General features: G+C 35.4%; 1 long non-coding RNA gene across 1 annotated transcript; it reads left to right on the top strand.

Annotated features, from left to right (window-relative positions):
- Nucleotides 1-31,048: 31,048 nt before the first annotated feature.
- On the top strand, nucleotides 31,049-52,923 carry LOC149788714 (uncharacterized). The gene is made up of 5 exons (XR_016424422.1): nucleotides 31,049-31,455; nucleotides 31,965-32,086; nucleotides 42,775-42,889; nucleotides 52,254-52,360; nucleotides 52,813-52,923. It is a non-coding gene; the product is annotated as an uncharacterized LOC149788714 (long non-coding RNA).
- Nucleotides 52,924-72,089: the final 19,166 nt, after the last annotated feature.

Here is a 72,089-nt window from a genome sequence, read left to right as displayed (position 1 = left end):
CCACGATTTCACCCTATGAATCCTACACTAAGAAAGAATTGTAAAAAATAGAGTTGTTTAATTAGTATCATGCAATACGACCAGGTTAGCTTTAGATGCAAAGTTCTAATATTAGGCTTTCGAAAAACTGCACTTAATTTCAGGAATAAATCAAATCCAATAAACAAAATTTTATTACAATAGTTTGAAATGGATTTGTAAAAAAAAACTAACAAACAATTAAATCAAGACATTATACAAATTAAATAAAATATAGATAACAACACACACACACACACACACACACACACACACACACATATATATATATATATATATATATATATATATATATATATATATATATATATATATATATATAATAAACTGATTTCGAACAGTGCAAAACTAGAATATAGCTAGTCATTTTATTACATTTATTTTTATCAATCCCTGACTAACGTGGTCCCTTGCTAGATCCAGCACACCTGAAAGGACTGTTATTCGCCATATGATTTGTATTATTTATATTCGATATATATCGATATCAATACATGGTATAAAGGAGATTGTAATTTAAACAAATTGACGCGCATTATATATGCACTTTTGCAAGTAGGGCATTGTACTGTAGAAAATTTGACCTCAGAGTCACAAAAATCTCGTGATTAAAACATTTGACCTCAAAGTCATGCTGATTAATTCTTTTGTTAAATTGACTATGTTTAGACATATGAGGAATCATAACAAAAATTGCAATATGAACACAATATTGTCTATTGTGTTAGCTGGTTGACTAGTTTGTGAATATCATGTGCATAGAGAAAGTATCAAACTGAAGTTCCCGAAATATTATTTCTCTCGAGGAACACATACACACATACACACATACATACATACATGCATACATACATACATATAAATAAGTTTTCAAGTTTCTTAAGTTAAATTTGTGATTGGTGTAAGTATTGCGTTTCTGCTTATGCAATAAGAAACACGCAGACTTTCGGATTATATTCAAAGTAATCCAATACTAGCTCTGGTAGTCTAACCATTGGAACATGAGTGGCTTGTACTAAAAGAATGCAGTAGGGTAATTTAAACTCTACGACTTTGCATTAACTTAGATTCCTTGGCACATACCTTCAGTTTAAATATTTATACACATTATCTTCGAAGTGTGAATAAGAAAATATCGAGAAAATCACTGCACCTAATTGAAATAAGCATTATGTCACATTAGGGTCCTAATACAATTGTGGTCACATTGTAATAAATTAATCTGTTGTTTCGCCACTCCTATAATCATATTAATTCACACCAAATGACATCAGAAGATGATTATACTTTGTTATCATCTTGAAACAAATGTCTTAAAATTAATACGAGTATGTTTTGTAAAACAAGGAATATCTCAAAACAATTGAGTAGTTCATGTATATCTCCTCGTAGAAACCATTATAATTATCGCCCGTTGGAATCTTTGTGTTATGGCATATGATTGGGTGAAACCAAGCTTGAAACAATGAAAATCTTTTGCACGGAATTTTACAAATGTCAAATGCGTTATCATGGGAAAATATTTGTCTGTACTATAAGCAAACCCATATCAGTCTGTTGACAGGCTGTATGTTCTCACTTACCTTCCCATTTCCTAAGCTCCATTTGCATATCGGACTCAAAGAAAGTAGTACAAGTTTTGGAAACAATTATAAATACACACAAGATATGTTATTACATAAGCCATTGCTGATCACAACTATAACATGCAATACAAACAATAGTCAAAACTTCATGTTGAACATAACCATTTGTGACTGTTTAGAAACACTACATTATTGAAATAAATAGCTACGGTCACATAAATCTAATTATGAATGACAGTGCATAGATATTATATTTATTGCAAAGATTAGGTTCAACACTATTTATGACAGCACAAACATAATGCTTTTGGCTGATAATATTGTGTACATTACAAACAATAGGTACGACAACATAAACAGAACCATCAGTGACTGGTTGATGGGCTGGGTAACAGTTCATTCGGGAGCTTCCAGACTCATCTTCAAGGCAAAGACTGTTACAGCCACGACTGTTTGGCCAGGCGTCGTAGCCCTTGACGACGTGTTTGTCACGCATGAACCTTGTCCTCCGCTCCCGGAATGTGGTCCTAATTCGTTCAAATGTACGAATGGGGGCGTTTGCATACCGGTCTCTCTGCAGTGTGATGGTTTTAATGACTGTAGAGACGGTTCAGATGAGGAAAATTGCAACAGTGAGTTATTATGTTCTTCGTCTATCGTTTTCCTCATATTTTACTCTCTTTCTTTTATCTTTATCCCTAGGATTTGTAATGGAATCTTCTGTTGTGCAAACTATTGGTCTTCATACTAATTAATAAACTCATTGGACAGTAAAGTAAAACTGGCATGTATACGTGAATACACACGCAAACACACACACACACACACTCACACATACACACACAACCCGGTATCAAACCAGGGTCACACTAATATTTGACATTGAGTACAAACTTCAACAGCAAACATCTCAATACTTTGCCGCTTTTCTTTTACTAAGGTGATACATAAACCAGCACATAAAGTACACACTATAAAGCAGTACGACTGCAATATCTATCTCTCGCAGATGAAAACTTAATAATCATGAAACTGATTATGTTGAGGTATTTTATCTTGGTCTTCATTTGAAATATTGTCAGATTGGATTTGTCCTCAAATGTCGTCGGTTCTCGACTGGATGAGGTTACTTAATTGTATATCTGAGACATGAACCCTGGTCTACTGTCTTTGGTAATATATCGCCATCACTTTGTTAAATGTACTGCTGAAAGTAAACATAAATCGATATCATTGTTAAAAGCAGAGGAGGCATTGGTAAATTATTTTCGTCAATAATGCAGCATTAATTCAGGTATATTACCCGACTTCGCAAGGGGGAGACGTGGGGGAATATATTTAATTAGCATTAAAATGAAAGAGACAGCTACTACTTATAATATCCAAATTTCAATTCACGGTACAATAGTTTATTGTGTGTTTTCCCGTTCCATTACCCTATCAGATTGATTACTTCTTTGTGTATAATCACATCCTCTTCATGTTCAAAAGTATGTATTGATGACCATCCATTCTTTGATGCGCGTATAAGTTTTGTTAGCCATCATTTCAGTCGTAAATCCATATCTCATATATAGGTTCCTCTCCCTGATGATACGTTTTATGTAAGGAGCTGCCCCTTTGTGATAAATTTGTCTCGTCATAAAGTTAAAAATTTGTATCCTCATCATTTATATTCTTTATTGTCGAGAATAAGATATACTGTAAGCGTAATGTACCACGAATGATGCTTTTGGTAACACACACACACACACACACACACACACACACACACACACACACACATATATATATATATATATATATATATATATATATATATATATATATATATATATATATATATATATATTCAACCGCTTAGCAAGCTAAATGAGTATTGCCAATCATCGACATCGATAAATGCAATTAAAAGAGAAATCTATAGCTTTGACAAACTTTTGTAATTCTTAATTATGACCAACTCTGCTTATATGAATATCAGCACACATATATAGATTATGCATGCATACAATGAACAAGTATGAGTCCCTTTCCAATGTATGCAAAATTAAGATTTCAATTACAAACACACTAGAATAATGTTGCATTGATTGCTTCACATATGATAGACTCTCGCGGTTTAACCCGCACTTGAAATAATATCAATCAATGTATATGATTACATAAATGCAATTCAGGTGAGAAGATGCAACATTATTTTGGTCTATAGCCTATGAATGAGACAACAAATGTGTGCTTGGTAATTTCCACAGAGATCAAGAGAATATGTGTTTTTCTGTAATTGTTTGCTTATTCTTTAAATTCCAGTTTTCCTGACGTGCAAACAGAGGTCATTTCCATAACATACATCTATACTAAATATATATATATATTCTAATCATGTTGCCTTACTCTTAAAACCACAAAGCGGAGCGTGAAGGATATTAACAAACAAATTATGACAAGGAACTCATTTCACATCTCTTTCTCTCTCCCGCAAACATATCGGCATTCAACTAAAATACACATTAGTGGTAGGCCATATTTTCAACTAATTCAGAAAGTAAACAATTAATAAAATAAAATAAATTAGGGCATTTGAAGACATCAGTTCTGATCTGAAGGTGACGAAACATTGCCGTTATGTTACCGATGATAGTTTCTTTTATATATTTATTGCAAACAATATTTAAAAAACACACAAAAAACACTAGATCACTGAAAACTAGCAAGTTGACCAAAAAGACTATTCCCAAAGTAGATCCTTGTCCTTTTTATAAGAATTTGTCGCACAAACTAATATGGTGATTAATTATTTTTTTCTGCAGATAAACCTGACTGTCAGGTGATGCTAACCAATGGCGATGGCTCATATGGTAGTATTACCATTTTCTTTAATGGTCTTTGGAGACCGGTGTGTATGCCGAGATCTGATTTGATGGTAGGCAGTATACACACCGTTCGACTAGCATGTTTAAAAATGGGATACACGTACGTATCACTTGTTTCACGTTTCAAGGATTTTTTAAAGTACACCAGCTTTGTGTTTTGTTTCTGAATTGTAATAAATAGAAAAGATGCGCAAAATTATAATTTTTGGGTAACTGAATTAGTCCCAATTTTCAACGATGATGTCATTATCATGAACCGTCTTTTACAATAGTTATCTTATTTGACGACAATGTGATATTACTATTACTATTACTACTACTACTACTAATAATAATAGTAATAATTACAACAATAATAATAATAATAATTATTATTATTATTATTATTATTATTATTATTATTATTATTACTATTTAGTGGAAGATACCAGGGCGCATTTGTCAACTCGTGGCACCAGCCAGCGAATAGTGCCATGCAGGTTAACTGTAGTTCTGATGATGTGGATATTTCTCAATGCAGCATGACATTAGCCAAAAGCACAATGATGACCGTCGATTGCTACTACTTCCAGGCTGCCTTTTGTAGTAATGATGGTAAGAAACATGTAGAAGAGATACAAGCAATTGTTGATTAGGTCGACTCTTCATAGTGATCCGCGATTATCAAGTTGTCAGATGTTTTATCTCGCTTGCTCGAGACATGCTACGCATTTTCTTTGAGATGACATCTACAGTTCCAGCATCATTGATATTACGTTGTCGTGTTTAAATATTAAATGTTAAAATATCAAATGCTGTTACCTCTATGCCCTCTCGGTGTACTAAATTTCAACGATTGGATATATTTGCTAAACTGTGTTAATTATTATTAATCCAATGAATGATATTGTTTTATGCTTAGGTTCCTCACACAGAGAAAGATGGATTTATTCTTGGATAACCATGGTCATACCAATAGTATAAGCACAACCTTTTCAAACGTAAGTGCTTTATAATGAGGGACGACTACATCATAATGAGCTATGATTCTCGCTTATGTCAACAAGCTAAAACTTTACTTGTCATAACCGCATTATGTAGACTTATTGTATAGGAACATATTCACTTATCATACTAAATATTTTTGTATTTTGTAATTTTGTCTAATAACAATCGAAACTATTGGCTATGAAGCTAAAATGAATTTTGATGCGATACTGGACCAAACAAATTTACAATATTTTGCATGGCCAAATATAACTAGACCTTTTTAGAGGTGGGTATCTATATCAGTCGTCGAGTTCGTTCGTCTCTGCACCTTTTTTGCACACAGGCTCGCTAGTGCAACAAGTCCAGCGTAGTTGTATACATTCCCATGAAAATAAGAAAAGATATAATAATTACAAACCAGAGGATATGTCTTTTGATAAATCTCTTTGTCATTCAGCTGGTATCCTCTTGATTCGCAATCTTTAAGTGCAACACATAAAACTCACAAATCGTCAGCTAAATGTTATCAAAAGCACCCGAAAATGCGAACTGAGACACATTACATTGAATCCCGCATTAGTATTATCAGTGTGCGTTTGTGTGTGTATGTGTGACTTGGAATTGTAACGTAGCTTTAACATATTTTCAGTCATGTCGCTACTGTTGTTGTAGTGTGATAGTTTATAGTGATGGCCAGCATTGGGGCGTCATGCGGAAGTCATGTAGCGTCATGTGCCACCTAGCTACATTATCCTGACACCAGGTCGACCAGTACTAGCACTAACCTCTTAATGCTGAGCGCCAAGCGAGGCAGCTGCTAGTATCATTTTATCAGTACTTTTATTGACTCGATCGGGTTCGAAACAGTGACCTTCCGCATCCGAGGCGGACGTAATTACCCACTTTGTAAATCTAGCTTAATGTAGTGTGTGATACTAACTTGATTGAACAAATAGTGCCCAAGCTGTTAATGATAATTCATTATTATGAATAAAGCGATATGACCTGGTATGTCTGTTTTTTGGTTTGGTTTCTCATTTGGAATTCAGAGCAGTGGATAACAGAATATACAGAAACCAGTTAGTATCTTAGTTTGAAACAGGTCGACATGAATCTTCTTAGATATTATGGCTATGTTCCAAAGATACGTATTATGAAAAATTCCTGTGCTATCAATATGCCATCTGTGCCAAGACGCTCATTGCAGTGTAAGGCAGAGTAAGATATACTCGTGCCAAGTCATTATAGGTTGAAGTATATCAGGATTCGCCATGAGATCCGTTAGTTATTATTACGATCATCTGTAGCTAAAGGTATTGACAAAATTCGCACTTTTGTCAGAGTTGATTTCATTCTCATCTACCACTGCATCCAGTTATGGCATAATTTGTGAATGTAAAAGCTCTTTAAGATTTTATTTCATCTCTGAAACTTTCTTCATGCTATGGTAACTATTCAAAGATGCAGACTGAATATACTTCGGAAGAATCATGCCTAACGTTTGTATTTATTATATATTTCCCAATATATTTTAAGGTTAGAATGTTGTAGGAATAAGTGTATATTTACCTAAGCACTCCGTTTCTTTAATTTATAAATGTATGTAAAGTAATACCTTCTGGCGAAGACTTACTCTAATTAGCTGAGAATGACAGACTTTACTCGACTAGGTTTACTGATGACAATATATCACTATAAAATCCCTTCCGGTACTGCACATAAGCCTATAATAGTCACATACAATTTCGTAATACATTGTATCTGCTTGAACGACGATTCTGTCACTTAATCGTCCATTAGTAAAGTCTCCTTTACCCTCGAATATCGATTTTCTTTCGGGTCTTGTTTGTTCTCTTTGCCTTGGTCATTTATCTGCCAACATTTGAGATGTTGATTATTCAGTTCAACGTTTTGGAAAACGGCTAGTTAAATATTTTATAAATACATCTGGTTGTTGCTCTTACATCATTATGATACTAATACTAATTTTCTGCATTTTTGTGAAAATATATTCTTAGCAGATTGTTTCGGTTGTTATGTTTATATGTTATTTTCTTTAAGACCTATAATTTACATTTGCAGTGACTGTCGATAAGTAAAATTACTTAAAATACTGTGGTAAATAACATTTTAGAAATATTTAACGCAATGGTGAATGTAAAATAACGTTCTTTGCGTCGCTGTTAATAGATTATAACTATTTGGGTTAAACGAATCGGGTGGGCAGAATGATTATTTGGTGTCAGTTTCAAAAGAAAGAGTATAATCATAAAAAGAGAGTAACATCAGACATAAGCGTATATTATTTCACGACACAGCCACTTTGATCTTCATTATTTATACTATCGACTTGAATTCAGGTGTTTCTTTATGATACAATTCCATGCCATAAAGTCAAGGCATACATTATTACTTGCAGCATGAATCAGTATTTATAGCTCCATTCATGCTGATTGTTTGTCTTAGTTGCTCAAGCAATTGTAACCGAATAGACAATGCAGCCTAAGTCGTGATCTGCTAGTTTCCAGGATTTGTGTGCATTTGAACATGGAGCAGGTGTATACGTACAAATACATATACTCTAAATACACACACACACATATGTATGTATGTATATATATACATATATATATATATATATATATATACTATTATTTAAGGTGGGTCGTGGGCAGTTTTGTCGTCCTCAGACGGTTTCGTGGGCAGATAAAAGTTCGTGGGCAGATTTCCATCTGCCCACGAAGCACGTCGTCCTTTTCTGCACTCTTGCCACAAATATCTATAAAATAAATGCATATTTACGCTGCTGAATGTTAAATATTCGATAAATATTCATCTGCAAAATAAATAATTGCCTTTTTACCTATTTATTTCCATTTTTTCATTAATGAATTGAATTGAATAGCACAACTTGAGTTACCTCCCATTATGTACTAGTATATATTGCACCTTAAAAATAGATTGACCCGGAAGTAGTATATTTCAAATTTACTGCCCATGATGACAGGGGGTCGTTACAAAGAAAATCAAGGGATGGGGTTCTAACCTGTAACAATATAATATGTTAATAGTGTTAAAGGTTAGAACCCAAATCTGTTGATTTTCTTTGTAACGAGCCACTATGCCCGTGATTATTATTGTGAGAGATCAAAACTGCCCGGGAACCAGGATGTGGAGTGAATGATCTGCCAATGTCGCCAACAAGCACCATACATATATACTATTTATTTTGATATCTAAGAAGTTTTCAATAATGCTAATTAGTAACATTATAATGAGTGAGCTGTTATATGTCTTTCGAAATACCTCTATTCACTATTGCTGGTCTTGAGCCCAAACTAAGAGGATTGTGGCTGTCATTAGAAATACAAGTGATACCATTTATTTAAATCCAGGCTTAGTAAGTTCATAACTTCACTTAAGTTCATATTATATGCTGCTGCATTTTCTTCTCTCAGTCTACCATTAACAACGACAACAAAAGAAAAATGGTGTTTACTCAGAATTTGTTCCTATATTTATCAAAAAATTTGTTTTGGAACAGATTGCAATAATTAAATGGCATTGTGAATATGCAGAACCCCAATTCTTTAATGTACATGTACTGTTTAAGGTACAAAACTGTTTTGCATACTTCATAACTTATTTCTCTAATAGTGCAAATAATAGGAGACAGAAGACATTTAGAAAGAATTAATTTGTCAAAATAAGTTAAATATCAAGATTAGTTTAATGGACGTTTGAAAATTTACTATTAAAGTAAAATTGCCTATTTTTGAGAGAAAAATCCTAATAGTAATACACGTAATTTTATTTAAATTAGCAGTAATGTAGAGGATGCTGATTTATTTATGAAATATACCATAAACGTGTGTTTCATGTTCATTACTCCAAAGTAAAATACCCAAGAACCACCTCAGAAAATCAGTAATGACATATTCACGTAAAACACAAAACACAATTCTAAAAAGGTGATGGAGATGCAGTTATCAGCTGTGAGTCACATAGCTAACACATGTTGAGTAGCAGACTGGATGATTGGTATGGAACGAATTGTATTTGCCTTGTCAGAATAGTTGGTAAAGATTTTAAGAGGACTTCCTGGTTGGAAAAAAGTGAATTGGAGAAATGTATTATTTTTTTCATCGTATGTGTCCTTGTTTCACTTCATTAATAATAATGATATGACTTTTGACAAATCTTTTTGTCCGAGTGACTCAATGCTGATAAGTGTAAAAAAATGTCGAGGCTGCGACAGATGTGTCCTCTGTAGAAATGGGTGTTTATTAAACTAGGTCAAAATTAGGTAGTGTAAAAATAGGAAGTGGAACAATACACAATATGGAAAACGCTCGCTGTGGAAGACATTGGGCGGACATACAGACACATCAAGATGTATTTAATAAGATTCATACACATATTATATACTGTTGTATAGCTCTCCTTGTATGCTTCAGATTTATACTATAAACATTGAAGTTTGTGATACCGAGACAAACGGCAATGGAAGATGCACGTATCAAGGTTATGAAGATTGTTAAATTCACAAGCGATACAGAGTCAAATATACCAAAACTTTCATATTGCATTTTCTTACATTTCTACTATCACAGATCGATTTAGACTGATGCGAAACCTATCAATTTATATCAAATTTGTCAAAATCGGGGTTTATTTACTATTGTTATGAGTTATTCACCTGTATGGAAAACGATCGTATAGGAAGACATTAGGCGAAATGACAGACAAAGGAAGATATACTTAATAAGATACATACACATACTATTTACAGTTGTACGGCTTTAATTATATGCTTTAGATATATAGCAATAGCATCGAAATATGTAGTACGATCGCAAAACGGCAATGGTAGATTCACGTAGCAAGGATATGCAGATCGGTAAAGTCGCACCCGATATTCAGTAAAAAGAACAAAACCTTCTATTTTGCATTTTCACACATGTCTATTGGCACAGATCGATTTAGTATGATTAGAAACATATCAATTAAAATCAAATTTGTCATCTGATATCAAATGTGTCAAAACCGTTGTTTTTGCGATTGTTATGACTTATTCGCCCATATGAAAAACTTTCGTATAGGTCGGATCTAGGCGCACGGACAGACAAATAAAGACGTGCTTATTAAGATATATACACACATTTTATAATATTGTATAGTTTTAATTCTATACTTCAGATCTCTAATATTAGCATCGAAGTATGTGCTACAATCACAAAACGGGAAGGGTGTATTAAAGTAGCAAGCATCGTAAAGTCGCACCCGATATTCCGTAAAAAGTGGAACTTTTTTATTTTGTATTTTCACACACGTCTATTGGCACAAATCGATTTAGGCAGATGAGAACCTATATATCAATATGAAATTTGTCAAAAGCTGTGTTTGTTTACTATTGGTATAAATTATTCACCTATATGGAAACCGTTCGGATAGGAAGGCATCGGGTGCACAAACAGACATATGAAACCGTACTTAATAAGATACATACACATATTATTTAATGTTGTACATCTTAAATTATATGCTTCAAATCTATAGTATTAGCATCCAAGTATGTGCTACTATCGCAAAACGGGAAGGGTAGATGCACATATCAAGGATATGAAGATCGGTAAAGTCGCAAGCAATAATGAGTCATAAATACCAACTTTTTTATTATTAATTTTCTCGACTTTTTTTGGCACAGATCGATTTAAACTGATGAGAAACCTATACATTGATATTATATATGTCGAAATATATGGTTGTTTAAGATTGGTACAACTAATTTACCTATATGGAAAATCTTTGTGTTGGAAGGTATTTGGCGCACGGAAAGACAAATGAAGACGTACTTAATAATATATGTAAACATGTTATATGCTGTTGTTTAGCTTTAATTTTATGCTTGAAATCAGTAGTATTAGCATCGAAGTATGTTGTAACCCCCCTCCCCTTAGTACGCTACTGCAAGCAGACTTTGTTAAATGCTAAGAGACACTAATTGCTCAAAAATTATAATTTAAAAATATTTATGTATTTATGGACTCGTATATTATAACCTTATAATGCGCCTTCATTTTCCATCAGGTAGGTCTCCAGGTCGAGTTGTCATGAAAAACAGGAACCAGTATCGTACATTCTTTACTAAGCGACTTCTCCGATGGTGCAATGTGTCTATAGAGCGTCCGCCTCGGATGCGAGGGGTCGCGTATTCAAACCCCGGCCGAATCATACTAAAGACATAAAAATGGTACTAGCAGCTGCCTCTTTTGGTGCCGATCATTAAGAGGTTAGTGTTCGGATTAGTCGGCCTGGTGTCAGGATAGTGTGACTGGGTGGGACAAGTTTGTCTTATGTCCGCTAAAATGCAAAAGCCTACTGAACCAAGTCGAACAGGTTACGTATTATACAACTTATTTTCGAGGTTTCAGCGCCCCCCCCCCCCTTAAATGCGTACATATATTATCAGTATACCTCCATGCTCAAGCCTATGCATTTGGGTTACCCCCCCCCCCCCATGCGTACATACTAAATGGACGGCCCCTAACCATTCATGAGATGGTATTGATTCAAATTTACGAGTGCGATTGTGATGTACGCATTTCCCTACACAAACACGGGATGGTATTATTCAACCGTACATGTCCACAAAACTATATATATTTATAGATATATGTATACAACCATGGTACATCAATTAGGTATCTAATTACATAATGACAGTGTAGTGGTTAGCAAATTTGAGAAATATACTTTTTTATTCAGACACCATGCCAAAAGGAAAGAACTAACTTACAGTTTACGCTGAACTAAATTAAATTTACTATTTTTGTTTCCAGCATGGTCGGAATATGTTTACATGTTTCATATTAGGAAACAATTTGCATTAGGGCTAAGTATATCTAAGAAGGAAATAAGATGTTCTTACAAACTCTTATTTTGTTGGTGTATTGGTTACCTCTCAACATATGAACCATTCTTTGCCATCTCACGATTATAATCCGTATGTACTTAAGCGTTGTCTCATTTGTAGTGTTAATTTTTAAATGTATACTTTGCTTGTAAAATGATCCCACTTTATATAAATGTACAAACACCGCAATCGTGATGTGCTTACAGGAATACATTCTTCTGAGTTCTACTGAAGTCAGTTATTCAGTATAATTTGTAAAACGATATGGACTGATTGATAAAAGTGACTGTTTTCTTTACTTTGGTTTGTCGCAATATTTTTCTAACACAGTACTAATATACACTGGTCACACATGACGCCCCAAAGAAGCAGTTGTAGTTAATTCTTTTTTACCTGTAGTAATGGGATTTTTACAATATATGGCTGTGGCAGATGTACGTCGATTATCAGACAATGGTCGGCTTTTGCACTATTCGCTTATTTCCCTACTTCGAGTGCGGACTGATTGACCGTTAAGCAAAATCTCAATTAATCTCTGCGATTTATGTGCAACGTACGATATTGTCCCCAGTGTTTATTTAATTCCATCATCGTTTAACAAAACTTCTTTTCTTATCCTCTCTAAATCAACTTTTGTTGACCAAAGACAATACATTTTATAAGCAAGGCAGAACGCAAAATCAAAATGAAAATATGTAAACAAAAATAGTTAATAAAATTCCAAGGTATGTATAATATTGTAATATATTTTGGAGTATGCGCATTTGTTTACCGCTCTCCATTTTAAGGATTCCTTATATACTTGCTTGAATATGGGAAGTCGGTGCTGGGATTATAGTCTTTAGACCAAAATAATTAGCCAATTACTAGGGGCAAACGTTACGGAGTGAAGTGTAAGTGAGTTTCAAGATGACATGGTTTACTTTTGGTGAATTCAGGTAAGAGCCGCATGAGTATCCCTGTCACTCAGTAGTCCCTATTCAAATCTAATTGCGTGAATTGATCGTGTGACTCCAGGTGCAGTATTTATGACTGGAGATTGGTAAATTATACAATGGAATCAACAGAAAAGGACTGTTCCGCCGTCGGCGGGCGCCATTTATTGTTGCTGTGGTGGTAAATATGTTACAAAGTTACAGGCGAAATGAAGCTAAAAATCATGATTTAAAAGGCCTAAGGTGGCGTAGTAAAAACGGTTCCCTGTATTAGGTTGTTGAGTTGTATAGTTTCACGGCGTGAAATACTGGCGGTAAGTTACGGAAAGTTAACGAAGAGAAGCTTTGCAGTTGTGACATTGACATACAATTGGGAAGTTGGGATTTGTGGTCATGTATTAATTAGAGTAACATTACTGATAGATTGGACGCGTTGGACTTTCCAGTTTGCAGAAGTAGTTGTACAGGATTCCTTTGAATCGGGGAAACCTATGACTCGTAGCGGGATTCGCGCAAGGGCTTGACATCGCTCGGTCAAGAAACCCATTTGTTTGATACAATATTTCTTGCGTGAGCATAATGCAAATGTGTATATTGGCTTGCACTGTTTGCAGCTATGATGTACGATGTTAAGATCTCAGTCGGTCAGGATATTCTTTAACAACGGTATCTTTTATCCTAACACGTCTTTCAATACGGTACCATTTACCTCTTGCAATAAAGTATATCAGTTGGAGGTTGAGGATGAACTAATCGATATTGAATTTCTCTAAGTACTGTTTGGTCAATGTTCGGATCTCATTATCTTGTTATTGCAAAAAATATATATTGGTTATAATCAATTACACCTTTAGTTTTATGATTATTTAGACATTCTATATAAATCCAGCATGGTATCAGTTAATATTTCGACGATATTGTTATATGTGACCAGTACATTTGAACATGTATGATTATAAACAGTAAAATTAGGCATTTAAACTGTAGGAAAAAAAATTCTACTGAAAAATGTTTCATCAGCATAAAAAACTAAGGCTTGTCAAATCCGAGACTAGCAATATTTTATAGTACCTATATTTGCTCTTTTCAGGCCAAGTTCTCACGTAATGGCTTGTTTTAGTAGATTGCTTGTTTTTGTGTGCGGTTTTTTTTGGTGCTCCCACACAAAATGCGCATGCGCGGAATTTATTTTCCGTTGCCATGACGTATAAAAGTTACCGGCCATGCACCAACATTTTTCTTTATACATCAGATTTGCATAACATGATTAAAAGTAGTTATACTTGAACAAAAAGAACCAAAAAAAACCTATAAAGTGTACAGAAAAAATAATTTAATTTCTCGAAATAAAAGTATACATCACTGTTACTTAGATACGATTTTCCACCTATAGAGGACGCCAGCAGGAAATGACGTACATTTATCCCCACAAGACGAAGTACTGGGGGGGGGGGCCGGCACCAGACAGACCCCCCACCCCACTTTTCCAAAAAATTATAGTGTTTTATGTGTATTTATCCCCCCCCCCATGTGTTGTATGTTTTATATTATGCAAAAGAATTTAGGTCAAAAAAATTTAATTCTCCTTTTTAACGGGGTATTTCTTTTAAAACCTAGTTTTATCTATAGGGTTGTTTTTCCGAATAGGTTTCCATCTTTCCATCACCTGACTTGAAATCCCTTCCCTATACTCTTGGTTGACCTTGGCTAGAGGTCGCCTATATCCCGTGTGTGCTATATATATATATGCTATAGTTTGTGTATGCTATATTTTGCTTCCATGTTGGGATAGCCTTTATTTTTTCCCAAATCTCCCCAGTAATCTTAGGACCTTATAATCGGATGAAGAAAAGGTTTATTTTTATTTATTTAATATATTTTTGAATTTTGGCTAAGTAACGGTGTATTATAATTTAATTAAGAAAAAAAAAACTTAATGTGTTCTGTGTGCAAATATATTGTGTCATTATTCACATATTGGATTTGTAAATTGAAATCCGCTGTACTCGAGTTGGAGTCCATACACTTTTTTATTTGCTTGTATTTCTCCCACCTAGAGTTAGGCCGTCTCAAATTATTTATTGGATTTCTGCCAAAATCTCTAAAAATGGTTGTTCTTCCCACACACACACACACACACACACACACATACACACACACAGTGGGGATTTACCGTGCAGTGCGAGAGCTGCACATTTTGAGCAAATAGAATTAGAAGAGAGACTTATTAGATCCTTTGTTTTCGTGTATGTATGTAAAGTTTCCTATATGAGGTGTTTTTCCCGACTCTTTCATAGCCCCATGACGTCATTATCTCATTCTTTTCCCATATAGTTTCTCTGTCCCGATAATTAGGATTTGTGATAGTTTACGTAATATAATTAAAGTCTATTTAATTATTTAATTTTAATCGTAATGGATAATAAAAAGAAACTGAAGCTGTTTAGGAAAATTTATAAGAATCTAAAAGGGTGGCGGCTACAGCAGATTCCAATCCGGGGTGGGGGTATGAGGGCAAGGGTTCACTTTGTGATGGTCCCCTTTAAGGGGAGATTATCCATTGCCCCATCTCCCTCCCCTTCTTTTCACCCTTTGCAGCCCCGTCCCTCCCATTCACAAATCTTCCTAGAAGTTCTTTTTTCTAATTAATTTGAAAGGATTACAAAAAAATTTGCCTATTCATTTTTTTTATGTTTATGACTTGGTCACACGCCATCATGGTTTTAGTTATGTTATCTGTTATTTTTCCTATTAAAGTTTTGTTAAAGTTGCCGTCTTGATATAAAACTTGGTTTCTTCTGTATTTTTATTTCTTGGATATCTCCATAATTAATTGTATCCTGTCTTGTTTCCTAAACTCGCACTGTGCAATCGCATGATATTTTGTGAAGTTCGCACATTTGCACATACAATAATTTACATGTATGCATATGTCGTGTAGATATTTGAATATCAAGCTTTGTATTTTTGGAGAGCCGATGTTGGTCCAGTACCTCTAAGGTCTGTCCCAATTAACCGAGATATTTCCTCCTCTACTTTATTTTTAATTTTAGAGGTTAAATTTTCCCTTATCCAATTATATGTTTCCTTAGTTTCAATTCCCCAAAGTTCCTCATTTTCCCTATATTTACATAAAAGTTCCTTTATACTTCTAAAGGTCCTTGTTGTTTCTAGTCTTTTTACCAGTTTATTATTTTTGTAGATGTCACTTATGTTTTTCATGCTAAAACCAAACCAGTAAATGTATAAAGCTTCCTAAGGGGTTTTGGGTTGGATATTTACTTCTTTTACATTATAAATTAAATACTAGAGAGGAGGCCTAACTCGAATCGGGAGAAACACAAATAAATAAAGAAAGAAAGTGCGGACCCTGACTCGAATACAGCCTACCTCATTTTGAAAATAGACTTTAATGTGAGAAACACCACACCATAGTCAATCACATAAAACAAAAGGTTTTATTTTAATTTCAAATGGTAGTATACCGTTCATCTCGCCGGAATTCTAAATTGCAAATTAATTCAAAAGCAACTAAATTTATACCAGGACAAACAAATAAATTTGAAAAGTCCATAGAAAAATATATATTAAGACAACAGAGACAAATTTGACATAGTATTGCTGTCCCTACACACAGACTATATAGCATACACACACCATAGCATTGATACACATAGCATACACGGAACATAGAAAATTCTTGACAAAGATCACTAAAAATCAAGGATATGAAATCTGAAAATGGGAATAAGATCCATGTTTCAGACTACTACCCTTTAGAAAACACTAGGACTAATTATAAACTAAAAGTTTGATCAAAATTCCTTTTTTAAACTTTAAACAAGCACACACATCTTGGGGTATACAAGAGTACATGAAAACACTTTATTTTTTATGTGGTGAGGGTCATCTGTCTGGTGCCCCCCCCCCCCATGATACTTTCGTAACTCATACCTGCGAAAGATTATCATTTGCACTCACATTGTATGTTCTTTAAAATAATGATTTTTTTTTTTATTTGCGAGATATCGTCGTATAGTTAACCTGGATACAATATAATCTTGGTCCGTTTGCACCTTGAAACTTATCATGCGTGAATGGCAGGCGCCTTCAAGCAATCTGGTGATATTTTCGTCTCTTTTGCGATATTTTTTTTATCTGACATTAGCGATACACACACAGTAAGGATGCATACGCATGCCGGCATCCGCTACATTTACGGAGTTCGTTGATATATTTTGTTCTGTAAATTTCGCATGATGAAAAAAGAAGGAATACATTATAACAATGCAAGGTTAGTTTCTTTTATTTTATTTTCAATCAAGTGTTTGTTTATTGTACCGTGCCGGGGCGGGGTGGGATGGGGGGGGGGGGCACAAATTCAACACAAAATTAGTTCCTTTCTTATCTGCATGGAATAATGGAGCAAATATGATTGACGATATTGACTGGTAATAACAAGCTTTCAATTTACGCGCGCACACACGAAGACAACTTGAAAAATAGAAACAAACAATAAAATTAACTGGTAACTTCGCACTTGCTCAAGGCTTTGTAGTTACAATGGGGGGGGGGGTCTGTGCTATTATCTGGTTAGGCATGACTATTTCGCAGAAATACAAACAAATCTTTTGAGATGAGCATAAAATACAATTATTTCTTTTCCTCCATACATTTACGATGCTCTCAAAGGACCCACATATTTAGGTAAAAGTATGACCGTTACCAGGCGTTACCGAGTTGAAAATATGCCGAGTAAACTTACGAATTACGCCACGTACAATGTATAAACAACACTTGGCAACTTTTAATGATAAAAGATGGTGTTTTTATTTATTTACTTATTTATTTAGTTATCAGAACTCTTTCAGAATAACAATGTAACTGCCGATTATACAGCTCGCCTCTAAGAAGATTTTCGTAGTTTCCAACTGCCATGCATAAAATAAGTTTATGCCAAAGTGATCGTGACCTACAAAATGTTGGCCATTGTCACAGGGCATAAAATTCATAAAACAATAAAGAACATTCCTTTTTGTTCTACCAAAGCAGCGGAACCATAATGAGTTGATAAAATACAAGGATATTTGTTGTTATTTTGCAAACCATTGCTAATAAAATCAGCTTCAGAAACTATTATTATTGTCCGCCCTAGAGGAAAGATTTTACAAGGTGGAAATCACTGACTGTCAGTATCCCTGGAATGACAACCAGTATGACAACTATAACTAGTTTGTGCATCAGTAAATAATCTTGAGTAGCCACTGCACCTGAAATGCGTGCAGTCCATTCATCGAATACCTCCTATTCATTCATTGTATAATACACATTTTACTTACTAAGAATACCCTATCACAGTATAAATGTTTAGTCATAAATCGGGAAAGTTTACAACTGTATATGCATATTTATTTCTATTTTAACCGTACTGTCATAAAGGTACTTCTGTGGAGGCTAGTGTGTATATGTCATGATGAAAGCTTATGTCATTAATAGTTTTCTTTCTTTGCTCTTTACAAAAAATCAAAATAATAAGACTTTCGTTATCTTTTGTCAGATTTCATATTTTCTTGAGAATTTTTTTAAAAATGTATCTGGAAAGTAAACATAAAAAATACGATAATTTAAAAAATGAAATTTGGGTCTCCATCTAAAGAATTTATATATTCTTAGTTACTACTCAGTAATTTTTAATTATTCATAAATGATTGTAAGATAAATTAGTTTTACAGTGTAAAAGTGCGAGTTTGCTCCATTTACAGAAGGGTTTACTTGCTATTCTCTTTGTATAATTCTCCCAGCTTTAAACTACAGATACAGAACATTACATAAGACAGCGAATTTCAGTCTTAACCTAAAGCTCGAGGCTGGAGAAGAGGTCACTAAATTACCGTTTCCATAGTTACACACTGGTCAGATAGAGCAGTCTCCCGCAGGTATCATTCCCTATAGATGAATTAGAGGCCAAGTAAACTGCCTTCATTTCATGAGCTCTACTAGTGTAGTATAGATGAAATAAGTTTTAAATTGCAAAAGTTGTCTCTTTTGTAACCAAAGTGCAAATCAATAAAGAAATATAATGACATGTAAAATTACATGAACAGCAATGAAGGATCTTTTCACGAGAGTCGCAAAAGATTGAAACTATTTAACGAATTTCATAAATTTCATTTTAAATAAACTTAAATGTAAGATTATGTTATGTGTATCACATGACAGAAATGATATTCAATAAAAAGCATAAAAATAGGTTACATAATTGACTTTAAATTACATTCGTCATTACACCTTCAATTCATATGTCGTCATGCCGGCATTTGCTGAGTTACTGGGTGTTATTAAACGTATCATATAGTTACGTATGATACTGGAAAATATCATATGGGTATATTAATCTTAAGAGGAGCAACATTGGCTCAGTGGTTAGCGTCTCAGACCTGCGACCGAAAGGATGCAGGTTCAACCCCTGCCATCGGATCAAATCCTCGACCTTATTGGAAAATAATGAGATAACAAGTACATTCTACAAAGACATGGAACCTATTACCTCCACTGAAACGTACGAAATGATCATCTAAATTTGCAACAAGTGATCAGGAGAAGTGCGACCTGTTGAACTCGGAAGTTTGATATGTTACACGTTTAAAAAATTATGATAAACAGTTACCGCATTTTGAAGTTAGAAATGAAACTTTTATTTCTGCCATCATTATATATAAACAAGAAATTATAGATGTAGTAACTAGTCTTGACCTAAACAAAACCGCTGGAACCAATCCAATAAGTAATAAACTTGTACAAGTATAGTTGAAGAAATGTATGTTCCATTGCAAATACATTTAAATAAATCACTCCCAGCCAGCGTGTTCCTAACACAGTGCAAGCTAGCGTATGACATACCGATGTATAAGAAAGGAGATAAAACACTACCGTCTAAATGCAGACTAATTGTTGACTTCAGCTAAATTATATACACTATTCATAAGTCCAACCTTAGAATATACTTCTGGAGTCTGGGATAATTGTTCTATTGAAGATTCGGAAAGATCAGAATAAAGGGGGGAAAATCAGATGGAAGATGCACGGATCGTTCCAGATCTATACCCATTAATTCTTCTAGATAGTCTCTTTATGCGGAAACTGCTTGGTTTGCACAACGAAGGAAAAGGAAGAGATTATGCATTATGTATTCGATTATAAATACTCAAGTACCTAACTATTTAAACGAACTTCTTCCACAAAGGAGATATGAGGCATCTAATTATCGTCTACGTTACTCTCAAAGTATCACACCAATCTCAACCAGACTTTATATTTTCACACGACCTTTTACCATATACGATTCGTCTTTAGAACTCTCTGCCTGATGATATCCGAAATCCTCCAAATCTTTCTATTTTTAAGAAACGTTTCTCTAATTTAACTAACGGGTCATCACACAAGCAGAAAGACATCTTATTGTAGGTGAGTAGTCACGTCACTTTTCAATGATAAATCTAGACTTAACCAAGAAGTGTATTGAAAGGTAGAGCGAAAGAGCTGGGATCTTTGGCATTAGGTAAGGGGCAATAGACAAAGTGTTCAACTTCTTCATTATCATAAGCACATGCACACGTGAAAGAGTTAACTAAATTCACCATGTAAAGGTCGGATTTCAGGAGACTACCTGCTTGTCTAAGTTTAGTATGTAGGATATTAAGGTGACATTTGTCAGTAGCGTAATTTTAGCGTGATGACCCGTTAGTTGAATTAGAAAAACGTTTCTTAAAAACAGAAAGATTTGGAGGATGAGAAACCTATAAACTAATATCAAATGTGTTAACATCGGTGGTTCTTTACAATTGGCATGACTTATTTGGTTATATACAAACCATCAAAAAACGGCAAGGGTAGAAGCGGGTAGCAAAGATATGAAGATCGGTAAGTCGCAAGCAATACCGAGACAAAAAAGGCAACTTTCAAGGTAGCATTTTCACACATTTATATTGACACGGGTCGTTTTAGACTAATGAGAAACCAATGACTGGATATCAAATAGGTCCAAATCTTTGTAGCTTTTTTTACGATTAACATGACATATTTAGCCTTATAGAAAACGATCATGTTACAAGGATATAGGCGCACGGACAGAGAAATGAAGATGTACTTAATAAGATACATACACATAATTTTTACTGTTTTATTGCTTAAGTATATGCTTCATATCACTAGTATCAGCATCGAGGTATGTGATACCATCGCAAAACAGCAATACTAGAGGCACGTAACAAGGATATGAAGATTGGTAATGGTAAAGTCGCAAAGGATACTGGGTAAAATATATAAACTTTTCTAGGTTGCATTTTCACACATTTCTGTAGGCATAGATCAATTTAGACTGATGAGAAACCTACCAAATAATACCAGATTTGTCAAAATCTGTGTGTGCTTACGATTGGTATGACTTATTCGACTCTAAGATAAACGTTCGTGTTGTAAAGATCTAGGAGCACTAACATTCAAATGATTATCATCGAATTATATGGTACCATCTCAAAGCGGCAAGGATAGAGGCACGTAGGTAGAATATAGAATATGATGATCCGTTGATGATCCGTAATATCGCAAGCGACACCAAGTAAAAAATATCAACTTTTTTACTTGCATTTTCACACATTTATATATTTCACAGATCAATTTAGACTGATGAGAAACCTATCAATTGATATCAAATTCGTCTAAATCGCGTTTTTAAAAAATTACTAATGTTATAACTTATTTGCCTATATGGAAAACGCTCATTGAGGAAGACATTGAGCGGACATACAGACACACAAAGATGTACTTTATAAGATACATACACATATTATATATTGTTGTATAGCTTTCCTTATATGTTTGAGATCTATAATATTAAAATTGAAATATGTGGTACCGTGGCAAACTGCAATGGTAGAGGCACGTATAAGTCGCAACCGATATCGAGTCAAAAATACAAACTATTTTATTTTCATTTTCACACATTTCTGTTGGCACGTATCGATTTAGACTGACGAGAAACCTAACAATTGATATCAAATTTTGCTAAATCGGTGTTTATTACTATTGTAATGACTTATTCACCTGTTTGTTAAACGATCGTATAGAAGACATTAGGAGAAAAGACAGACAAATGAAGACGTACTTAATAAGATACACACACATATTATTTACTGTTGTACAGCTTTAATTATATTCTTCAAATTTATAGTATTAGCATCGAAATATGTGGTACAATCGCAAAACGGCAATGGTAGTTTCACGTACCAAGGATATGAAGATCGGTAATGTCGCACCCGATATTCAGTAAAAAGAACAATCTTTTTTATTTTGCATTTTCACACCTGTCTATTGGCAGAGATCGACTTAGAATCATGAGAAACGTATCAATTGATATCAAACTTGTCAACATCGTTGGTTGTTTGCGATTGGTATGACTTATTCGCCTATATGGAAAATATTCGGTTAGGAAGGCACTAAACGCAAGGACGTACAAATGAAGACGTACTTCATAAGACGCATACACATTATTTACCGTTGAACAGCTTTTATTATATGTGTCAGGTTTATAGAATTAGCATCGAAAAAATGTGATACGATCGCAAAACGGGAATGGCAGATGGACGTAGCAAGGATACGATGATCGGTAACGTTGCAAGCGATACTGAGTGAAAAATACCAACTTTTCTATTTTGCATTTTCACCCATTTATATTGGCACAGATCTATTTAGACTGATAAAAATTTATCAACTGATATCAAACGTGTCAAAATCGTTCTTTGCGATTGGTATGACTTATTCGCCCATATGGAAAACTTTCGTATAGGTCAGATGTAGGCACACGGAAAGACAGATAAAGATGTGCTTAATAAGATACATACACATATTTTATAATTATGTACAGCTTTAATTCTATGCTTCAGATCTATAGTATTAGCATGGACGTATGTGCTACCATCGCAGAACGGGAACGGTATATGAACGTAGCAAGGATATGAAGATCAGTAAAGTCGAACCCAATATTCAGTAAAAAGTACACTTTTTTGTATTCTGCATGTTCACACATGTCTGTTGGCACAGATCGAGTTAGACAGATGAGAAACCTATATATTAATATGAAATTTGTCAAAATCGGTGTTTATTTACTATTGGTATGACTTATTCGTGTATATCGAAACCGTTCGTAGAGGAAGGCATTGGGCGCACGAACATACATTATGAAGACGTACTTAATAAGAAGATACATAAACATATTATTTACTGTTGTACAGCTTTAATTACATGCTTCAAATCTATAGTATTAGCATCCAAGTAGGTGCTACCATCCCTAAACGGGAAGGATGGAAGCATCAAGGATACGAAGATCGGTAAAGTCGCAAGCGACAATGAGTCGCAAATAGCAACTTTTTTATTATTCATTTTCACACATTTTTTTTAATTATTTTTTTTTTTTTTTTTTTTTTTTTTTTTTTTGCACAGATCGATTTAAACTGATGAGAAACCTATAAATTGATATCATATATGTCGAAATCGGTGGTTGTTTACGATTGGTACAACTTATTTACCTATATGGAACATGTTCGTGTAGGAAGGCATTTTGGCGCACGGAAAGACAAATGAAGACGTATTTAATAAGATATATAAACATGTTATGCTGTTGTTTAGTTTTAATTTTATGCTTCAAATCAGTAGTCAGCATCGAAGTATGTTGTAAACTCCCCCTCCCCTTAGTATGCAACTGCAAGCACACTTTGTCAAATGCTAAAAGGCACTAACTTTCTTGAAAATTATAATAATCCAAAAAAATTCCGGATTCGTATATTATAACGTTATAATGCGCTTTCATTTTCCGTCAGGTGGGTCTCCAGGTTGAGTTGTTATGAACAACAGGAAACAGTATCGTACATTCTTTGCTAAGCGATCGCTCAGGTGGTGCAGTGTCTGTACAGAGCGTCCGCCTTGGATGCGAGAGGTCGCGGATTCAAACCCCTGCCGAATCACACTAAAGACATAAAAATGGTACTAGCAGCTGCCTCTTTTGGCGCCCATCATTAAGATATTGGTGTGAGGATAATGTGATTGGGTGGGACAAAATGCTGTATGTTTGTGGCATGATGCCACATTGCTAGACATCATTATAAACTGTCACAATGCAGACATGGTAGCGATATGATTGCATTTTTTTTTAAAGCTACGTTAAAAATTACACACACACACACACACACACACACACTTTGCTTAGTTATTTGCTATTTGAAGAGATGGAATATTGTTCATATTTCAACCGCTTTTTATTAATGATCATCGATGTGACCAACATATACGATAATAATACTCCCGATGATGATGATGATGGTTGTTGTTCTGATTTCTGTATTACTACTGCTCCATGGGTATATTATATATCGAACTTGAAAACAGAAGCACTACCAGCAATAAAGCAGCTTTGAAAACAAATCGCACTTAATCGATATCAATATATATTGACATCAAAATGAACGTCAAATGCTCTGTGCAACTGTATCGAAATGAACTATTACATGCTGGTTTTTTTTTTTCTTTTTTTTTTGGGACAGTTTTAGACCGAAAAAAGTAGTACTTCAAGGCTCTGTCTATGGTATAAATATGTTCATGTACACTTTTCCATTGTAACTTTAAGTGTATAGACTGCAAATACGATGAAGCACAAATCGAGGACGTCGAGTGTTAGCATTGGAACAATGTTACTACTTCGGTCGAGAAGGATAACGACCTATATATGTATTCCTGCCCACTACCATGTAGGATGTATCAAACTGTATATTACTCAAGCGCTCTTTGTCGAGCGTGCTGGTGTGTGTGTACAAAAACAAATGGAATATAATAACTTTAACTGAAATATATACAATTAAATTCTATATAAAAGTGATGCGGCACCTGGGAGTAAAGCAAAAATGGAAGAAACAAATTTCCGGATCGCTGCTATCAACAGCAATGGGATAGACAAAGCGAAAGCAGACAAAGTAGCCAAAGAAACAAACTTTGGTGTAATAATGATACAAGAAACACACTATAGAATTAAGCCAGAGTTCGAAATTTTAGTAGAAGACAAACTTAACGCAATAAAGATATGCAACAATTTTGCAAATAATGATATTAGAGTTGGTTGCAACAATAATATTTTTAAAAAGCTGGGAAAGGTTTGAGGAGGGGGGAATTTTTTAAGGGACGGTTGCTACGTGTTAAAATGTTTAATTGGCATATTATAAATGTGTACATGCCAGCTAATAGAAATAAGAAACTAATTTTAAAGAAAACTTATACACCTACCTACAACAATATTCGATGGAAAATCTAATCATAGGGGGAGATTTCAACTGGGTAACTATAAATTAAACCAGTCTAGCAGGATTGATAAATTTTACGGAAATTTTTATGATCCATTAATATATATTAATACTGCAATAACCAACCAAAAGCTATCAGACCATTTCATGCTCACTATTGACCTAAAAATGAAAAAAATAGAAAAATGTGGGTCAGGACTATGGAAACTAAATAATAAGATTTTAAATGACAAAGAATATGTCGAAATAATAATTAAAAAAAGAAACTGAAACCGTCAAAAATGAAGAAAATATTAATATAATAATTGATTGGGATGTTTTAAAAAACAAAATAAAAGGAATAAATATTCAGTACTCAAATAGAGGGCGGAAAAACCCCAGAAAAAAAAGACAAACACGAACTCAAATTAGAACTAAGCAAAACAACAAACGACGATGGAGAAAGAAAAAAAAACGATTGACAGACAAAATTAAAATCGTTGAAGAAGACGAAAATCAGGGGAGAATAATAAGGGCTGGAAAATTTACAGAGATCTACAACGAGGCAAAAAACGTATATAAGCGAGAAGAATTTAGAAAAGGGGGTGATACAATTTTAAACAATATCAAAATAAACAATGTAACCCATACTGTAAAAGAAGATATCCTAAATAATATTTCCAAATATTATAAAGAACTATACACCACACACCACACAGAACATATACTTCAGCACAATCGACAGCTACTTAAAAAATGTCGACTGTGAGATGACATCAGCAGTACATAGAGACCAATGTGATGATGTCATCTCAGATGAAGAAATCACAAAAAGTATATCAACACTCACAAAAGTCACCAGGGAAAGATGGACTCATCGTGGAATTCTACCAAAAGTTTCACGGTGAACTGACGCCGATCTTAAACGCTTTGTATAATAATATAGTTTTAAGTAAAAATAAAATGACTAAATCTATGAGGGAGGGAGTTATCACAATTATATACAAAGGGAAAGGGAATAGAGACGAGATTAAAAACAGGAGGCCTATATCACTTTTAAACACGGACTATAAGATTTTAAGTAGGATTTTAACAAATACAGTAAAGGGTAGGATAAACAAGATAATTAATGTAAATCAAACTTGTGGGGGAGGGATATACAAAACAATATTTTAAACATTAAAACTATAATTAACTACATAAATGAAACTGGTATGATGAGTGCTATGGTACTCTTCGACCAGGAGAAAGCTTTCGACTGATTTGAACAAAACTGTATAAAGAATGTTTTTAAAAAATTTGGTTTCGGACCCAATTTCCAAAATGGACCAAAATCCTACACACTGGGATAATTAAACGGGAAATGCACGAAAGAATTTGAAATACAACGATCAGTGATACAAGGATGTCCACTATCAATGCTAGAATACGTAATGGCAATATAAATCCTACGTCACACGATAAGAAACAACCCAGATGTGCAAGCAGGGGCGTATTAACCATTAAGCAGACTAAGCACGTGCATAGGACACCAGGGCCAAAGGGGGCACCACAAAGTTGAGAAAAGGGTGAAAAGAAAGAAAGAAAAAAGAATGAAGATTTGTAAAAAAAACTGATACAACTAGTGCAAATTGATCATGATGTTCTGTTTCTTGATCATGTTACACCCTAGGGTTATCTTCTCAGGTGTACGTGGAAAAGAGGGGCGCGCCAAGATTTGTCAGTGCTTAGGGCACCAGTGAGCCTTAATCCGCCCCTGATTATACAAGGCATACAAATACCAAACCTAAAAAAGAATTAAAAAATGCTCTAACATGCATATGATTGCAACATCTTTATAAGAGAGGGGAAATGCTATAAGCGTCGGGTTCCAAAATAAACCACAACAAGCACGAAATCTTAAAAATAGTTAACTGGAGGGGCAACCACCCTGGATTATCGCCCCCACACACACACACTTACTGAGAGACACTGTAAAGGCTCTAGGGGTTTACTTTGGTAATAAAAAAAGAAGCTGTAGAAAATTATGAACATATTATCAATAAAATAAGAGAAAATGTGAAAATCTGGCCATGGCGCCATTACCTATCATGGAGCGGGCCCAAGTGGCCAAGACTTATTTATACTCAAATATTAACTACATAATTAAATCCATAGATATGGATAATACAATTTTAAACAAAACAGACAACGAAATAATAGATTATATATGGAATCATAAAATGCATCATGTAAAAAAAGAGACATTATATAGGGCCAAAAGTAGAGGGGGCTTGGGGTTTCCGAGCCCTCTACTACTATAATTAACTAACATAATCAATAGATTAAAAAAAAAATGCACTCAGACCCGGCTACAGCGTGAGAAGCACCGTACATCTACTGGTTCGGCTTCACCTTGAGAAACCGACCAGAGATATACAAAAATAACAAATTAATATAAAAAAATCGAAGTGCCACGCAAACATATGAGAACTAATTTTAAAATATAGAGACAAAACAGATTTATGCAAAATTTAATAAGTAAAAGTCACGCTTGGATTAGGGAGGAGGTAACCAAAAATATAAAATGTAGAGTAGAGCAGGACAACTGAGGGGGTAAATTGGACAAAAAATTGGAAAAATTGGGGAAAATAAGATCTGTCAAAACACAAAGTATAATTTTTAAATACCTGCACAACACCTGGCTAACAGGCGAAGAAACAATCAAACATCGTATGCTGAGGATAATGCCGAAATGCCCTTTGTGTAAAACAGCGAACTTCACCAAACTACATACGATTGTCCAATGTGATAAATCTAAACATAATAGGATAAAGTTAATAATGAAAATTTGCAAAAAATATAAGTATAACAAAAATAACATTTCATTCATAGATTTAGACTACGAAAACAAAATCGTTCTAAAATGTATAGACTATATAGTAACTACGATGATATCCTGTGGACAGGTGATAAAGATTTTTAAATAAGATACGTGGTAAAAATAAGAATATTAACCACAACAAGAACTCAGTACGTCTTACGACGAATAGATACTTACCGTCAGGTTGATATAACGCAATTGATGTTGGAATTGGGGGAGAGAGGGGGAGGGAGGAATAGGTATTACAGACCGAAGGGTCGCGTAGCGCAATTGCGAGCTGATGCCATACCCATACCCCCTCCTCGCACCCCACAACAGCCATATTTCAAAGAAAATTTCAAATTCTATTTCAAATATTTCAAAGAAACCCATATAACTTTTTTTTTTTAAAAGAGAAAAGGGAAGAAAGGAAGAAAGAAAAAAATAAAAGAATTTTGTAATTTAATTTTTTTTCTTCTTTCTCTGAAAGAAAATTCTAAAGACATATATAGGAAGGGATACAGGGAAAATATAAGGGGGAAGTAAATGGCGATGACATCATGGGGTTAAGTCACAGGGCTCAGTGAAGTGCATAGGCCCATCATGAGTCTTTGAAAACACCCAATGTAGAACATAAACAGACAAAATAAAGACACAAATACATACTGTATAACACTTAGTTTAAAACCCTACTAACTTCTCCCGCACTGCATGGTTGACCATTATAGAATAATGTGGTCTCATAAAAACGTTTGGATCTTTCAATAAAGCATAATCAGATAAACTAAATAAAGGAGGCCTAACGCGACCCAGGAAAAACTCATAGAGAATAAAGAAGCGTGAACCTTGGATCGAGCGTAACCTACCTATCAACATCTTTAAAGACTATTATGAGGAACGACACATATTATCACTCGAATAATAAAATAGGAAATTATTTTTTTTAAACAAAATCTAAATAGTACACCATTCCATCGTCAAAATTAGAAAACCATAAAACAAATTAAAAGATACAATATAACATCATAAAGGAAGAAATACAACTGGGAAAGATATTTGATCTATACTTGCTGTCTCAAACATAAAGAAAATATAGCATACACACAATATAACACCATTACATATAGCAAACACTGAGACCTAGGCGACATATAGCAAAGGTTACAAAACATTTCAAGGGAATGAACTTCGAGCAAGGTGAGGGAAACCAGACTCGGACGAACAACCCTTTAGATAACACTATGGAAACATAAATACCCCATCAAAAATTCTAAAAACTAAATTTTTTATATAAAATTTTGTTTTAATAAAACGTAGAACACATCTGAGGGGGAAATACACAAATATAAAATACTTTTTATTTTTTTGGGGAAATGGGGGCATCTGTCCGTTGCCCCCCCCCACTCCCCAAAAAGTGTGTGTGTGTGTGTGTGTGTGTGTGTGTGTGTTATTATACCCATTACATTACTTGCAAAATATATATGGTGCTGACATTTTCGGCAAGAGGGAGACCTACCGATATTCTGCATATAATTATTTTAATGTTTTTCAGAGCGAGAGTATTGGGGCCTGATCTGTTCAATATATTTCTCAACTGATACAGCAGGTATAATCAGAGGCGTAGCTGGGGGGGGGGGGGAAGGGGAGTACATATGTCCCCAGGCGCCAAGGTACAGGGGCGCCAAAATGAGGCTTACAACGTTACATTATAATAAGTAAACAAGGGTAATATTCAAAAATGTGATTAAACGGGGAGGGGGCTGGGGCGCCAATTTTATAGTTCGTCCCCGGGCGCAAAATATCATAGCTACGCCTCTGGGTATAATAGAGACCCCCCCCCCCCCCCGAGTTTGCCACAGAGCGCTCGTGTAATATACGGTTTAATACAAAATACATGATTGTGGGCAGGAATATACAAAATTTGGTCGATATACATGATCGTTGGTATCTATTCAAACGAGGGCCATGAAATACATTAGCAAATTCCTACAGTATTTTAAGGCAGGCGATTACGAATTATTTAAACCACGTTTTTCATCTGTCACAGATTTTATAATCATTTTGAAGTGGCTGCTTTATCTCGAGGAAAACGAGCGGTAAGTGTTATACAAAACAAAATCTTAATAGCAATTTGATCACTTTTGCGTCATTTGACAGTAAGAATAGTAATAAATAGAGGATAATTTCTTTTCCTACGTTAGGCCTAATACCTGATATGTTTTTTAGTGTGGTACACACACAAAAAACAACCCCAAAACAACACTAACAACATTTTAAAAAACCCACAAAAACGAGTGCCGTGCCGAAGCCACGGGCTAAAATGCTTTATTATCATTTTTTTTTATTTATAGCATCAATCACAAATTGAAATATATACAGTATTAGCGTTGGAAAAGAAAGTTTTCTTTTTGTTATATTTTTTTTTCTCACCCTAGCGAAACACTTTCTGCAAATGACCTTAATAAAGAAAAATAATAAATTAACCTAAACCACTTTGAATGTCGACCGTATCTTTTATTTACACGGCATCATGCGCGGAAGAAAATACCAACTGAACCGGGATTTCAGACAGCAGATGAATTGAAGTTGATTCATTGAACATCATTAGCAATTGTACAATCAAACAGATGCAACAATGAAAAGTGTAACTGTGAAAAATCGAGAATGTTAGATTTGCGAAGGATTTATTCCGAATCATTGTCTGCTAATAGAGAATTCATGTCAGTTGCTGTGTCGGCGATGCCCACACAGCGCGCCGTCCAAATGTGAAGTTGCGTTTTGCTGACAGACATAACACTGTGCCATAATTTATCTGATGGCATGTAAAGAAGCTGCTTAAATTATAGTATTTAAAAGTTTCTTCATTTTGTAAGAGCTCAAGAAATTAATTCTGGTTTGAAAGACAAGATGACGGTAAAACTCAGAAGACGTAGCTGTACAGTACCGTTGGTGTTGGAGACGTCATAATAAAGGTAACTGCGTTAACTTCGCTTTTTGTTTGGTAATTTGTTGGATATTATCTTTTGCTGATCTTCTTTGAGCTTGGAGTAAATTTTACATTCTGAACATTTTTATTTGCACTTATCTGCTTAATATGTATTGCTGGGATATCATATAGAATATGAAGTCAGTATAATGGTACTATATTACATATTTGAATGATAAAAGACTGGTAAATGATATAATGATAAACTACAAAATAAATAATTTGCCCAATATCCCAAATATGTTAATTAAAACAAACATTGAATGTAAATTCAGATATAATGAGCAGTTGTAAGAAGTAAGAAATAACATTTTATCCATTGAACCTGTTATGTGTTATCATCATCAGTTTTAAAATAAACACATGGAGACAAGTTTGCTTAAATTCTAAAATTAACACACACACACACACACACACACACACATATGGTATTTTAATCTAATACAGAAATGGTGACATTGATATATGCAGACCAATAGTTTTTTTCTTCTACAGATATAAATTAAAAAGCCTAATTCTGAGAGTTTCACCTACAACATTCATGATGGGAAAGGGCCACTAATTAAGAGCTGACATATGTGGAAGAAAAATACCATCCATGTTGAAAAGGGCTAGAGGTAATGTGAGAAAACATAATTTATCAATCTTATTTAACATTATTGTTGATATTTTATCTCAACTGGTCAAAAGGCTAAGTGGGTTTATGTAATGGTCCAGAGTGTGTTATTTATTTCACATCCCCTTCTGTCTTTCAACAGTAAGAAATTAGCTACTTTGGAGTCCATAGTTCTGATCAATTTGTTTATATAAAACTTGGTTTTGGGCTTAAATCAACATCTTGGATAAATCTAATAATGAGCAAAATCCAAGTATATACATGTGATCATGTATAAGATTAGTTGAGTTTTTTAACCAGCCTAAAAGCCATACTTCCACAATATAGGCTAAAATCATTAAGTTGTCCTTGAAGTTTGATGAGTGTTAACCATTAATAATAATAAGGTGATCTTTCATCTGAGTATGTTACCACCGCATGCAATATTTATACATGTAGTGCAGTTTTTACTAAACGTAGAATACATGCTTATATAAATGAGATCTAGATTGAAGAAGTGAAGATGCATACAAATACATGAGGTTATAACCACTACTGCTGATTCAAGTTTGATCATGCTTGGCCATTGGGCTTATAGAGTCAAGTTTCACAATGATGCTTATTATGAGTGTGATAAAGGTATGGTAGTGAAGTGACCTTGCATCTGATTGGCAGAGTTTCTTATGATTTGCACAACAGTGTTTATGATCCAATTTAGATCTGACTTGTTTAATTATTTGCTTGTATGTCTGAGGCTATAAGCAAAATCTGTGCATATAATGTGGTGGTTCTACATCTCACTAGCCATTCTTGCTACTGCTCTTAAAACTATTTCTCATTAATTTCATCAGACTTGGTGAATAGATTTATCTCATCAAGATATAGCAAAAGAGCAATTTTGTAAAAAAGATATTCATTCATATTAAACTCAAATTCTGCATCTGATTGGTTGACCTTGCAAATACTATAAGGGCTCTATTTCTGACAAAAAGATTATTTTGATCTAATGTAGCAGAAATGCTTATATGATCAAAACATTGAACATATTTGATGACAAATAAGAAATAGTTTTTCATGCAAATTTGATAAACATTGATAAATCGGTTCATATCATTAAAAGCTTGGAAGAGCTTGATTACATGCGAGACCATCGCATATTAATCATTCTTTATTTAGAGAATTATTTTTGTCAGGATTTAGTAAAATATGTAAAATCAATATGGACTGGTTTTGTTATGTACAGCAACACTAGTTGTTTACTGAGTACTGAGGGAATTGGAGTAAGGCAAGGGTACATTGCAGTAGGTAACCTGGTTGACTTGATAACAGGATTTTAACACAAACATTTTTATCAGGAGTCTAGCATACTAACCATTGATTCACTGCAGATCCTGCCCCCATTAGTTACCTTTTAATACATAAAGCATTTGGGTTTTTTATGTCACAAATCCCATAGGGATTAAAATTAACATCATGGGTCTCACTGGATAGTTTCGTATTTTGACATCCCTCTAATTTTTAAGGTAGAAGGCATGAACCTAATTATCACAAGCCTAGCATTTATAAATTTACACATAAGCTAAATCTATAATGTGGTTCAGATTTACTTTGAGTTAGGCATGGAAATAGGTTGGCTTGTTGGTGACTGCCTGTCACAGTTAGATGAGCATTGGAGATCATATGCGTAACTTAGTCTGCAAATGAGCTGCCGACTTTTATTTGTGTCTGCTACAGAGGTGATGAAAAGTATGCTAATTTGTTATAGTACTAGTGAACTTTATTCATGCATAAGGCACATACTGATTCTTTTAGTTGCCTTGTCACAGAAAAATATTGAAAATAGCTATTTCTAGTAAAAAATGAATGTAAAATGTACCTGCATCCTTTGACCCTACCAGAACCAAACTAAAAGCTCAAATTTGTGCAGCTGCTTTTGCTCATCACAAACATAATTGGGAGTATAACTGCTAACCCTACCCTCTAGCACACATTTCATTCATTCATTGGATTAAAGTCACGTGCACCTTTCGGTATGTGCGACTGTTTAGTTTGTACACGTTTGTGTACTTTTTGAATTTAGCGATTAACTTATACAATGCCCCCAAGCAAGCAAGCCGAAGCCCAGGTGCCCCAAAAGGTCCCGCCCAGGCTCTCGTCGCTGCAACCTTCTCCATCGTTGTACTCCGTTGGTGGTCTGTTTCTGCATCCTGCATCTCCCTCCTCTCTCATTTCAGGCAGTAACCGAAGCACACCAGCAGCAGTATTATGAAATTTTCGTTGCAATCAATGCCCAGTTCCCTATATTTATTGGGCTATTCCTGTACTATCTTGCCAAACATGTGATTGTCACATACGCTTCAGATATTCCTGAGTTGTGAATTTTCCTATCTTTTGTAAGGTCTATTAAATTTTGTGTACTTTGCGTACTTGAATTTTCCGAAAATTTTTTCACATCTAGTAGGCTTTTAGTAGCCCTTTATTTTGTTTTGGAGATCTCAATTTGGTTAAGTATTTCGTACGTGTGGCTTTAAACCAATCAGTGTGTTTCAGGGCCAGTAAGTTGTTGGTCAAAAGAGGGCTTTCGTGGGTCAGAATGAAAGCCCTATGTGGTAAAATTTGTTTGGAAAAAAGAAAAAAAAAAAGAAAAGAAAAGAAAAAAAAGGTGGGTAGGGAGTGTGTATGCTATATTTGTGTGATGGCTATAGACATTTTTGTTCGTTTTTCTGCTTTTCCCACATATCCCGACAACACACATTCACGCTCACTTTCTCATTCACACTTATAAGTAGATGTGGGGGGGGTGGCCTTATTTCTTTTGTTTAATTTCGGGAAGGCAATTCTTTTCATACTGGGGGGGTGGGGGTGGTTTGATTATTTGAGGCATACTCTTTTCATTGTTTCTGCCTTCATTCCCCAAGGTCTGCAAGTGTCCTGTTCTTTCTTCTTTTACTGCCTTAGGACGTTTAACTTCATTCTGTGCCTTTTCCTGCTCTTCTTTATTTCAGCTCTTTCTGCCTTATCCCGTGTCCGTTTCTGTTTTGGTCTTCTCGTCCTTTTGATACTGCCATGTTCGCCGTGAGATGTTTTCTTCGAGGGAGGTGGTTTGATTGCCTTTGTTTCCCTTCGCTTTGACCACTTGGCTATTTACCTGTTATTTTTGTTTAGCTTAGCTATTTGTGATTTATTTTAATGTATATTTTTTTTATTTTTATTTTTTTATATTTTTTTAATTTTTTTTTGATCCTACGGGACCTAGCATGCCGTTATAATTCCGAAACAGTGATTTTGTAATATTTTGTCCTTATCTGGTTTTTATTGTTCGGGTTATGATCGGCTGTGCCAGTCTGTGAACCCACGATACCGAGCCGGCCGTCACAATTCCCAAACAGTGATTTGTAATATTTTGACTGGTCTTTGATTTACTTTTTAATTTTTTTTTTTTTTTTTTTTTTTTTTTTTTCCTTTTTTTCTTTTTTTTTTTTTTTTTTTTTGAACCTACGGGGCCTAGCATGCCATTATAATTCCAAAACAGTGATTTTGTAATATTCGTCCTTATCTGGTTTTTATTGTTCGGGTTATGAGCGGCGGTGTCAGTCTGTGAACCCACTAGCCCGAGCCGGCCGTCACAATTCCCAAACAGTGATTTGTAATATTTTGATTGGTTTTTTTCTTTTTTGGTTCGATCTTTTAGGTTTATTGGTTTTAATTTCTTTACATGGTCTCTCTTTATACCCAACCCTTCATTGGGTTTAGATTTGTCCCCTTTTGCCTATTTTGTTAATGAATGTCATGATGTTATTATAGGTCATTCCTATGTTATTGTTTTTTGCCACAAGTAACTCCGGGTATGTCCACCGTTCTCCTATTTGTTCCTGTTGAGATTTTAGTTCGGCCCTTTCCTGGTTGTATTTGGGGCATATATTTATTAAGTGTGCGATTGTTTCTGGAGTTGGGCAGTAGGGGCAGTTTTCGGTTGGTCCCCTTTTTATGTGTTTCCCTGCGCATCCTGCCAATAGTGTTTTACCTGTTCTTATTCTATTTATTATTGTTATATCGTATGGATTTTTGAAGGTCGGACTTTCGACTTTTCTACTTACTTTTTTCATCATCGTGTGTATTAGACTGTTTGCATCCGATTTTTCCCATAGCTCTTGCCACATGTCATTGATCTTGTCCCATGTTATTGATTTCAGTGATGCTGTATGCTATATTTTGGGCTTTTGGTTCGTTTGTGGCGTTTTTTGCTTCTGCATCTGCTTTGTCATTGCCTGGGATTATGGATGTGAGAGGGTATCCATACGAATTCAACGTGTTTGTTGTTTTTTTCAATCTCTTTAAGTAGCGATCTTGCATGATTAATCATATTAGGTCTGCTCTTGGATTGGTCTGTTGCTAACGATTGTAGTACACTGTAAGAGTCGCTTAGAATGACTGCCTTAGTTGTGGGGTATGTTTTGACGTATGTTAATGCCATTAGTATTGCCATGAATTCTACCGTGTATATAGCGCATTGGTCTGGGAGTCTTTTTCCAACGGCGACATCTAATTTTGGGATCACTATCCCTGCTGCAGTTTTATTCGGATTTTTGGTTTTTGATCCATCTGCGAAGATTTGCGTGTATGTCTCGTATTTGTTGTCAATGTACGTTAGTATTGATGCTCTTAGTCCTATCGGGTCATTTTGTTTTTGTCCTAGTTTACGTAAGCTAAGATCTATTTGTGGTGTGGGACAGGTCCACGGGGGGTCTGGGTAGTACCTTATTTTTTCTGGGTTGATATTTGCGATTTGAAATTTCCTTTTTAATTCTATAATTATTTTCCCACTAGGTATTTTTTTATTTTTTCCTTTTGTATCGAATGGTTTGTCGCATGCTAAGAGGGCTTGTAGCGTGAGGTGGTTGGGTTGGTGTATTGATATTCGAGTCGAGTATCGCAGCATCAATTCCTTCTGCCTTAGGTCTAGCGGGGGTTCTCCTACTATTATTAAGATATCTTGTGTGGGGGTACCATTTAGGACGCCGGTGCATACCCTTAGCGCTTTTGATTGGACTGTGTCTAGTTTCTTTAGTAACGTGGCGTTCGCCGCTCCATATACCTGGCAACCGTAGTCCAATTTTGCTCTTATAAGTGCTCTATATAGGGTAACGAGTGTTTTTTGATCAACCCCCCAATTCACCCCTCTGAGGTTTCTGTGGAGGTTGATGTCTCGTTTGCACTTCGTTACGAGTTCTTGGATATGAGCTGCCCACGTGAGTTCGTGGTCGAATACCATACCTAGGAGTGTCGCTTGTTTTTCGAATTTGATGGGTACCCCCTTTAGGGTTAAGTTTGGAGTGGGTGGGGGGTGGCCACCTCCCGGATTGAAAACTATGCCTACTGTTTTTAGAGGTGACAATTTAAATCCCCATTTATCTGTCCAATTTCCTATATCGTTTAGTCCTTTTTGTAAGTGCTTGGTCGTTTCTCTGCTGGCCGGGTTGCCAGTTTTCCATACGGCGCTGTCATCGGCGAATTGGGATAAGTCAAGGTGGTTGGGTTTTACCGCTGTTTCCAGGTCGTTTATCATTATATTAAATAAAGTTGGGCTGATTACGCTTCATTGTGGCGTGCCATTTTCCAGTTTGTATCGTTCGGAGTAGTCTTGTCCTAGTCTGACTTGTATCTTTCTATCGGTTAGGAAGTTAGCAATAAATTTGTATATATTGCCAGTTATTCCGTATGGTTTAAGTTTACTTATCAGTCCCTTAGTCCACATTAGATCATATGCTTTTTCCATGTCTAAGAAGATGGCTGTAACATATCTGGATTTTTAAAATTTTTCTCTAGATGCTAATTTGACAGCGGTTTCTAGTCTCATGAGTTGGTCTATTGTGCTTCGGTAGTTGCGAAACCCGCTCTGTGTATTAGCTAGTAGTCCTTTGCTTTCTAAATGGTATTTCAGCCTGTTGTTTACCATAGTTTCCATTATTTTACATATATTGTCTGTTAGTGATATGGGCCTGTATGATTTTATATCGCTTGAGGGTTTTCCAGGCTTAAGAATCGGGACCACTACTGCCTTTTTCCATCTTATAGGTATGGTACCGGTTTCCCATATTTTATTAATGAGGTTAAGTGCAATTGTGACAAGTTTTTTGGGTAGGTTCTTGTACATTTCATACCCCAAAGTATCCTCCCCGGGGGATGTGGTCTTTTTGCCGGCGAGGGCCTTTCTCCATTCGGCTTCTGTAAACGGAAGGTTTAGTGGGCCGTCATTATTTCCTGCTTCCTTTATGTTGTCAGAGTTGCTTTCCTCAAATTGCCTTTTATGATTTTTAAACTTATCCTCTAAGTTGGTATTGCTACACATGTTGGCGAAATAGTTTGCGAATAATTCTGCCTTATGTTTGTTGTTTTGTCCAGGTATGTTGGGGGTTATTGATTTAGTTTTGCCTCTCATTTTTTTAATTCTTTGCCACACCTCCTTCGATTTTGTGTTAATATCTAGTTTTGAGCAGAATTCTCTCCATGAGTTTTGTTTAGCTATCATAATAGTTTGTTTGGCAGTATTTTCCTTTTCCTTGTAGTAGTTAAAGTCCCTATTATTTTTAGTTCTTTTGAATTTGTTTAGAGCTCTTTTTTTCTCTTTAATTGCTATTTTACATTCATTATTCCACCAGGGCACCGTGGGTTTGGGTGCTACTCCTTTAGTTTTAGGAATTGTTTCTTGGGCCATTGTGTTAATGGTTTCTATTAATTTGTCATTAAAGGTGTCAATGTCCCGGTGATATATGGTTTCTGGGTCGATTGAGTCACCTATCTGTTTGAACCTAATCCAGTTGGCCTGTTCGTATTTCCATCTTGGTGTGAAGGACGCTTTATTTTGAGGTATTCTAATTTGTATTTCTATATTTATAAGGTAATGGTCACTTCCCATAGGGTCGCTTTCATCAACTTGCCAATCAGAAATGCCTGTTAATCTTGGTGTGCATAGAGATAGGTCTATTGCTGATGTGTGGCCTGTTCTGTCATCTATCCGGGTGTGCATTCCGTTGTTTAGAAAAACTAAGTTGCATTTTTGTGCCCATTTTTCTACAATTTTTCCTTTAATGTCCGTCTTTTGACTCCCCCATAGTTCATTGTGCGCATTGAAGTCCCCGCATATTACCACCCATTCTCCACAGTCTTTAATCATTTTGATTGTTTCGTCTGCACTTAAATTGCGCTGCTCATTTGTTTCATAGAGGTTAACGATTAGTACCTGCTTAGTTTGAGCGGTTATTTTGACTATCTGTATTTCGAAGTCATTGGGCGGTCTACTATCTGTTAATTTATGCATTTCTGATGTAATTCCATCTCTAACAAAGGTTGCTAACCCCCCTCCTCTTGCTGTGGGGGATCGATGCTTTAGGTATTTGGTGTTGTAGCCTATGATGTTTGGGATACGTGAGGTATCATTTAGGTGGGTTTCCTGTATGCATATAACATCTGGTTTTCTTTCCTGTTCAAGTATTTTGTTATTTAGTTGGTCAGCGTGGGCCCTAAGGCCGCGTGCATTCCATTGCCATATTTTGATTTCTGCTCTGGAATCCATCTCTAGTGCAAAAAGTCTTAATAGTTTGTTTAATTTACTGTTGTTTTCGTTTTATGCGTGTTTCCTACCAGTGAGGGTGCAACCTATTTATTTTGTTTTTGGTATCCTGATTTTTGTTTTGGCCTGCTTATAGTTTACCCCATGGGAGATCATATATTCGACTATTAGGGCTTCTCTAAGAGCCCTGGGGCATTCTGCGTGGTTTGGTTTGTGGTTACCACTACAGTTAGCGCAGTGCTGATTGGTGGCGCTACATGTTTTCCGGTCTGGGTGGTGAAGACCACATTGATTGCACCGGAATAGGTTTCCGCAACTCTTAGAGTAATGCCCCCAATTTTTGCAGTTGCCACAGAACCGTGGTTTGTTTTTGAAAGCAAAAATTTTTTTAGCCTCGAGTTTTTCGGCTATTTTGATGGTTTCTGGGGTGGCGCCCTTAAAAAAGAGTACCACTGCAGTGCTATCCTTTCCCCTTCTTGTTTTTAGGCGGATTGCTTTCTCTACTTCCTGTCCTTTACTCCTTATGTAGTCTACTATTTCATTGGTTTTATTTTGAGTTGATACGTATATGACTCCTTTGTTGTGTGTTTTTGGGGGGTTTGGGTCTATGTGTTGTTTTGTTCTGTTGTGTCTAGTGACCTGAACATTTATTTGGCCTATTCTTTCAATTTCCATATATTTGGCAATCTGTTGTTCAGTGGTGCATTTGATTATCAGCAAGTCGTCTCTAGTGCTTTTAAGCGTGAATTCTCCTTGGTGATGTTTGTTCAATTGCCATGCTATGGTTTTAAAGGCTAACTTCGTTATTTTGGAATTTACTCCCTTGACGAAGAGAGTCAGTTCAGCGGGGTGTTTCTTGTTTTGGATATTTTGCAGACTGGTCTTTTTTCCCCTGGTGTTTGTCTCTTTAGCTGACTTTGTTTCGTTGTCCATAACCGGCTTGCTGGGTCTTGTATTCTGACAGTTAGTGTGTTCCTTATTCTTTCTAACTGGTATTTGGGATTTGGTTTTCCTATTATTCTTACCTTTTGTTGAGTCGTGTGTGACTGCTTTATTTGTGGTAGGGTGAGGGCGTTCTGTTTCATCTAGTAGGTTCTCAGTTTGAGTCCCCTGGCTGCTAGTGTTTTTAACCAGCGTGGTCTTGGTTGTTTTTGTGCTTGTTGAGTATTGTTCCTCAGTTTGGGTACTCATGTCGGATGTAGTTTTGCGGTTACTCGGTAGATTGTCCACATTCTCGTTTACGCTTGGTGACAGGTAGAGTCTACTCATCGAGTCAGTTGGGGTCGAGTTGAAAATTGGCGTTAAGAACTGTATCTGTCGTTTTTCTCTTAGGGGGGATGAGACTGCTTCGGAGTAAGTTTGCCTTAGTTTATCTGCCTTTAGGTTGACCAGGCAGCTGAGATAACTATTTGATGATGTGACATTAATTTTGTTGTTATCCATCTTGAGTTTCTTTATTTGATGTAAGGTATATATGACGGGATATTTCTTTAGTTTTAATCCTGGGTTTGTTTTGATTTCTTGCAATTTATTTGAGTTTAATTCTAGCTTAAAGCTATCTGTCTTAACTATACTTTATTCTACTTAGTACTATGAAAAAGCAACAGCTGTAAGGGGATATGCAAATAGCTTTTATTCTGATTTGTGTAATTAATTATTATATTACTATTATCCAATTTAAACTTATTGAAAATTATTTTCTAGCCAATTGGTCAAAGTAAAAGGTTTTACTTACCCCGATCCAATTTTCTTTTTAAGATCTTTAGAGTTTTTAAATACAGCCTTCTAATTATACAAGTTTCATTACATTGGTCAATAATTAGTCACATGTGATGACACTTGTAACTAATCAAACCACAGCAACTGAGAGCAGACTAAGCACTGATATTTATATGGTACAGTGGCAATATACAGTCTGTCTGCCGCAACACATGAAACAAACTGGACAAATCTGAAAGCCTTGAATTTGACTTTATTTATCTGTATGGTAGAACAGAACCTGAGTTGAAAAGCTTTTAAAGAAAGACCTTGATATCAAACCTAATAATAACTGCAGGAGTTATATTATGGATAATTAACCATTCTCTCAGTTTCAAACTGGGCATTCCATCCCATGGGGTTCTAAATGTAAACCAAGTGTAACTGATATCCTAATGAACTGTAAAGACCATAGCAGCACAACAGCAGGGGACCAGGTATGTCCAGATCCAGAAATCACAGACCAGTTTCAAACTGATGATGAACCACATAAAAATTACACATCTGCTAGAACTTATGTTATGAAGATAACTTAAATTGCATTATTATTAATCCTCCTCCTCACATTCATCATAATTGAGATGCATCATATATGTTTTATTGTAAAATAGTTTATGCAACATAATTCAGTGAAGACCTTTGCTGCCAATTTACCAGTGAACCATTTGTTTCAATGAACATATTTTATGTTGTAACAAGGAGCATCATTTAAACATTATGATACACTTATCATACCTGTATATGAAATCTTAATACTAACACTTATACTTGCAATACTACTACTAATAAAAACACCTGCATTGATAATTTGATTATGTTCAATTGGACTTGTATCTAAATGATCACCAGCTGTATGAAAAGACATATTTTAATATATAGATATTGGATGGAATACTAGTTACCACAATTGAATAGTCATATGATAAATGATATATTATTTTAAACAATTTATATTTGCAGTGAAACATACTTTTACATTATTTTCACTTAAATTTCATTTATAGAGCAGTATACTCTGCATTCATTAAATTACTGAAATGGTTATAATACAACAACAAATACTGCAACTTCCAGAATCACAAAAATCAAAAGATATAAACAAAAACTTCCCTACATGTATCAACAGTTGTCACTTAATAGACAGAACTCTGAAGATTTAGAATAGGATGTTAACAAATTAGGTATTCAAGTTAAAAAGAAAAAAATACCAAGTAAGCTTACTACCAAAAAATCAAACAATAACAGTGAATTTTAGTACATTCCCAGGAAACAGAATATATGATTTTTCTTAACTTGATCTGATACATCTTAAATCTATAGAAAATGATTCATATTGTATGACTAAAATATTATGTAAACAAAAATTCCATCACTTTTTTCAGATGCAACATGCATACCCCAACCCATCCTTCTTGATCATAAAGTATACCAGCATTCCACTATAAGATGGGGAGCTGTAGTGGCTCAGTGGTTAGCTTTCTGGACCTGTGAAATAAGGTAGGTTCAAATTCTACCATCAGACCAACCTGGGTTAGCTACCATGGTGTGTCCTTGGGCAAGGCACTATACTTAAAGTGCCTTGGCACTAAATAACTTACTTGTGTTGGTTTACCATAAAAGGCCAAACCAAACACAAAAAAACAACAACTTTAAAATATGAGTTTTGTCAATACTAAGTAATTGAAAATCATACTGAAGAAATGTTTTTGTTAATACAGATTAATGGATCTAAAAAGTCTCTTTCTTCTGCAGGAGTTTAAAATGTTAAATTAAAAAGGTCATGGTACACATTGCTTTGTTCGTACACATCAGGCTCCGTAACCCATATCCAACTAAAAATTTTAGTAGAGTCTGAATAAAACATATTTTAATCTGGATGATAATATTCTTTCTCCATTCATATATTACACCACCAAGATTGATCCAAATAAGATTACATTTTACTATAACACTGAGGATGAGTATGCCTCTTAACAACTTACAAATGTGGAGAGAATGGAGTTAAACTGAACTTTGATTTCTTTTCAACCATAGCACAAGATGATCATTTATTATGAAAAAACCTGAATAAAGTTGGAGTTCATAACCATGACAGTCTTGATACAATATAAATTCAATATATTATTGTTGTCTTGAGGTATAGTTCTGTATATTACAATCTCAAACAAGATCAGGGTATATTTTAGTACCATACAGTTAATTCGGGATTGTATTAATACCTATTCTGGTGAATGAACATTAAATAAGATTTACTATTTTGGAACCAGTTGCAATAAAGTTTACTAAACAAGAGAAAATATGACTTTACTATAATATCTAAAATGTAAAATCTGCAAACAGAATACTTGCTTGACTTTACACTTCAACTATATCATAATATTTATTTGAAATGAATTTATACAAATGGCATTAAATTGGGTTTCAGGCTGGTAATGACAATGGTAGTAGTGAATAGGGACGGTCTAGGGACTAGGGAACTTCCATGTTAAAAAGGGTATATCCACTCTGGGGACTATGTAATTTAACATGGGAGAAAAAAAAAAAATATCCATTCTAGGGACAAGGGGAATTTAACATGGGAGAAAGAAAAAAAACTATTCACTCTAGGGACAAGGGAAATTGAACATGGGGAATAAATCGTGGGACTGTCTTGGGACTAGGGGAAATGGAACAGGGTCAGGACCCTATTTTAATAAGGTCCCGACCTGATGGGTCTATGAAAATGGAACAGGCGAAAATTGAAACAGGGAGGGGTCTCTATTTTTTTATTATTTTTTTAAACAAAAAAATAAAAAAAGGGGTAGGCAATTGAAAGTCAAGATCTTTTCGAGAGATAGGAATGGCCCTGAAAAGGGCCTTTGGTTTTATGTTAATATACATAAAGGGCATCTGTGACATCTTCTTCTTGACCTTAGGCTGTGCCTGACTGCAGGACCATAGATTAAGACTCTTTTGAGGCATCCTTGATGCCCCACATAAGATTCTTCGCATCCACAGGCTGGTGTCTGTCCTGTGGATAACTGTCCAGTTGGATCGGACATACATTGATATGTCCGTCCGGAACATCATCGAAGACACAAGCGTTGAAGATTGTACATCGGTCCACATGTTGGGGTGCTGAGTAACAGGTGAAGGAATGCAGTGAACTGTACTTATTTATAGGGGGAGGAAGGATTGAAACGGATTGAGTTTGTTGACCAATCCAAACACGCGTTACAAAATTCAGTCAGCCCACGTCCAATCCGAAGAGAGCAGTCTGTGACGTCACATAGTCTATATAGATTCGCTAGCGCCTGTGCGTAGTCAATCTAAGCGACAGTTTTTCAACATGACGGAAACTCAGAAAACGATCAGTTTGGGTGCACTGATGGTGGAGACTACCCAAAGGAACCCAGACTTACTTTCAGAAGAGGTGAATTGGGATTTTGTGGATTTTTTTACCTTGCAAGAATTTGTTCCTGAACCTTCGTCACCTTCTCCTTCATTACCGCACATGGAAAATTTTAGACAGAGACAGAAAGAAGAATTGGAGAAATTTATACAACAGCAAAAGGAAGCGGAACAAGCTTTTCTCCTACAGCAACAGCAGCAAGAAGAAGAGGTAAGAAAAAAACAACAAGAAGAAGACGCAGCAGCAAAGAAACAAGGGTGTCAAAATCAAACGGTCACGGTACTGTTAGACATTTTAGTTAAGAAGACTGAAACAGATGTATCAGACTTCTTTATTACGGCCGAAGAGAATACGACCTTCCCAAGCTAAACACTCCAACCCTGTGACTACGCCTACTGCACCATCCTTAGTGATTTCAACGAAATCATCATCAACAGTACGCAGTCCAGAAGTAGGCCTTGGCCATGGCAAAGGCTTAAGACAGTTAAAGTTGATTGTTTAAACTCACCCCTTACACCAAAAAAGGCCCTTTTCAGGGCCATCCACGTCTCTCGAAAAGAGATAGGCTTTCAATTGCCAATAACTAAAAAAAACCATTTTACCCAATAGTACCTGTCTGTGTATGAGTGTGCGTGAGTGTAGGTTCTTATTTTAAAATCAAAACCCAAAGACACTTACCTTTTATAATTAATTTATTCTTTTATAAATATTTACAATTCACAATTCACAACAGAGCACTTTAAAAAGTTCATAGACTTATTCTGTCTCATTGTTCACTCTCTGTTTTTTTAATATCTTCACCGTCATAGTCTTTTCCTCCTCTTCCTCCTCACTTTCTTCCCTTCTTTTCTTCTCCTGTTTCTTTTTCTTCACCTGTCTGTTTTCTTCCTCTTCTTCTTCCTCTTCCTCTGAAGAATCCCTCTCTTCTTCTGACTCCTCTTGTTTCTTTTTTGGGCAGTCTGGTGACCAATGTCCTTTTTCTTGACAATAATAACAGGTATCTTGACTTTTGTCTCTTCTAACCCCTTTTTTTTCTTTTTTGACGGTCTGGACACTCTGAAGACCAATGCCCTTTCTTCTGACAGATATAGCAAGTATCTTGACTTTTATCTTGAAAGGAAGGAGAGTAGTCCCTCGGCTGGTCTGAAGAGAATTTTCTAATGACCCCTCGCAAAGCTCTGATGAAACGTTCGATCTTGGTAGTCTCTTCCATTGTTGTGCTCAGTTTGAGAGTGAAATGAATAGTGAAAGGACAAGACACATACCCTTTATATACGCTGGTCTGCTATGACTATAAATTAATCCATGGTGTTTAAACTTTAGTCATTTGACTTTTTGCTATCAAGATGAAATGATCCAATTCATTTGAGAAGAAAGAAGAAGAAAGTAAGAGGCAGAAACGTGATCTATCGCCTCGTACTAGGGCTGAAGTCTTGGCACAAATTCATGCCAGTGATTTTGAAGAGGACATGAGTGAACCAGAATCCAAACCCTCTAAACAAAGTTTACCACCCTTAGTCAACCCTGAAAAGTACTATGACATTCGAGAGACGGAAAAGCGTCCCTCTAGAAAATTTAGAACTACGGCTTACAAATACACAGTGAAGTTTAAAGATTTCAAGTCTGAAGTACTGTTAGAGAAAGCAAAAGGGTTCATCACCGACATGTGGGATTCTTTGCTCACCACACTCAAGCGACAATGTCAACCCAAAGAAGATGATCGCTTGAGACTTTCCATACAACATGACGGCTTGAAATCCCCTGTTTGGATCGAGTTTAGCAGCCCTGCAGAATTGACCACTTCCAAAGTCATGGACAAGATTCAACACGTGCAACAATCTAATGACCAGTTTGACATCACCGATGGAAAAGCCACACTGGACATGACCCACGTCTCTCCTCCTCAAGGGACCGGACAATGCAGAAAGACCTTATTGGTCAACAACCTTCGCATTACCAAAACAAGTCTTGTCCAAATTAACAATTTTCAAGACCACATGTGTTTAGCCCGAGCCATCGTGGTGGGATGAACCTATGCCGACAAGAACGACACGGTAGAATGGAAAAGAGCCTGGGAGAACATTCGAAAATCGAACCAAGCCAAACAACGAAATGAAGCAGAACTTCTGTTACAACAAGCATGCCTGTCCAAAGACACATCCTGTGGCATTCCTGAGATGCAAAAATTGCAAGATGCCCTAGCTCCACGATACACCTTGAAAGTGCACCCTCAAGAAGTGCGCGGGTCTCTGTTGTTTCGAGGGAAAGACTTTAAGGATGGAAAATACATTCACCTCTATCATCACGATGACCATTTCGATACCATTACCACTATCACTGGATTCCTGGGATACAAATATTACTGTGAGAAATGTGACTTACGATGGTTATAATAATCGAGAGCAACACAAACATTGTGGATCAAAATGCTCAGGATGTTTGGCCTCTCAACCCTGTCTGAGCGAAGGGCAAGAACCAGTGCATTGTCCTGCTTGTCTGCGCACATTTGTCAGCCCTGCCTGTTACCAACAACATCTGAAGATGCAAGGTTCACAGAAGAAATGTGCTTGTCAACTCCTGAGATTGTGCCCAATGTGTGGACAAGGTCTATGTATCAACAGTACCAAGGCACACGTATGTTCAGGAAAGAAAAAATGTCACATTTTCACTGCATTGTGGACTTGGAACACCAATGCTACATACAAAAATGCCAATCCCAACCAGAGAAAGAGGATGGTCACAAGAAGAAGAAAGGCAATTTCATCCTTTTCAATTTCGAATGCATGCAAGAGACCAGTATTCACATTCCTAATTTCTGCGTGGCTCATCGAGCGTGCGAGAAGTGATTCAAGAACCTATCTTGAGTTATTGCCCTCACTGCAGTAAGATTCCTGGAGGGCATGAAAAAATCTTTCAAGGACCGAACACACTAGCCGATTTCACACAATGGGTCTTAGACCCCATCGACAAGACGTGGAGCCAAGAGGACATCGAACATTATTATGGAGATTGTCATTGTCATGCCACGGTGATGGCTCACAATTTCTCCGGATACGATGGACAGTTTCTTTTGAGATGTTATACGGAACGTGGCATCGAGCGTCCTAAAGTCACTTTGAACGGAGCCAAAATCATTTTCATGCAAGTGGGACAAGTGCAGTTTAAAGATTCGATGAGCTACTTAGCCATGCCTTTGAGTCGAATGCCTAAAATGTTTGGAATGACAGAAATGGCTAAAGGGTACTTTCCACACTTTTTCAATACAGAAGCCAATCAACACGCCGTTCTACCCCATTTGCCTCAGGCTCACTATTACGACCCTGACAACATGCGTACCGAACGAGAAACTTTCTACGCTTGATACCAGGCTCACGCCTCCGACCCTTTCGACTTTCAGGAAGAAATGCTAAAGTATCGTCGTTCCGACATGGACATTTTACGGCGATGCTGTGGAAAATTTTGAGAACTGTTCATGGAACACGGAGGGGTTGATCATTTAAAAGAGGCTTGCACCATTGCCAAAGCGTGTTCCTTAGTCTACCGACAACGATTCATGCTTGAAAACACTGTGGCTGTCATCAGTCCTCAAACGACCAACTATGTCAAACGTCAATACTCGGTCAAAGCCCCATGCTGGTTGCATTACTTGTGCGACAAGGAAGACAAATGGATTCAGCATGCCCGCAACGGACAGGGCGAAAGATCATCGGAATGCATTCGGTCAATGGCTGGGACTTAGAAAACCCCAAGATCATGTACGAGTTTAACGGTTGCTTATTTCACGGATGTCCCGTCTGTTACCCTGACCGTGGCACTAAAAATCAGTTCTTACAACGAACCATGGAAGACTTGTACCAGGCCATTTGTCAGCCACGCCTAAAGTTAGAACAGGAAGGATACCAAGTGGTGGAAATGTGGGAACACAAATACAATCACCGTTTGAACACCGATCCCGAGTTTAAACGCCTCATGGAAAGTTACCAGTTCATGGACCCCCTGAACCCAAGTAATAGTTTGTACGGAGGAAGGACCAATGCCACCTGCTGTACCAATCTGACGAAGAGAAAGGAGAAGAAATCAAATACTTGGACGTGTGTTCACTGTATCCCTACGTGTGCAAATATTGTTGCTTTCCTGCAGGGCACCCACAATTGTTCACCGAACACATCGACCTAAAAAACATTCGACAATACGAAGGCTTGATCAAGTGCAAAGTTTTGCCTCCCACGAACCTATACCATCCCGTCTTACCTCGCCATTGCCAAGGCAAACTTATGTTTCCTTTGTGCCGTACTTGTGCTGAAACGTGCAACCAAGATCAACCTTGTCATCACACCCAGGAAGAATGGGCCTTGACGGGGACATGGGTCAGCGTAGAATTGTTCAAAGCTCTGAACATGGGATACCAACTGTTAGAAGTGTACGAAATTTGCCACTTTCCCAAGACACAATAATTCCACAAGGGTGACCCCACGCAGAAAGGCATTTTCGCAGACTACGTGGATGCCTTTTTGAAACTGAGCAAGAAGCCAGTGGCTATCTGTCCTGGTGTCACACTCCCGAAGACCAAAAGACATTCAGAGAGAAATTCTGGGCACAAGAAGGCATTACTTTAGATCACATTGAGAAAAACGAAGGCAGGCGATCGTTTGCCAAAGTGATGTTAAATTGCTTGTGGGGTAAAATGGCACAATGACCGTGTTTACCCAAGACGGAGTATTTGACCGAACCTTCCCGCTACTTTCAGATGATTCACGACAAAGCCAAATTCATGAAACACGTGGACGTCGTTCGTGAGGATTTGATCTTGGTGAATTACGAAGAAGATCTGAACTTTGTAGAAGATGACCCCTTTGGAAATGTCATCATTGCAGCTTACATGACAGCTCATGCTCGCTTAAAATTGTACGAAGCTTTAGAACTGTTAGGGGAACGTGTCTTGTACTTTGACATGGACAGTTGCATTTATATCGATCACCCGAGTCAACAGCACCCTGACATCGAAGGAGACCGTTTAGGAGCCTGGACAGACAAGCACCCCGATGACAAGATTCTAAGTTTCGTTAGTGGTGGTCCCAAAAATTACGGCTACGAATACTGGGCCAAACAAGGAGAAGTGCACACGAAGTGTAAAGTGAAAGGACTTACTCTGAATTATCGTACCAGTCGAGTGGTCAACTTTGGCATATTGAAAGAAGCCTTGCAGTCTAGAGAAAGTGACCACCTATCAACCCAACAAGATTGTACGTTTACCCACACACCACATCGTCAGTCGACCCTTGGAAAAAGTCTATCAAATCGTGTAGCAGAAGCGAGTGCGGCTTCCCACCCACTTTACTTTGCCATATGGACATGTCGGTATAAAACATTGGTTGTAAGAGGATAGCCACCCACCAGAAGGATGACTTCGCCGCAGCAAGAATCGAGTGAGAAATCCAGTGAGAACTCCAAGTTCAAACCCTACCATTTTCCAGTCTTCTTACCTGACTATTGTGATTGTGCCCGTCGATTGGACACGTTTCAAAAATGGCTTACGGATAGGGAAGGATTACCTTCTTCGTATGTTTTAGCTAGAACAGGATTTGTCTACTTCGGACCTGAGTCAGGATTGGGATACGAAGTACAGTGTTTCGCTTGCGGACTGAAGTTACGAATGGATCTATGTATCTACAAAGATTCAGCTATTCTGGAACATACTCGATGGTCTCCGCACTGCCCTTACCTTTCAATGGCCTTTCCACCCATTAAACTACGGTACAATTATGACGGTACCTTAGAGACGGTACCTTCCAAAACTAGACGTAAACACATTGCATCCTATTTCATTGTTGTTTCTTTTCCACATAATAGCTTATTTTTTATAAAATGTTAAACTTTACTAATCTTTTTTCAAGATCACTTTAGTTTGCAAAAATATATCTTGTCATTTATTGGCATTCTACATTGAATTTTGTAAACTAGCTATAAACCTGACCTAATTACTCAACTTAACTGCTGACAGAAACAGTCTACAGTAAATGTATTTCATTTCTATAGCTCGATGGATAAACATTACATCTTTTAAAGCTGTGCACAGAATAGGCCGACATATCACGAGTCAGGAAAACATGGGGGTGGTATCCCCTGTGTCCAAAATTAATATCATTTTGAATAGAATATTCTAGTGACAATTGCCTCTTTTCAAATGGTAAGCATTGCTTTTTTTAATTTTCATCAATCTGTCAAATTCGGTATGCATTTTGCTTTAATATTTGAGATGGAAACCTTAGGTGCATAGAAATGTCAGACAGCATTGTACATCATGGATGGTGTCCAACATACTTTTATGATCATAAAACAAAATCCCATTTTTTAGTTATGGCCACTGATTTAAAAAATATTCATCCAAGCTAAATATAATAATAATAATAATGAGGACTTTGTATAGCGCCTAATCTTTAGAAGCTCTAAGCGCTTTGCAACATTAGACAACATAAAAACATACACAGTGATATGATTACAAAAACAAACACCATGAAATTAGAAAACATAAAAAACATGCTGAGAATATTTAAGGTAGTTAACATTATTAAGTCATTAAGTTTGTTTTTGTAGTCAGAATAAGTAGTTTTGAGAGCACTCTTGAATGGGATCACTGCGTCTTTGTGTCTAAGTTCAGTGGGCAATTCATTCCATGTTGCTGGGCCCTGGTATGCAAAAGAATGCTGTCCATGTGACTTTGTTTTCATAGTGAGAATAATGAGTATATGATTGTCGGAAGAGGAGTGTAAGTATCTTGCTTGTGTGTACACATAGGTGAGGTCGGATAGGTATGTTGGACTAGAGTCTGTCAGTGAAACGTAGCACAGAGAACTAATGTTGTGTTTGATTCTGGATCGAATGGATAGCCAGTGTTGGGTACAGAGCAGCGGGGAGGTGTGCTCTGATTGTGGTACTCTAAGTATGATCCAAGCAGCTATGTTTTGAACTTTTTGAAGTCTCTGCAGTAGATATTAAGATGAACCAGACAGAATTGAGTTACCATAGTCCAGTCTTGAAAGCAGTAATGAACACACAAGTGTTTTAGTGGCATCAACTGAAAGATATCTGAGAATGGAGCTGATGCGTCTCAGCTCAAGATACACAGCCTTGCATATGTTCATGACATGTTGGTGCAATGTGAGAGTACTGTCCAGAGTAACACCTAGGTTTTGTACTGATTGTGTGAATTTAATGTTGGTGTTGCTGATATTTATTGTGTGAGGTAAAGGATGTGAATGAGAAAGTCTTTGATAAGTAAGTATGGCTTGATTTAAATTGTGTTTTTCATGTGACTTGCCAGAGATTTTTAAATGAATTGATAAAGTAACTTGAGACACATTTCAAAGTACATGTTTTAAAAATATTCCATTGATTATTGCTGGCATTTAGAAAAATGCAATGCATCCTTTGTTGTGAAACTTATTTTAAAACATTGTATTACTCATGCAGAAGCCTGCTTGAAAACTAATGGCAAAGCAAAGGCAAATGGAATGGAAGAGACCATATCAGAGACCCTCAAATATGCACCCAACCAACGCAGAATGATAAAAAACAAGGTAATCCAAATGACTCTTATTTCATCAATATTGGATTCAGTTTCGTCTTTTAAAGCATAGTATTTGCAAAGCGGATGCATTTCTAAACTGATAACAAAATCAGCTTATCCTATTGCCCAGGACTATCAGAGCTAGAGTCCAGCTAACTACAATATGCATATATCTTGTCTGATCGGACAAGTGCCTCCATTTGGAATTTTTATTCACATGAAATATTTGGATGAAATAAATTCATCTTTGTGCAAATTGATTGCACCATCCACTTGCCAGAAATGACAAGTAAGTGCAAAGTTATCTTGTATCATGGCTTAACGATAGTAAGGGAAGCACAAGTGCAGTGAAGAAAATTTCATACATTTTTATAATGCTGATTAACATGACTTCTGCATATGTAACTAGTGCTGAGATGATATGACTTTATTTAAGCATTACAATTTTGTTTTAATTTGCAGGTGCCTGAGCAGAAGAAGTAATAGATAAACTTTACAGTGGAGTTGGAGACTGATTCTGATTCATAATCTTAATTAAATCTAGAAAATAAACATTAAAGTCATATTAAAATATCTGTTGTATTGTTTCCTTCTTTCATTTTTCTCTTAAAAACAAATGTCTGAACCTTTAGTCTGTAAATTCAGTGGATTCCTTATCAGCCCATCTACTTTTACTTTACACCATGCTACTTTAAAAAAAAAATGAATTATCCCCATTGGGGTAGGTCCCCACAACCCCCCACCCTACTTTGTCAACTTACCTGCCACATTTAAATCTAATGGAAGGCCCTGCTGTAAAGCCTGTTAGTAAAACTACCCAACAAGAGGATTTCATACATTTGCAACTCCTAGATGGATGGTAATGTTTTCATTTTTGTAATGTAGATTTGGACATTCTTGCCACCAGTATGGAATATGTGTTTCAGAAACACAAGCAGCTTTCATCAGATTTGCATATAGGTTTTATATGTTGTGAGTATGTTGTAGGAAGTTTTTTTAAATAACATCATATGAGATGATGCCAGTGGAAATGGCAGAAAAGTGTCTGTATTGTTCACCAACTACACCTTGTTCTTACAAAATGTGGCTGTTACACATTCCCATGATGATGTCACTGACAGCCATCAGTGAGGAATGCCCCAACAAGCATAATACAAATTGCTTCCATTGTAATTGTTACAATTCCATTCTGACCACTCCAGTGTCCTAGTGGTTAGAGCGTCCGCCTCAGAAGCGGGAGGTCATGGGTTCAAACCCCAGCCAAGTCATACCAAAGACTTACAAAAATGGTATTAACAGCTACCTCGCTAGACACTCAGCATTAAGAGGTTAGTGTTAGGACTGATCGGCCTGGTGTCAGGATAATGTGACTGGGTGCAACATCATACTACATGTTTGCAGCATGATGCCCCAGTGCTATACATCACTATAAACTGCCACACTGCAGACATCGTAGCAATATGACTGAAAAATTATTCAAGCTACGTTAAAAATCCAATCACACACACACAATTCCATTCTATGATCCAGAACCAACACTAATTCCGTACTACAGTTCTGCATTTCAATCCAATTTTGCTTTTGAAATGTAGTGCCACTCAATTCATAATGAACCCATTCATTTCAAACACTCGCAAATACTTATTATTCCTGTCTACAACTGAAAAATATCTATATAAAAAAACGTGTAACTGTGTTTTATGCAAGGGCATGGAGATGCACAAAAACTTGCACCTGAAGCTTGAATAAAACCCCGACTGTGGATAAGACTTTACCCATCGATTACCCCAGCTTGGGGATAAATTCCGACCGTGGCGATTTATTATATATCCTATGACTGCTCCAGCTTGAGGGCAAAATCCAAGCACATCCCTAAAAAGATAACAAGTATAGCAGCTCTTTACCTTCTGTAAATGCCACTTGAGCTTCCTGATGCTGTTGTATCTGCCATTTGACAGAATCACGAATGTGGATATATTTCTTAATTGCCTCTAGTTGTTGAGCTAGTTTAGCTGTATGAAATTCCTTTGTGCAGACTCACTCATTATTAATATTACAACAGTGATTTAATTACACATCACCTGTCAGCACACCGATGATAAGTCAGTTATTTTATAACACACCAACAAGCTTGCCCCTTGCACCCCCCCCCCCTTTTTTTTTTATTTGGGCACCTGTGGACATGAATCTGCAAGGCTCAAATTGTCATTTTTAATATAAGATCTCAACATTTTTAAGGCCTTAATTTTAAAGACATCCTTAAAACCCCCAAAAGGTTATCAACTGGATCACCAGCCTTCGTTTAGAGTAACAGCAAGTATATATATATATTTAGGTCGAAGGAAACACAATAAAAATGTTTGATTTAACAATGACATATTTGCCTCAGGTCTGTGATCCTGAAGTGAATATTAACTGTCCATTTATTTTCTTGGCTTTTCTTTACTAGGAAATTGATTATAGAGATTTCTGCAATGGTGAAGGCAATGTAAAAATTGGTTACTATAACATACTTTTTACGCCATGTTTGAAAAAAATAAACCCAATGGAAAGGTTATAGTTTGAAAATCTTCATTAAATTAAGTTAATATAGGGGAAAAAACTTTAAGAGTTCATAAATATTTTTCAGTGCTGAATAAAGATATAACATAACACTTTCTGCTGTGATTTTAATAGTTTCTGAGAGCATGAAAAATTTCTAGAACTATAATGTATAAATGTTTTCAAAAGATTATATTAATATGAGGGAAAAATCTGTTATGAAATAAACTGACAAGATCTTGTATGAATTCATGTTATCTTTAAATATGATATTTGTGTGAAAATATCTGGAAGAAAAAACAAGATGGTGCCACTCACACATACAATGTGGTTGCCACAGTAGCCATATTAAGAAACTTTTTATCGCTACTTCTGAATGGATAATTGTGTCAGCGTGTCAACATGTGTACAAAATACTTATGTTGATGTCTAGCAGGTCCTGAATGAGAATTATGGTGCTGTACAGACATCCTATAAGGCCACCAATGTGGCCATCCTGAAAATCTTGGTATAACTACTTCTCCTGAATGAATCGTCATATCAGTGAAAGACTTCTTATGTCTAGTTGGACGTAAATGAAAATAGTGCCAATCTAACCTCCAATATGGCTGTTTTAATGGGCATCTGGAAAACCCCTTCCTTGCTACTTCTCCTAGATGGCTGGTCATTTTGACATTGTGCTTTCACTAGATGACCTATTTGATGTCTGGTTGGCCGTAAATGGAACTATGCATATGGTTTTGATGTCTAGTTGGTCCTAAATGTGGTTTTTGCTGCTCATAAACTTCTAATGGTATTATAGTTGGTTCCTTAATGAAACTGCTGTACAAAATTAAAAGGCCTTCTCACTTTCTGTCAAGTTGGATACAATTATCTTTACCAGCTAGGATTTCTTGATCCTCTTTTTTATACATCAACCCTTCGCATATGTAGTTAGCTAAAACAGTATTTTGAACAATTAATTGCCCTCTTGCAAATACAATCCCAATTGCATGCTTTTACCAGTGTGAGAGCTCCTTATATAAGTAGCTAAGTATTCAGTAACTGAATTTCCACATCCACATGCATCAACTCAGAATTAAAAGTTGCAAAACATATATAAATTTGAAAATCTTGAGACATGTGTCACTTTGCATGGTGGGTGTTATGATTTAAATGCAACAAGGAAATTGAATTAGGGTTAATTTCTTTAAGCTGTATTCAATCATGGGGCCCTGGATTATAGAATGGTCTAGGCATACACATCACTAATCAACTCTCTCTAGTCCAACCAATGTGTGTATATGAGAAAGCTTGCCAGTAGCGTTATGTGTGTTGATTTCTTCCAATAAATATGTTGGCTGCCATGTAAAGTCTATGATGTCCTGAAAAATGGTGTTAAGCTCCATACAAGCAAGCTAAACAATCAATGATATAATGGAACAGTAGACACCATTTTAGCTAAATATGCCAAGAATTGATTTAGAGACTTGGTTAGTGATGATGACTTAAAATTGGCAAGGGATTAAAAAGATAAAAGAAATGACCTTTCATGGCACTGTAATATAACAAATGAGGAAAAACAAAAGTTTATTGCATTTGAACCTTTTGTTTTTTCACAGTTTCAATTTAAGTCATAAGGCCCCTTATTTTGCCTTACCAAACATAAAGCAAGTTATTACCTCAAGCCCTAGCACTAATAATGCCTCACAAGTAAGCAGTCTTTTATGAAGTCTCAGGTCTGAGTATATGTCTAGCAATACTTATGTCCAGTTTGTTTATAAAATTCTTTCTCACATGGTACAGTTTTCAGAGAGACACGATAAATTCAACAAGTGTGGTAATGAAGGGACAGGCATTCTTTATTTATGCACACATCCCAAAGGGACATTGCTATGTTTGAATCAACACTGAACTGAAGAATGGAGCATCAGCTGCATCAATTAAAATATTGTGGCCCACACAAAATACTGCAAGGACTATAATCAATTTATGAGTGCAATGGGCATGAATTACTGTAGCAGACTGGAGGAAGTAATCCGAATTTATTAATATCTTGAAGCTAAATATAGTAAAGTTTTCATCTATAATCTGTGGAATCATTTTTGCACACAGTTTGCAGGATTTGTCTTTGGGTCATCGTTTTTCTTTTTCTTCATCTTTCTAGCTTATGGTATCTTGATAAGTCTTATGGTGCCGTGCAACTGCACTTGATGATTACCACAGCCAGTGACATTGTATCAAATCTTCTGGGATCAGATGATTCAATGCAAATTCCACATAACCTATCACCATCCTCATGTTTGCCATCTGACTTACTAAGTTATTTTGCCTAAATAATAATAAAAACAATCTGGTCTGATGTATTGATAGCGTTCTGAATGACCATAATATATTCTCTGTATCTATCCTAGAAAATCCTGAGTGGATTGCTGTTTGGTTTTAATAAACCAAAGTAATCCAATGAAAGGCATTTTACAGACACAAGTGTCTGTTTCCTGTATGCAGTGATTAAATGATAGTATTATGTCTTTATTTTTTTAAAACTGATGATACATATGATCACCTTCAATGTGCAATATTAGTTATGTTAATTAACGAGTGGGCAATATTTGAATTTCAAAGATAAAAGTGTATGCCATGATCACTTTAGTAGGATGATTTGTCAAGCGAGGTTATCTTTTCTGTTTGAATAAATATTGTTAACTAAACTATTTTCGCAAGTTATGACATAAGAATGATTCAAAGAAAGAAAATTCATTAAATTGAACATATAAAATGTAATACTGCAACAGAGTCTAGATGAACTATTTCTTCAGAGACACAATCCAGACTCTGTGGCAGCAAAATTATCAAATAGGACACAACTAAGAGACAATCACATTTTCAGTCACAGTGGTTTGACAATTATCAATGGCTTGAATTCATTGACTGTGAAGGCAAAGTGATTTGCAGTTACTGCAAAAAAAGTTCCCAAACTGTCACAGATTTTAAATTCTACCAGTGGACTTGTAAGTGTAACTGACAAATTCAGGATTTAATCAAGCAAGTCTCATGATAGTATTATACCTAATAAAGCAAAATGTAGCACAGTATATTCATGACACTTAGGCCAGCATGTACAAAATATTCCTCAAGTTACAGTTGCTAGCACTCCACTAAGAAATGTCATTTTATAATAAATAAAAATATAATGGAAAAAAAAATCGATAAAGTGATTGCACTCTTTAACATAGCCTACTACCTAACTCAATAATGAAAATGATTTGGTTCATTATATCTTTGTGTTTTATGGAATAAATGCATACATCTGATTGAATTTTAGGCAAGAGACTGAACTTTTGGGTTAAGTTAAAATGTATGTGGAACAAATGCATTTTCTAAAACTACTTGTATCAGTGTGCATTGTGACTTTTCTTTAAGATAACTCTAAATGGTACTGGGTATATATCATTTTCTTCAACTGCACACTGTTGTCTTCCATTTGATTTGATGACTTACAGCTATACTGTCTACACAGTAGGCCTCAATGTCAGGAAACATTCTGTATACTTCAGTTACAGCTGAAATAAGTTTTGCATTAGTACCTGAATCAGACAAAAAAGGTTGTGTTCTGGTGTGTGAATAGAAATGGCTAAAAGTAATATAGACAAAAGCCATAAGAGTACACAAGTTACATATGAAAACCACCAATTCACTTGCATGTGTGGCATACAAGTTCAAAGATTTGCTTCATGTTTATTTGTGTACACACATTGTTCAACTCATAAGATATTTTAAGAGCTATTTCTCTATTGTATGCATAATTCATTTACAGATGTGATTAGTGGGCCACACCGAAGGCCATACTATTAGTTCACTTGGCAATATGGTAACGTCAGCTGAAAAGCATAATCATCCATTAAAAGAGCATTATGATATGAACATTAGGTATTTAGGACATATAGATTTTTCTTTTCCAAATGGAGTCCAAGTAATTATTGCCCAATCCAGGTATAATTTTGTACACAAGTAAAGAACAAAATAAGATAAATCTTCATTTATTTGCAATTGACAATACACTTCTTAATGAATATACACTTTTGCATTTATTTTGTATCACTTGAATAAACAATATTTCTTTCAGTTCATTTTAAACTTTTATTTTATATCACTTGAGTAAACAATATCTCTTTCGTTTCATTTAACACTTAGAAACAGGTTCTTCCAGTTACAATAATCAACTCTGGAAACAATAAACAAACTGGAACTTTTGACCTAATTATATTACATTTACTAGGGTTAAAACAATAAATTCCTTAACATAATAAATTAACAGTTCCAGTTAATCAAACACAAAATCACCTTTTATACAGGGTGTGAACTGTTAATATTTACAGGATAAAGCTTATAGTTTCCAAATTGATTGAAGCTTACATGTTGCAGTTGCTGGCACATATCTATTTCCAGCATGGTTTGCATACATTCCACCTTTAATAATTTTGTTACTTCCCTACCCCACCCCATTCAGTAACAAGTATCAAAAATCAGGCTCATTCTAAGGCAAAGTCTGTAACTTGTGTACCACAGTCATCAGAGAGACAAAGATGCAAAACTTTATGATGCCTGTCAAAGGAAGAAAACAGTTTGTTGTTTACCCAAGTTTTGAACCAGTTAACTTGAATTCTCAGACCATCAATTGCTACAGCCCCACTAATTACAATTGTTAGGGAATAATGAGAACTCACCTTCAGTTATCTGTGTATATATATAATTTTAATAACCAAGAATACCGGATGTCTGGGAACATTATAGCATTCAATGGTAACGTCAGAACTGAGATGAGAGAATTAAACAAGCATAGTACATGACATAATATATCCATAAACTATTGACTGGGAAAAATACTACAGAACACCATTTCTGCTGGCAGTAAGATGTTGAACCTATATGTCATAAATATCAGGTTGGACATCTAGGACCAGTAATATTCATAATGGGCAGTACCCACCCCCCACCCCCCCAAGTGAGAAGGGCCTGATTTGTAATCTAAGCCACCCAACCTATCACAGCCTTTATAGTACTTGAAACAAATATTGAGTAATAGTAAAACAAACTCTGAAAGTTATTAAAACCAATTTGTTATATTTCCATAACTCTGCATAGTTAACTGTGCAAGCAGACTTAAACATATCAGTGTATGACAGCTAAATTGAGCTATAGCATCGATTAACAGAAGCTACGAATTCATCAACAAGCAGTGAACAATCATCTTCACAATAAATGTCAAACATTAGCATCCATAAGCTGTCAAGACAAGCTGTTACACTGGATATATAATCATCCATTTATTTCAAACAAGCTGTGAAAAACGAACCTCACGTCCGCTATATGTACGCTGGCCATTGCAAAGGATGCTTTAATAGATTAATGTTTATCGTCGTGTCTTGACAACCATTTTGCGCGCGCACACCGGAAAGTCATGCTATATATTTGTTACTTGTGAACGTATACGTGGGCAGTACGCTATATATTGTTCCCGTGGCCGTATTCACGGGCAGAATGCTATATGTTTGTTCTTCGTGAACGTATTTTTGGGCAGTTACTTTGTCATCTTCAACCTAAAGGTCAAAACTGCCCATGAAATATATATATCTGCCCACGAACCGAAAACATGAATAGAACTATAACATAAGTGTATATACTTATTTTCAACATATACATAATTACTATGTAAGAAATACAACCTATGTATATGTATTTTGATTTGAAATGTAAACTATATCATGTCCTTCCCGTAAACCCACTTTCGGGATGACTGCCCACAACGCACCTAAAACGTGTATATATATATATATATATATATATATATATATATATATATATATATATATTGCAATCAATGAATTTAATCTTGACCCAATACGACCAATAAATAATTTTAGTGCTTCTTTTTCTCTTTTGTTTAAATTATGTATCTTCTTTGATTCCAGCGTGTTTCTCAGGCGAGAAGCTATGTCCTACCGATCCCACCAATCCCAAATGTTCTTCCAGTACAAAGTGTTTATCGCACACATACTTTTGTGATGGGATCCCTGACTGCCCCTGTGGTACGGATGAACTGAACTGTGGTACGATGATTAATTTTATATTCATTTATTGTAAGGAAGTCAATGACATTGTGGACACAGATTTTATGGTGTTTACGAAATATAGTGCATTTGGTCGGTATATATATCAAAAGCTATCGGAACATTTCCTAACGGTTTTGCTTGTGATTGTAGATGGCAGTGTGTTTATATTTGTTACTTGCTTTAAACACGTAATCCAAAACAATCTGTACCTCAGGAAAAGAAGGAAATTCAGTATATTGTTGTGTCATTCATTTGAACAGTCTTATTTATTCTCATCGTGGAATTCTTCAGCTTTTATAGCAAACACGTATTGTATTGCTTTCTTCATCCCTTTCTATGTTCATGCTTTTCTTAATACTTATCTTAATACTTATCTTCATTCTTCTTTATCTGTTCTGCCTGGCTTGCTATAACCATTTCATTTCCCAGTTTAAATCCTATATTAAATTTAAGGATTCGTTGCAATTAGTAACATCTCAAAAACATTGCTATTAGACAAGTTTATATTTAAACATAAGTGACTTGCAATAAATGGACCATAATGGTGTGGCCACACATAACTGATATTGACAAAAAGAAACATTTCTGAAATTTGTGTGGGGTTTTACTATGATTTTTGGTATTTTAAAAAGGACTGTTCCGTGTACATTCAGTTTTATGTTCACCTTTGCCCAACTTCCTATTTATCTGAATCATTTCTTTGTCCTGACATCAGTTTGACATGTGAAGTCTTATATATTGTCCTCTTCATTAGCGCCTTTATCTCATTAACTTTCATTCCATAACTTTGTCTAAATAGGTTATTGTTTTCTGTGGGTTTTTTCTCTGCCAATATCTGTTTCTTTCTGCTTCTCCAAATTCCTATAAATATCTATGTAGACCTCATATGCTATCCCGGTTATTCTACACCATATACGTCCATTGTCATAGTATTATGTCTCATTCACTGAACGTGTTACACTATAACTGTCCTGTGAAAGTATTGATTTCCTTTTTCGTAGGCAACTGCACCAACTATGAGTTTGAATGCACTAACCATGATTGTATTCATATTGCCTACCGATGTGATGGGACGCCACAGTGTGGAGACAAGTCAGATGAGTATGGTTGTGGTAAGGCATTACCTTTTACAACTCTATTACATCGCATTCCATCTACTCAGAGCAATGCATTATCTGACGGCGAAAATAATAGCCATGCCCGTGTTAGAAGTGAAGCATAAATATAGAAGAATTATATCCGTATGGAAATTTAATAAATCCTGGCATGTTAAGATTTATCGTCATCAGTGCAATAATATTCAAATTATATTCTAAACATTATTAGCAAAATTAGGATTATTGTCCCTAAAGTGACCAAAATTTAAATATAAGTAGACATTTTACTAAACAGGTGGGCAAGAAGCACTGCATATTTCTGAGCTTGTCAGTAACTGACTATATGACATTTCTCAAAACAAAATATCTTTCATTGATATAATTTTAGATAAACTGGTTTATAGTAAGAAGATATGTGATAAATATGACTATGTGAGAAATCTGCACATAATGTTGAAAGATCTACACATAAACTAGCCGAATTTTCAACATCATGCGAACACTATTGCTAATCAGATTATGAAGAAATGTTTCAAATGGTCCCTTACTAAGAATATGATGGAAGTGTTTGGTCATCAGCAAGATCTAGCAATATTCCCAAGCTAATTTTTATATCTGAGCTTGGCATTGTTTTGTATCACATCTTGCTCCAGATTTGGTCAATAAGAGCAAACAATCATTGTCAGAGATAACGAAGGAGTTTTATATAATTATATATATATATATATATATATATATATATATATATATATATATATATATATATATATATATGACACTATATGTTAAAGCACCTCGTGTTTTCAGGATGTAGCCCATAACAAGAAGGCATGCAGATAAAAAGAAACTTCCATCTGTAAGAATCACAGTAATTTAATGTGTAGCAGCGACCTATGCAAAAATAATGAATCAAACAGATGGTGTTCTTTACTTTCAGTGAAGTTTGTTAATAACAGGCCTCAGCTATACCATTCTCAGATGACAGACTTTTACCCAGTTTGCCATAGCAGCATGACTAATACACTGGCTAATATATTATGTTCATTATCTGGGCAAGGGTGAGTAAAATTGACACAATATAGTTTTGTTGAAATAATGAGTTTTCCAGCAATATGCTTTTCCAACAGCAAGATCGTCGACATCTTTGTAAAATATTGATTCACACTTTGACTTAATATTGAAAAATGCAGCATCTTGAATGTTTATCTGTAGATCAAAACTATAAAAATATAAAATAAATGCCACTCGTGATAATGACGACGGTATTGTCGTTTATACATATGTTATCTCTGTGACCATTGTATTAATGCAGTGTTTACTTATAAATCATCTTAAGTGGAAGCATTTGGCTTTCACTGAGTGTGCTATGCAGTAATTTTAAGAATGAGAACACATGGCGTGCATAATATGGATTAAATACAACACAAAATTGCTGTTTGTTTGGTATATTTGGGTCTGGGACAGGCGACTCGAGATACGCACCCAAATGATAATAACAATCATACTATTTTGTTTCAAAGAATGATAAATCTATCCAGCACTCAACTGTTCAACCGGATAAAAGTTATGTTTACTTCATGCAATGTGTCTTTCAAAAGAGAACCAATGTGTACGAATATAATACTCTTTTGAAATTGAAAAGCAATGCAAAATAATTACAGTAATTTAGTTCCAGGTTCCAACTCGTAAAATCACAGACTCCCGATTAGGAGATATTTAGTCAAGTCAGCACAATACCCTTGCCGCATTATACCTTTGTTTTTCTTTGAGTAGTTCAGAAATAAATATAAAACTCTTACACCATAAACATATGGAGATAAAGCTGCATTACAATAGATTTATTAGATTTAGACAAGTGATTTAGACAGGTGATAGTCGTACTTGTCTGAGATTAGCCCTTAAACTCCAGTATCATTGCTGACAGATAATGCAGAATTGTTTGCCTGTTTGAATGGAACACACACGTAGCATATGCTAGTTATTTTACCCAAGAGAGGAAAGACATTTATTTGCTAATTATAACTATAAAATAATGATGTTCAGCAATACGGTAGATAGAAAAAGCTCCACAGACTGCAGAGCTTACGATAACGGTTAGATAACCATCCTCAATGGTAATAAAAAAAAGAAATAAATAACAGATTAGACTGGAGTAAAAATGCATCTTTTTGTTGGAATTTACAGCATAAATAGATGCTCGTAACTTTATAAGGTCGACGTGCAATAATTTCGCGAAAGAGAAATATACTGCAGGACAGGCAATTGTAGAGCCAACAAACTCCTAGTGACTAAAACTGTGTGACACAAATCCGAAATCATTCCAGCATTTGAAAAGAATGAATAAACGTTTCAAATTGCTGAAAACAACATTAAATTTTTAAGACAAACATACTGTTGGCTTGTTAGTATGCTCTGAACAAGATGTGTTAGGAATAAAGTATCCTATATTTATCTTTATTCATTTTAAATATCTAACTTTGAAGGCCAGAGAAATATAGGTGTAATTTGCAAAATCAAAAACAAAATTAAAAACTATAACAGAAGGCAAAATTGCTTCCAAAGGTAAGAATAAATTCTATTTAGCAAAGTAATTTAAAGACTCTGACTGGTTCATTGAACGTTTACTACTACTACTACTACTACTACTAATAATAATAATAATAACTTTGTATAGTGCCTAATCTTTAGAAGCTCTAAGCGCTTTACATTAGACAACACCTATAACCTAAAAAACATATATAATGATATGATTATAAAAACAAACACCATGAAATTATAAATATTAATATTCAAATTACTCAAGAAAAGGACAAAATCGATGCACATATAGATTGGCTTATGTTGATCACATGGACAACCAAACTAGGAAGGCATTTTTGGCTATGATATTATAAAAACATATTACGTTCGATACAAATACTTTTTAACAGTAATATATTAATTCATAAAATACGCTTGGATAAATAAAAAGGACGATAACGAAAACGTCACGAAATATAATTTCAGATAAATTATAATAAACAGGAAAGAAAAGAGTTTAATTAAGGAAAGGTGTTTTACAATAAGAATGTTATGGATTTTTAAAACACTAAATGAATGGGAACATTACTAAGAAATAAACACAAAAAACGCTTGTAATGGCAACGTTTATTAGAAATTTAACGACACCTTTGTGCAAGCATTTTACTCAGAATTATAACAGTAGATATTTTAAAGTTAACCAAAGACATTGATGGTTACAAAAGGCTCATCACAGTTCCTCTAAAGCGAATTTATAGCCATGTAAGAACGAGGTGGAACAGAATGTGCGTACAACAAGCTAAATTTAGCCAATAGCATGGTGCATTTGACATGTTGATACATTTGCTTGTACGGTACATGAAAATTATCTTAATTCTTTTCTCCGCATCTGAGATAAATAATAGTTACAATGCAGACGATTGTATTTTATTTTAAATCATAATATGCTGAGAGTCAATTAGATTATCTTACCTGTTCACGAAACAGCTCATTTGCATATATGTGACTTAGGATTTGGCTTTGATACTTTATGTACAACAGCCAGTTCAAGAGAATGCGTTGTGTGTTGTATGTAATGTCAGCATCATGTACCTTCCAAACACCTTGGCTTGTTCAACCAAGCTTTACTAACACATTTTCTCAGTTGAATATATTCTAACATATAAATTGCATTGCGATACTACGGACTAGCAGCATACAATCTATGTTCTATTTCGTCGAACTTTACATAATGTTTGTCATATTAGTCTGTTGTTTTGTAGTTTGTTTATGTACATTTATAGAAAACTACCAACTCCTCAATCTTAGGTTTTTGCTTTACACTTCAAATATTTTGTACTGAAATGAGTTTGCCTTAATATTGACCAAAACTTACAAATGTATTAGAGACTAATCTGGGAAAACACAAGTAAGATCTACCGTATAAGGCACTTGTATCGTCCTTCCCATATGTAAAATTCTTTCCTTTCCACCTTTTATCAATTTCTCAGCCATTTCGATATAACGTAAATATCGAGTACATGTATGAGTCACATCTAGATGCGGAACAGTGTATTTATAGAAGATAAAAAGAATATAAATGATTTGAATTATCTGAAACTGAAATAACCCAAAAAGGAAATGAACAAATCTAATTGAAATATAACCTTAAGGGAGGTACTCCCTAACATCCTAATTTAACGTTACTTGGAGGAAAACGATAAACAAAGCATCAATAGTATGAATCAATTCATTGAATATCTTCTAAACACATCTGCAAAGTGACTAAACGACATCACCGGGATTGGGAAACTTAAAGAAGCATATACCAGATAAGCAAGGATTGAATCACATTGCACTGACACTTCGTGGAATAAGTTTCAAACATATAAGTTTCACGAGACAATGTACACGTAAGACTCTAAAAGGTCTTTGTCCCTCATGGATACCTGACCTCCATCCGCGATGATTGTGGAGTGCCAAGATTATACAGCACACAAGATGATGCTATACACCACGCATAAAAAATACATTAAAAAAATAACAAAATGAGTAATAGTTGCTTTGCAATTAATACATTTGAGCCTTCATATTATCTGATAGAATATAACAGATTTCTTTACAAACAATATATGTTGATGTTTACCATTGTTGCCATTATTAAAGACATTATAATGCTGATAAAATTAATTTTGTCTTAGACATGTGGACGATCGATTAACGAATAGACTTTACTGGAAATAACGTTACCCTACGTTATATCATATGTCTGTTTAAGAGATTATTTAAATGTGTTAGTGAATCCAAGATGTATCTTGCCGATTTTACCAGCAATCAAGCAATTCAGTACCTGTTACATTTGCACAAATAAACATGTACTTCATCAAGACGATCACATACTAATAAATATGTACAAAAAAAACTCAACAGAATATATTAACGTGTGAAAAGCTAATGTCCGCAAAACCAGTTTGAACGGCATAGATGATATGATAAGCAACGTTATCATATAGATTGAATCAAATAAGTATAGATATTTTTTGATCATTAATTAGTACAATCAACCCAAAGAGAATACAAAACACTGTCAAGAGAAAATGAATAAATCAACGAAATTTATAATCGATTTCAGTGGAATTTAAAGAAAAACAAGACGCATAAACGCCAATTAGCCCATTGTCACATGAATTTTCTTGGCTATGATATTTGTCTTTTAAATATATCTAATTAGTCAAATGGTTTATTTAGGAAATGAACAGACCCAACTTTGGAAAGCAAGTGAGCTATAATACAGTTGAAGGGATTTCCCAGAGAGAAAGTTATTTTGTCAGTAATATTGATTAAAAGAGTGGTCAATTATCTGTTTCTTCGCAATCATCTTTTTTTGCTCATGGGTGCTACAATAATTCAGCATTTCGATAGAATTCACAATATATTTTACTTATTAGCGACAAAATGAAAGGCCAAACATAAAACAAATGCAACTGGTGATCATGACGACGGTATTAACGTTGAAGATTTTACGCTTGGGACCAAGTACAAACGTTTCAATCAATCTGAGACACCACTACACAATGTACGTAAAGTAATTCAAAAGTTACATGATTTGGAACAAAACGTGAAGAGTACGATATAATATATATATGTATACATACAATGCTACAAATGTGTGAAAAGGCAGCAAATATGTACCCATCAGAATAATGTATGATCTTGGAAAGACTAAAATGGGTAAGTAAAATTACTTTATCCTGTATTCCATATTAGATCATGGAGTACAATGCCTTATAATTCATTTAGATTAATATTTCCAGGAATAAGTGTTTTAGAGGGTTGTTGTAAATCTAGATTGGATAATAAATTAATAGTAAAGGTATAATATTTCTGTACACGTTTGGGCACGCATAACATTTGCTTGTGTTCGGTACAGCATTTTATATTAGCATATCTTGCATATTTTTATATGAAACATCATTGTCTTCACATACAAGGATGCGTACTGACTGAGTTGACTAGGAATTTAAGTGTCATGGATGTGTTTTCTTTTAACCATTAAACATAGTTCTTAATGTCATAACTACTTGCAGCAGTTTGGTTTTTGATCTACGTCTTTGTCTATCGCATTTTTTTCCAGGTCATCTGTGCGTGTTGCCATGTCGCAGACCGTCGAACAGGCTATAATGCTAATGCCTCAGTCAGATGGTTATACATCACTTATCCCAGGCTATAAAGGATCAGTGTGAGTTGGAACAACTATCTGAACACCACAACAAGCTTGCATTGCTTACATATTGCCAGACACATTGATGGTTACTGGTTCATTTAATGTATACTCAAATGTTTGAAAGGAATTGGATGTATTCAACATATTACTACTTATATATATATATATATATATATATATATATATATATATATATATATATATATATATATATATATATATATATATATATATCAGAAAGAACAATCAATTATAAATAGTGACAGCGGGAGCTCGTGCAAATGTGTCAAATCTTGCTTGACAACAAAACTTGAATTCTCGTGAAATAAGCACAATATTCCTAAATGCGACTAGGTTTAACACAAAAGGCTAACAACAGTTGACATCAATTGCAACTTAAACTTTGTTCACTATCCTCAAGGATCCATGTAGTATGAGGGATAGGTGTGGAAAGTTATATTTACCCCAAAACCTAAAATGGCTTGATAAAAAACGCTCAGCAATCTTGGAAAAAAATTAGCATATCGAATATTTTTATAGACGCGCCGCCTTTGCTCTCATCAAGTCACTTTAATCAATATTTCATATACGTGGGACACTTTTAGCTCCACTGAATATATTGATGCTTTTTTGCTCTTCTTTCTTTGTCTTCTTAATGATAATGTTTCCGTCTGTAATGGCGGAATTTGCATAAATCATATTTTGCTATCTTTTGAGATTTACTTATTCTTTAATATCTTGCTTACCACGATCCATGACCTTGCATGGTAATAGCTGCACTTGCTCGAATATGCAGATATTATTCATGTTCACCGATACATAGAACATAAAAAGGAATTCGCCCCTTTTTCAAATTGGACAGGGTAAATTATGCATGTCCAAATGTTACACACGTAATGTAAGAGTCAAAAAGTTGTGCTTTTACAAGAACAGCACTCTTTTTGAATTTTCTGGAGTTTTCTTTTTCTTCATATTATCCAATACTAAGAATATAGATTAAGGCACGACCTATTTCAGTCTCACATGTTGCTATTGACTTGGTTTCGTGTTCAACCTTTAGTCCTGTGACTTTGCTTATTTTCAGTGAACAGTGTAATTTGGTGACAATTCGGTGTAAATCTCAAGGTAAGTAATATAGATAGATTGAGAGATAGAGAGATAGAGAAGCAGGGAGGGTGAACAGAGCAATTGTTACGGCCGTCAGTTTGCTAAACAAAGACCTCCTACGAAAGCGAAATAAAGAAAGAAAAAAAAGAAAAATAACGCAAAATTGATTTCTCTAACTACCCAATAGTTTCTCTAAGAGTGTGGCTCCGAGTTTTACCTTTTCGCGTTGTCGTTTTTTAACATCATGTACGTGTGTTTACTTTTGTGACACCTATCTGTACTATTACCCTCCCTGCTGCTGTTAATTAAATAAAATTATTTCAAAACATTTCACCATCTAAAGAATATTATACAGCTAAATTAGCTCGAGAACGATTATAAGCAATTAAGAAATATATTCCATTGAAAGTTTCTGTTAGAGAAAAACTACAAGCGTGTCAAGAATCCCAACAAAAAAGATTTTAAGAAAACTTCCAACTGAAATAGCTGCACCTCACCCTCGACCCGTCGATGAAGGAACACTTAAAGGTTTTGTTGGTGAAGAATCAAAAACGGAAAAAGGGAATTCGTTTGATGAAGAAATTTACTGAAGACGGTATCAAAACAATACAAAGTATGTTAGTAAACACCATTAAGGACACTACCGAGTTTGGTTCGTTTGCTGGCTGCTTCAAGTTATCATTCGAAAAATATTATTTTTTAAAATTTGAACATGTTAAAGGTGTATATCTTGACAAATGGATCGAATGGGTGTTTAAAATAAAGCGAAATATTAATCAAATAGATAAACAAAAGATATTTTATAAAGCGTATTTAAGCGGAGTAAGTCGTTATGATGAAATGCAACAAAAACAAGAAAAATTGCAACAGCAAGAAAAAGAACAGAAACAAAACAACTAAAACAAAAACGAGACCAGAAACAAATAGAAAAAATTGAAGCACATAAAAATAAACCATCTCGAGCCTTCCTTCACCTCCGCAACAAAAAGAAGAAATGGACGATGAATTTTACAGTCTATATAAAGAACCTTTAGAAGAAGTTTACGATGTATCTGACACCGGTGCTACTGGAAGTAAGTTTTCTACTCAAGGAAGTGGTCTTATTGCTTGTCCTAATAATATTCTCAAAGGCATGCAATGACTAGAAGTTCGTATGGGGGGGGGGGGGGAATACGAGCAGGTAATAATTCTCAAGAAATAATCAATGAAGAAGCTGATATTTGTCAACGATTATTTCAAGGTGGTGTCATGGATATTATTGTTTATTGATCTTTCATTGATGAACTCGTTGATTATTACTACAGTGATTAGATAAATAAATAAAAAATAAGTTGCTCATACACAACACTGAACACCGACCCGTAATGGTCAGAGTAGTCAAATAATGATTACCCGTTTACAAATCGTTTTACGGTGATGGACTTGTAATGTTATTCAGGGATTATTTAGAAGGATGACTCCAAAAGCAGCATCAATTGCAAAACAGTGGTCAATGAAAGCTGTTGACGTTTCTCGAGATAAAGCTCCTGGTGCATTCAGCTACGTTGCCGGTAAAGCATTCTTGGCAATCAAAGACAGAATATCACGATTAATACGCAGACCGCAAGTGGTCTAACCACAACCAGTAAAATTACCTAACACCAAATTTATGCCCGCAAATGTTAGTAAAATAATATTTACAGCCGCAAATCTAGAACTAGCAGCGTCAATGAGAGCAGAAACCGGATAAATTTTACCCAGCGAGGACGTAAATACAAGTTTTATTTCAATTAACGGACTTAGTGTCCTTGGCAGGCATACGCGATCGTGATTTAAATCACCATTTGGAAAATGGGCAATATAATACAAAGTTTAAACGCATCTGACATGGATAAACCAGTTCACAAAGATGAATCCGTGAGTGATTATCAGTATTATTCTTACGACGCACGTGTACCTAACGCACGAGTAAGAATTGAATTGCAAGTCTATGATACAAGTAAATATTTTCTACTCTCCGAGACATTTATTGAAGTTAAAGGCGAGCTTGTAACAGATGTTCCTCTCAGAACAGCATACGATGCCGATGCTCTGGTTAGTTTTGTAATAATGGTATTATGGCGTTATTTGACAGCGCCACATACATGACTGACGGCAAACACATCGAGACAAGTCAAAACGACGTGGACTTTGCCACAACAGTAGTGTTAGCATACTATTCCGACGATTTTACAAGATCAATTGGCCCGTCGATGATGTTTGCCAAAGATAGCACTAATGATCCTGATAATAGGCAATTTCTTCGATTACAAGTACCACGAAACATTGCGACTGACCCACAACCAGTGACAGAAATAGATAGAACTGGCGCTGAATTTTTGATGTTACAAAACACCAACAGCAACTCCTATCTAGAATTTGCTACACGTGGATTAATGTTTTAGAGGTGACCGTATAAGATGTCCATGTGCAACTCCACTGTCGCATATGTTTGGATTTTGCAGAGATGTCAGAAAAGTTATCTTCAGAGCGAACCACTCGGCTGTGCTTGTTAGAAAGGGTAGTGATGATGATTCTATCTGGCGATCATTGCCGCTGCTGCTGTAAAGTAATATTATTTAAACTTTCACTATGGATGCCAGTAATGTCTCAATCGATTGCTGAAGAACAGCGATTACTCTCTTTTATGAACAAAGGCGG

Source organism: Sinohyriopsis cumingii, chromosome 11 (assembly GCF_028554795.1).
Source record: "Sinohyriopsis cumingii isolate HCF-2022 chromosome 11, ASM2855479v2, whole genome shotgun sequence".
NCBI classification, from domain to species: domain Eukaryota; kingdom Metazoa; phylum Mollusca; class Bivalvia; order Unionida; family Unionidae; genus Sinohyriopsis; species Sinohyriopsis cumingii.
The sequence above is the reverse complement of the archived record's forward strand: the minus strand, read 5'-3'. Positions and strand labels throughout refer to the sequence as shown.